The sequence below is a fragment of the Protopterus annectens genome, chromosome 11.part0 (genome assembly GCF_019279795.1).
Source record: "Protopterus annectens isolate FY-2018-M chromosome 11.part0, PAN1.0, whole genome shotgun sequence".
NCBI lineage: Eukaryota > Metazoa > Chordata > Ceratodontiformes > Protopteridae > Protopterus > Protopterus annectens.
The window spans coordinates 170,376,909-170,448,997 of record NC_056745.1 but is presented as its reverse complement, the minus strand read 5'-3'; positions in this window follow the sequence as shown (position 1 = coordinate 170,448,997).

Sequence of the window (72,089 nt, the reverse complement as noted above, 5' to 3'; positions counted from 1 at the left end):
TTGTCTAGAGGAAAGTAGTTTTATTATTCAGGCATGTCCAAGGGTTAGCTCCCAGTGTTCTCTCCTGTCCATCTGATGAATCTGGGCATCTTCGGGCAATGTAGCAATTGCCTTATGTACACAGACAACCCAATCCTCTTACTACCCAACACCACAACCTGTGAGAGATGCACTTATCTAGCCAAACTGGAGGTAAAGCTCTCTCCAACCAAGACTGAACTTGACAGTCAAGAGGAGAAGGTAAACACTTGCATCACACCACACTCATCACATAGTCCCACTAAACCTATCCCACCAAAATCCACACATAGAAACACAAAAACATTCACAGAGGCTCTCAGTAATAATCTGCTCTAGTAACAGAGACCACCAAAGCAGAAATGCAAGCAACATCCACCCCCTAACACAACCCAAATAACGCATATCCCGCAGACTCAGTATGCCAATAAATCACAGCCCATAAGACAAAACAACGTATCCAACACACTAGTCATAGATTACTCTATAGTCAGGCACACTGATGTCCCACTCACCAGGTTAAACAAGGAGAAGGTTACTGTCAGCTGCCTGTCGGGTGCCAGGATCCACCACATAACCCACGCACTCAGGTCACTCCACAACAAGTACAAATATGACTCTGTCATTGTCCATGTTGGTGTGAATGACTTGAGGCATACCTCCCTGAACTACATGAAAAGAGACATGGAAGAGCTCAATGATCTTCTAGCCCAGGCAGGTATAACCCTAGCCCTGAGTAGCATCCTACCTTCGCCCAGAATGATACCGCAGTACAAGGACAAAATGATTGACTTCAACAATTGGCTAAGTTTCTGGTGTCATTCTAAGGGGATCCAGTATCTGTCTGCCTGGGACAACATGGTTGACAGACCACAATGCTTTGCCAGAGATGGCCTGTACCTGTCACCCCTTGGATTCTGGATACTGGCTAAGGGTCTTGCCGCCCCTATAGTGCCTTTTTTAGGCAAGGTTCAAATGACAAATTCACCACCATAACAGGAACAGGCAAGCAAAAACTAAGGGTAATGCTACTCAATGCTAGAAGTCTAAATCTCAAAATGCATTCACTCGAGGCACTCCTTAAAATGGAGAACATCAATATCTGTGGAGTGACTGAGACCTGGTTCAATGCTGTAGAGAGGACCCCTGCATTACCAGGCTATAACTCATACCACACTTTTCGGCCATCTAACCTGGACCAGAACACCAAAGGCAGAGGTGTGTCCATATTCATTAAGGATATCCACACCTCCAGGCTAGTTGTGCAGCGTAATGCATCCGAGGTTATCCAAGTGCAACTAACTCTGGACAAAACTGCAATCCAGATTGTAGCTTGCTACAGATCCCCCACCATGACCAAGGATTCCCACTCCTCTTTTCTTGATATACTGGAAAATATTAGGGTTCAACCAAACACCCTAATAATGGGTGATTTCAACTACCCCACCATTAACTGGGAAAACTATTCATGTACCAACTCCTTCGCTCAACGCTTTCTGGAATTCATAAGTTCCAATGCCCTGAATCAACTTATCCACACCCCCACCAGGGGCAACAATATCCTAGACCTAGTCATTACCAACATGAGGGACAAGTGTTCCACACCTGAAGTCAACTCCTCGTTGGTCAGATCCGACCATAAGCTAATCACCCTAGATATCTGCATCCCACCCCACCCACCATTAAGGAAACCATGGTAAAAAAATTCTCCAAAGCCAACTTCATGCTTCTTAAGACAGAAGTGGTGAACTTCATGACACCCATGCAGATGGACAATACAGTTATGACTGCTGAATCCTGCACAAATGCACTCTGTAAGCACTTACACGAGTGCATGGATCGTGCTATCCCAAATAGAACCAAGACGCTATCCTCCAAAAAAAGGAAGCCAATCTGGTGGTCCCCTGCCATAAACAAACTCTACAACAGAAGGAAGAAACTGTTGCAAAAGAGAGCAAAATCCCATGAGTGGAGGAGCTCCCTGGTCAGCCTCAGTAAGAAGTTGAGATCCTTTATAAGATCCTCCAAAGCTAGCTATGAAAACAAAATCGCCACTGATTCTAAGGGCAACCACAAAGCATTCTATAGCTATGTCAAGAATCTCAATGGCAACACCCAGATCTGCTCTGAGTTACAGCACAAAGGCACAAAAATTACAGAGCCAACTGATATTGCCAACATCCTGCCAGATAGGTTCAGTGCTTACTTTACCCCCCTCTCACCCCCTAAAGGGCCCATATCTATACAGGAAGAATGCAGAGTCCCTGTAACCACATCTGTGCAGGTAAAAACTGCGCTCCCTAAAACCAAAAACACAGCAATCACAGGACCAGACAACATCCCAGGCTGCGTTTTACATGAACTTCAGAATGAACTGGCTCCCCACCTAAGCACTATGTTCAATCATAGTCTCACGTCAGACTTTGTGCCCACTGAATGGTGCACAGCAACAGTTATCCCACTTCACAAAGGGGGAGCCACCACTGATCCTAGGATCTATCGCCCTATTAGCCTGACGAGCCTGGTCTGCAAGGCCATGGAACGTATCATCATGGAACTCATAAACAAAGACATTGGTAACCTCCAAATTCTGGACCCCACCCAGTTCGGGTTTGTGAAAGGCAAATCATGCCTTCTGAATCTGATCGGCTTCTTTGAGGCAGTCACCAAAGCCTTAAATGAGGGTAAGCTGATTCACACAGCCTATCTTGACCTTGCCAAGGCTTTCAACATCATCCCCCATTCTGGAATTATAGCTAAACTCACTAAGCTAGGTATAAATCCCTATGTCACAAGATGGGTTGCCAACTGGCTCACTGACAGAACCCATACTGTAAAAGTTGCAGACTCCAAATCTGACTTCAAACCAGTGACAAGTGGAGTACCACAGGGTTCAGTCCTGGGACCTCTCCTGTTTGGTATCTACTTCTCTGAAGTACAGGCTAACATAGAATGCCTCTGGCTAACAAAGTTTGCAGATGACTGCAAACTAGGAGCCATAGTCGAGTCCCCCAAATGATGTGGACATCCTACAAAAGGGCCTCACTGAGACAGATGCCTGGTGTTAGAGGCATGGCTTCAAGCTCAAGATGGTCAGAGCAAATTTAGGCTTGAAAGTCAAGTTGGTTGTCGTGCCTGCATTCACCAGTCCTCTTTATAGGTGGTGATTTCACAATGCCTAGTCTCATGACCCTGCAGCTGTAGACCTGGGCCTGCCACAACAGGTCCAAAATACAGATGGAATTGCTGCCCCTTGAGAACTTTGGGGGATTCTGCTGCTATGTAGAGTTCTTGAATGGGTTCAGTAATACTCTTAAAGTAGGTAATGAGATTTGTTAACATAGGCTGTTATGGAATCTTATTAACTGGGCTGAGTATAGTGATACAGCATGCAATTCAACAGCTTGACATTGTGAGATGTTAAATCATATAGGCCCTGTTCGATGATGTTATGCAATGGATAGATTGGATTTTGTTGTTGCATGAATCTAGAGCAGGATAGCACATGCTGTTTGCTTTCACTAAGCCAATGTATTGCACTTCAGTGCTAAAAGCTTTGCTGCCTTTTTATTGTTATGTTCAAGTATTTATTTTACTGTTGGTATATTTTTGAGCTTACAGTGGGTGCCATTCAGAAGACTGACTCATTGGAAAGTTGAACTTTTTATGGCCAAGATTATATAATCGACTTTCTGAAATGTTGATGCTTTTCAATGGAGATCACAGTCCAGTGGGGACTGGGAATTTACCCTTTTCCCCACTGTAGTCCGATTTCAGAGTTAGTATTTATAATTTGCAGGGGGGGGGTTGCAGCCCCCCACATGGGAGGTGCACATAGGCTTTCCCTCCTTGAAAAAACATGGATTTTTATTGTTTTCCATTATTTTTCTTTTTGGAATAGCATACAGATGTCCACAGAGGCAAGGTACGAAACAAAAGGCAGGGAAGCCAGCAAGTTGGAATAACAGTATTCCAGTGGTAAGTTGTCTTAATGGATGGAAAACAGGCCACTGCTAAGAGAAACACAGCCTCTGACATAACCACTGTGAAGCCTGCAGTGGTTAAAGAGAAGCAGTACTTGCTTGGGCAGTCCATTCCAGTCAGAGCATTAGGAGGGACTCCATTCCAAATGCTTTTGGCCAGGGTTCACCTTGACTGGGAGAGTGGAAAAGGAAGCAAGCAAGGAGGTGTGTTTGAGGATATCCTTGCAGATGTCCTGATAGGGGATGAATTTGATAATGCAGTACCTTGTGTGCATGGAGTTACATGCAGTCAGACTTGAAGACAGTCATGCGGGGCTGGTAGCTGGTGGGACACCAAGACAAACCCCACACATGACGCCAGGGCTGGTGAGGTGGCTATTTCAGGGAGATTGCTACCCTGTAGCAGTGAGCCTGAAGGTGATCCACAGCTGCTTGTAGGTACTGATGTTCCCTTGGACAGAGTGACTGCAAGGGCAGAGGTGAGTGGTAGTACACAGGCTGACAGTTAAGCAGTGCTGTCAGAGGATACCAGACTTCCTGTGGAAGGGGATCTGGAAAGGGTCAGAAAGGTAGAGTTGAGACAGGATCAGTTCTTGGACCCTACACTAACATGCTTGTGGGAGCTAGCTAGGGAGGCACCTGAGCCTCAAGGAAAAGGGTAGTCTTTATACTTGAGCAAAGATTTACTGTATAGAGTGTTGACCCCTGAGGGGGGGCTAGAGTGTGAGGTAATATGCAGTTGGTAATGCCTAGATCCTGCTGTCTGGCACTTCTAGCCATCACTCATAACATTCCTTTTACAAGTTATATGGACATACAGTGTACCAAGAGACATATTATGCAGAACTTTTATTGGCCTGGGATTGCAAGGGATGTAATAGGGTACTGTAGGACCTGTGAGCAGTGCAAAAAGTAGGCAAGGCAGGGGACAAGGTCAAAGCTCCTTTGATGTGTTTGCCTCTGATTGAGGATCCATTTCATAGAGTAGCTATGGATATTGTGAGGCCTCTGAGTACCCCAAGTTCCACAGAGAATAAGTATCACCTGGTGGTAGTAGATTATGCTACTAGATATGCTAAGGTGGTGGCTCTGTTCTCCATCAAGGCACACAAGGTGGCAAATGTGTTAGAGATTTTAAGAAGGGTAGGTTTCCTGAAAGAAATACTGACTGACAGAGGTGACAATTTCATGTCAGACCTGCTGTGGAAGTGCTGTGGAGTGAAGCACCTAAAGACCACTCACTACCGCTCCCAGACTAATGATCTTGTGGAGAGGTTAAACTCTATACTAAAGACCATGCTATAGGCATTTTCAGCCCAGTTTAAGAGAGACTGGGACAAATATTTGCCCCATCTGCTGTTTGCATACAGAGAGGTACCCCAGGTATCCACAGGTTTTTCATCCTTTGAGTTGCTGTATGGGCATAGGGTGAGGGGACCTTTAGATTTGATTTGTGATGAGTGGCAGGGTGAGTGTGAATCCCACAAGAAGTCTGTTGCGGTATATTTCATAAACCTCAGGACAAGGCTTAGGGAGCTCATGGGTTTGGCCCAGGAGAACCTATCAGGAGCCCAATAGCAGAGGAAGGTTTAGTATGACAGGAATGCTTGAATCCAAGAGTATACTCTTGGACAGCAGTTTATAGTGCTTATTCCTGTCAGACAGAATAAGCTGCAGGCAGCTGGAGAGGGATCCTTAAAGGTTGTAAGGAAGGTCAGTGATGTTAACTACATGGTAAACCTGCTAGACATGATGCAGGAGCACAAATTGTAGAATGTTACCATGATGAAGCCTTACCATGATAGAGAGGCCCTGATGCTGAGTGTTTGCGGTGGTTGGTATGAGGAGTCTGAGGGGGATCTATTTCTACATCGAGCCAGCCTTTAAAATTCAAGTTACTAAGGTGGAGCTTAGGTTTGCAGGTATATGACATTACAGGGCAGCACTGTAGTGAGGTCAACAATGGCAATGCAGATGGGTTCTCAAGACAGGTTATGGGTTAGTGTATTCCCGGACAAGCTCATTCCTCTCAAGGCAAGTTTCCCCGTTCACTGGAAAAACTAGCTTGAGTCTTCAAAGGGAGGAAGAGATATGATGATGTGAGGTATTGCCAGCTATGCCAAGATAAGTAGGGCAATGGATGTGCAGCATATGCCAACATAGCTAGCTGGAGTTTTGTAAAGAATTATATGTCATTTGTATATCATAGGATCATAGGAAGTTACTAGGCAAATGGCTTTATGGCCCTTATAAGCCTAACCAAGTTCTCCCCTTTCTCCATGATCAGTGCCTGTTGCCCCTGTCCAAGAGGGACATAGGTGGAACCCCCAGAGTGAATTTATGGTTACACATCCAATCATCCAGATTGCGTTTGAAGTGGCCCAGTGAGGTGGTCTGTCTGACATGAAGTGGAAGTCTATTCCAAAGGTATGGTAACCTTTGGGAGATAAATCTGTCCTTCCAGCAGGTTGGTTAAGGTCTTTAGAGTGAGTAACCCATTTGACTTGTGGATATGCAGCATTTACAATAAAGCAAGGTCAGAGACTGCCTTATATACAAAGCAGAGGTCACCTCTGAATAGTCTGTATGAAACAAAAAAAAGTCACAGGTGTTTTAGATGATCCACATAGGACAGATGATGAAGACCTTGACTTTTCCTTGTGAGGAACCTTTGTGGTCTCTCCAGTTGCTGCAGGTGCTTGGAAAGGTACACAACAAAAGGCATTGTACTCAATTATTGACCTGATGAGGGAAGAGTGCAGGGAGGTTATAACTTCTTTTTTTTACTGGAGGCAATGTCCTTACTTATGAGATGAGCAATATAGACTCCCCTTCTTACCACTGTGGAGACATGGTGATCAATGCAGTTTGCTTTCAACCTGTTTGCCCAGGTCTCTCACTACTGAGTTGGTACTTAGAGTGTTGCTTTTGATGTGGTGGTTAGCAGGAACATCGCTTTTACTGAAAGGGATGATAATACATTTTTTGCATTGCATTTAAGGCCATGACTTTGGCACCAATCATTTGTTTGTGTAGGATGTTGACATCTGTGTACCTTCTTGTAGGATGTTGACATCATTTGGAGATTCTATGACCACTCCCGGTTTGGAGCCATCAGCAAAGTTTATCAGCCACAAACCTTTATTTTTTTCTTGTACTTCGGATAAATATATTCCAAACAGTAGAGGTCCTAGGACTGATCGCTGTGGAACACCACTGGTTCCAGGTCTGTTGTTGGAGGTGGATTCCCAGATTTTGATGCTATGTGTTCTATCAGTGAGCCAGTTAGTGACTCATCTTATGATATAAGGGTTGATACCTAGCTGGGTGAGCTTGTCAATGATGCTTGAGTGCTGGATAGTGTTAAACGCCTTGCCTAAGTCAATGTAGGCTGTATGCACAGATTTTCCCTCATCCAGGGTTTTGGTGACTGTCTTGAAGAAGTCCACCAGGTTTAACAGGCATGATCTCCCTTTGACAAATCCAAACTGAATAGGGTCATATGTTTGGAGATTAGCTATATATTTGTTCATTAAGTCCATGATGATTCGCTTCATGGCCTTGCAGATAAGGCTAGTCAGGCTAATAGTTCTATAGTTCCCGAGGTCTTTAGAAGCACCACCTTTGTGCAAGGAAATAACTGTGGCTGTTTTTGATTCCACTCTGACAAAGCTGGTGCCTACACTATGATTTAAAAGAGTACCCAATGGTGTTGCTGATTCTTGCTGGAGCCCATGTAGGATGCAGCCTGGGATGTTATCAGGTCCCATAGATTCTGTGTTGTTGGCTCTTTAGAGATACAAGGTAGTGGATAGGTGGCTGGGATGTCATGGTGTATGTGTGACAGGAACAGGGGAGTAAAGTTTTCACAGAACCTGTCAGCCAGCAAGTTAGCTATGTCCACAGGTCAGTATATCTGGTATCATTAACTACCAGTTTGGCACAAATCTGTGCCTTTCCTTTTAGGTTATGGATGTAACTAAAAAACACTGTATGGTTGTCTTTAATTGAGGAAGCTAATTTGGATTTCATAGTTTCTTTGGAGGACTTCGCAAGAAATCTTATTTTCTTGTTTAAGCTGAGGAATGAGTGTTTCCAGTTTAGGGCTCACTCCCTCATACACTTAGACAGCAATTTTTTCTTTTATTGTAAAGCCTAAGTATGGCAGTAGGGTCTCCAGGCAGCAGTTTGCTCTTCCTTGTTTAGCTTGTTTTGGGCCTATCATGTACCAGCTGGTCATGTAGTTATACAGGTAGTTGTATAAAGTAAGTACTGTTTGAACTCAGCATAGCTGCCACTTCCATCTGATGGGGAGGTGCAGTTGCTATATTTATACAATCCCTAAAGGGTATAATCTTCTTTGAATTTTTTTTTTTTTTTGATGCTGCTGGAGGGGGAGGAGGTGTGATAGTTATAGTTACTGGGACTGTGACTGATCAGATCTCACCAGGGAATACCTCATAGTGGGGGTGCTACAGTGGTCCATCATATTGGTAAGCACCAGATCCAGGATGTTGGCACCCTTTATGGGGGTGTCAACCAGCTGGTCCAGGGCACTGGAGCTAACAAAGTTGGGGAACCTTTGAGCAAGTGAGTTTGAGCATGAGTAATTTACCCAGTCAATGGATGTATAGTTAAAGTCACCCAAAACCATGGTGTCTGGATGTATCTTGATAGATTGAAGTAGATGCAAATAGGTGGAGTGGGTGTCCTGATTCATAGAGGGGGTCCTGTAGCTGGCAATGACTTGAAGAGGTGTACCAACAGCTAGTTACACCTGAAGTATCTCCAAGGGAATCATACTGTGTAACCAATCTGGAGGTGTATCTATCTTTAATGAATATTGATACACCATCTTCTTTAGTTTTCATGCCTCCAGTTTGTGGTCTGAATGTATGGAAGGAGGTGTAACCAGGTTTAGCTGCGGTGCTCTCCACAGCCATGCATCAGGTCTCCATGACTGCACAAATGTCTGCGTCTTCCAAGGTGAGGACTGCTTCTAGTGAGTGCAGTTTCATGTTAAGACTCCTAGCATTTAGTAGCATAAGATTGTTTTTAGATGGAGATTTTACATTGGGAATTGTGTCCTTGAGACACTGCCTAAAAAAGCCACTATGGGGTACTGATTTGTACAGGTCAGTATGTTGAAAATGTATTTGTAAAACTGCTTGTGTTAAAAATGTACCAACAGTGGGTCCTGGTGGGCAGAAAAGAAATACACCTGTATCTCAGACCGTATTGTAACTGTTGAAATGAATATACTTTAACACAGTATACTGGAAGAAAAGAGGTTAATCTTGGTCCAGCTAACTTTGAAAAATAGTCTGAAATTAAATTACCTGGTTTAGGACATAAAGATAATATCTCACAGTTCTGATTGCAGCCAGAGACAACATGTCTGTGAAAACCAGGACTAGGAATTCTACTGTATTTTCCTTAGGGGTGAGCTAATTGCTACCCTGGAGGGTATACGTTTTTGAAATGGTTTTACAGTTTCCAGATGCTATAATACATCTTACAAAGCTCTATGTTTCTGTATGACACATATGTGCTACATTCTGGTTCAGTTTCTTGTAAAGGGGGTAGTGTGGGAAACAGATCCAGATGACCAGATATGATGTCTTTCTATGGCCAGCACTGAAATGTTATTTAGATATTTAGGTTCAGGTTCATAGGTTTATAGGTTGGTACTAAGCTAACTGCCCTTGTGAGCCATTTTAAGCCTAGCCAATTATCCTTTGTGAGACTCAAACCCTGCACCTTGTTCTTGCAAGGCAAACACCTTAACCATTAGGCCACCCTCCCAACCCCAGTGAGATATGTCACTTTGTTCTCAGCAGTCTGTTTGGGAAACCTGACAAAGGAGGAGCAGTCACCCACATCATCGTGCCTTGCTCTAATAAGTGAGCTAGGGAACAGTAATTATTTAGATCAGTCCGAAAAATATAGTAAGATTAGTTCATAGGGCCATAGGTGTGTACTAGGCTAATGGTCATGTAGTCTTTAACAAGCCTAGCCCATAGAAGTGCTCTGCCATTGTGCCATCCAACGTTAGTTCCTAGTGCCTCTATCAAGTAGAGCCATTGGAGTGATCCCCGGGGTGAACTTTACCCATCCACTCATCAAGATTTCTCTTCAAGAGGGCCAGCTAGGTGCTCTGCTTCACATGTATGGGAAGTCTATTTCTGAGCATGGGCAGTCTCTGAGTGAGAAACCCTTCCCTCCAACATGTTCTTTTGATTGTGGTAATGAGATTGTGGTCTCTGAAGCATGTGGTGTGGACGGATTGGAATTTCTTTAGCTGTAGCAATTCTGTCAGAGCTGAGTCAGACATGGCTTTGTAAGTCAAGCAGAGAACACCTCTAACTAGGTGATATAAGACAGAGAATATCTGGAGTCTTTTAAGTCTGTCCATGTAGGACTTGTGTTTAATGCCTAGGATTCTCTCTGTGAGGTACCTCTGTAGCCTCTTCAGCTGTTGCAGGTGTCTAGTGAGGTACATGCCAAATAGGGCATTATACTCGATGATTGGTCTAATGAGGGAAGAGTAGAGAGAGATGATGACCTCTTTCTTCCTGGATGCAAAACCCTTGGTAATTAGATGTGCCACATAGAAGGACTTTCTGACCACAGTGGCAATGTGTTGGTTGAAGGAGAGGTTGTTGTCAACCTGCGTCCCCGGATCTCTTATAACTCCTTCAGTGTTCACTGGGCTCCGATCAATGCGGTAATTAGTGGGAACTGAGTTTTTACCAAAGGGGATAATTATGCATTTTTTGGCATTAAGCTTAAGGCCATGGTTTTAACACCAGTCATTGGTCTCAATGAGGCCTTTCTGTAGGATGTCTGCATCACTTGGGGAGTTAATAATGATTCCCAGCTTGCAGCCACCTGCAAACTTGGTCAGTCAGAGTCCCTTTGTGTTGGCCTGGACCTCTGAGAAGTAGATGCCGAACAGGAGAGGACTCAGGACTGATTCCTGTGGGACTTCAGTCATAACTGGTCAGCAGTCTGACTTGGAGTCTGCTACTTTCACACTGTGTGTTCTATCTGTGAGCCAATTTGCAACCCACCTTGTGATATAGAGGTCGATGCCTAATTTTGTGAGTTTATAAATATTTCCCGAATGAGAAATGGTATCAAAGGACTTGGTCAGATCGAGGTAGGCTGTATGCACTGCCTTACCTTCTTCCACAGCCCTGGTGACTGACTTAAAGAAGTCAATCAGGTTGAACAGGCATGATCTCCCTTTCACAAAGCCAAATTGGGTGGGGTCTAGAGTTTAGAGATTTCCTATATCTTTGTTAATCAAGTCCATGATGATCCACTCAATAGCTTCACATACCAGACTTGTTAGTCTAATGTTAAGTACTGTTTTCCTGTATCTGTGTGAACCTTTCCATCTGTGTTATTTTTAATATTTCCTGTGTTTGAAACTCTAGTGTTAATTGTAAATAGATATTTAGTATTTTCATGTTCTTTTATTATTTATTTTTAAATATAGTTAAACTTTTCATTGTGGTTGGTGTTTTAGAGAATATTTTAACCTTTGAGAGTAGTTATATTTATTGGGTGACACTGTGGCCACTCCTGAAAGTCTTGCTGCATTGGTCAAACACTACCATTTGTATTAGTATTAATTGTACTCAGCATAATTGGATACCCTGGTAAGAGCCTTAGAGTAGCTGGCTTTGGAGTGTTCTGGTGGCAGTTTCTACCTTTAGTCTGGGCAGAGGGTCATAGTTGGTAGATCTGTGCCAGCCTTTCCCAGGTGTGTGTGTGTGTGTGTGTGTGTGTGTGTGTGTGTGTGTGTGTGTGTGTGAAAATCAAATCTCAAAGAGTGTGTGTGTGTGTCATCTACTTGGAGCATGGACAAAGAGCATTGGTTTCACAGAGAGAGTGGTGGAGGACTTGGCTTGGGATTCATAGCTGAGGACTTAACTCTACATCTGTGTCAGTGAGGAGTCTTATTTGGGGCCTGAAGAGAGAGAGGTAAACCCATGCCCAAGACTGAGTGTGTTCACTGTGTGCTCTTAAGGGAAATTGTGCTTGGTGCAGAGAGCTGCATTTGGAAATACTGTGTGTATCTATCTTTGTTCCAAGTGAACATCTCTCACTGCTGTCCATGGTGAGGATTGAGGCTCCTTGATTACTGCCCTAGAGAAGGGGCATCACAGCGTGGTAGATATGGAAGTAAAATATATTTTTAGAAACTACACATTACGCAAAGTAGGCTGTTTTCTTAAGTGCATAAATACAGTGATATTAATTTAGCCTTCCAATACTAAGGTGCTTTTTGCACATTTGAGTTAATACAGACTAAAGATATGAAGTTGTTCTGTGCATGGAATAAGTAATACAATCTTGATATGCTAAGGTGTTCTGTGAGTGATTGAAGTACTATAGCTTCCAGATGTAGATTTAGGAAAGACACCAAGTTGTTCATAGGGGATTAGTGCACTTATGATCACAGGAGAATGTTTTAAGCTTAGTCATTTTCCGCAATGAAACCAACAACCAGAAGTGAGAATCAAAGTCCCTACCTTGTGTTTGTGAGGTAAACAGTTTAATCATTATTTCAACCCATAACCTCTCCATCCTGGATTAGGGTTCTATGCATGTTTTAAAGTATTATGATCTCTAGATGTTATACTTCACATGGGTCAGTGAATACAACATTCAGTCACACAAATTAAATATACTGTGGGAGCATGGTAGACCTGGTAGTGGAGGATGGGCTGAGTATACATTGCTGGCTTGCTCATTCTGATGGGAGGGATGTGATTATGGCTCACCACTTGGGAGACAGCTAGGTGGAAGCACTAAGTGTTTTACCTGTAGAGCCTGGAAGCATGCACCACCCATGTACAGTAATGGGTCCCCTTCAGGAGGTCGGGTTTTCAAAAACTTAAAATTCATATTTTCGAGACGATAAGATCAAGTTTACAAAAACTCAAAGCTTTTGAATGGAGATCGATGTACAGAAAGGATTGGGGAATTTACCCTTTTCCCCATAGTAGTGCAGTGTGTGGACTTATGGTCTCTGTAGCAAACAGCAGTAGCACAACTTGAAGAGGTGCAAGGAAAGGGGCAAGCCAGTGGGAGAGGTATAGGCCGCCCCATTGGACCTGGATGCTAACCCACTTCTTACAACCCATCTCTCATCATAGTGTTAACAAATAGGTTGAAGAAATAGCCCAGGCAGGAATGAATGGGTCATAGGACCCTTGCCTAGCCAAGGGATGATTGGTTCTTATCCCAAATGGAACAAGTGGACAACCTGGATAAAGGTATTGGAGTTATGAATAAATTCAGTGAAGGGTATCTACAAATAAATAAAAAAGCAAACATTCTGCACCAAATAACATTTGTAATTTTGCTGACAAAATAAAGAAAAAAGACAGGAAACTGATTTCACCCAAGGCAAGCAGTAATATTTTGCCTTGTAGTTTACATCAGGGGAAAAAGAATAACTTATTTTAAAAAGATCTGAGGAAAGCTACATAGGGACTGCTGCTCTTTAAGTCTTAAAGAACCATCATTTGTGTGTGTTCATCTATATTTTGACTAAATAAAAGGGTGGAAATGGGAATGTACAGGTGCATGCCAACTGCAGTGCAATGACTGATATCTCATTTGCACAAACAATGGTACAACAGGACAGAATGTATACTGTATTGCAATGACTGGTATCTCATTTGTACAAACAATAGTAAGACATGACAGAATGTATACTGTATTGCAATGACTGGCATATCATTTTTATAACCAATGGTAGGACAAGACAGAATGTATACTGTATTGCAATGGTTAATAATGGCACTTAAAGGTGTGAAGCATGGCAGCCCTGAATCCTTTTATAAGATGTAAAGAAATCAAGTTTTACAGTGACTCTTTTTCTCTGTGGTTATATATGGAATCACAACTCTCACCCCAGCAATGGTGTATTTATACAGTGCTGCCAGCAGGTGCATGACACTGAGTAGAACTGAGTGCAGTATTTATAAATTATTAATGTGTGCCAATTAAGGGATTCATAAAGAATAATGATTTGAGCCCTAATTTCTATACCACTGTGCCCAAGCAAACAATGGAATCTCAAACTAATTGTTAGGACTAGCTCTCACCTTTTACAAGGTAAGTACTACTTTTTACAAGTTCACTTTGTCAAGTTTGGCTGCTGTTATATATTTTGGACAATACTACTGGTAACTATTAAAAGGTGTTGTGAGGGATCCCTATCAGCTGATTGAGTTTTCAGAAACTTGAGAGTCATTGGTCATACTTATAAAAGATTTTGTCCTTTGGTGTATCCATTAGTGATTCACTGTCCACCACCACTTTCGAGCTGCTACTGCCTGATTTTGGAAGATCTGCAATCTCTGATGAGGACGAATGATGGCAGGGAAGAACTGACACAGTATATGTGTTGGACAGGGGTAATTTGACCACCGCATCTCCTAAACACACCAAGAATAGAGCCTCTGTGCCTGCAACATACCTCTCAAGTGTACAGATTTTCACAGAATGCCCAGATTTTTGCCTCATGTTTTTGGTCCTTTTTTCATAAAATTGTGGTTTTCTGGCAAATTAGTGGCAAATCATTAAAGGTTGAAGTCAAAAATTAATGACAGACATTTGAGTTTCAGACTTCATACCCTTCAGGAAATTCATTCTCATGAAAAACCTGTTATTTAGCAACTTTCTAAGTTTGTAAGAGCAATATTTAAAAATTGTCCATTTTGGGCTTTTGTCCCACTTCTATATATGGCTTTATCCAGATTTCTTACCCTAAGAGGTTGAGAGGTATGGCCTGCAGAAACCCAGGAAGGCACACATTACATGAGAAGGACACTTTACTTGGGACAGTAGTAGTCAGGGATGTGTTGTATCTTCCAAAGGACACATGGCAGGATCTGTAACAGCTCCCTTAGGTTGGATGGGTACACACAGGGGCCTGGACTCTGGTTTTTGCTGGAGGCATGGTTAATACCATCCCCCTGAGGTTGCTGTATCAACAGGTGTAACCCAGGTTATGTGCACATTCTTGATGGATGCACAGGTTAGTACCACCACAACTGTGGCATAGTTAGTAAAGGTGATATAGGGTGTGCAAGATGACCTACAGGAATGCATGTCCCATATGTGTAACTGTTATGATAGACTCAGTCGTATACTGGAATGTGCTATGTCTTCTCAAACTTACCTGACAGGCATGAGGTCTCATCCATGAAACAGTTCCACCTTTACCCCTACAAATGGTACCCATTATGGCTATAGACAACCTAGAAACAACACTGGCATTTATATGATTGCATCTGTTACTAAGGTGTCTACACTCAAGAGAGGATATACCTCTGGACATGGCAATTGACATGGCAATTGTGGCAGTGGCACATCTTGTAGCAGGTGTCAATCAGAGTTATGCAGCATGCCAACATCTAACCAAGATCATAGTACAACCAGTGCAACTCCTGACAGAGCTAGAGCCTGTGGGTAGGGGATACTTAGAACTATACCAGGCACAGCTTAAACCTAAGTAGTATATCAAGCCACAGTACTGGAGTGAATTTTGAGGCTGTGTCCTAAACAAATACACACACATTCACACCAACACAGCCCTCAGTACCACACACACACACACACACACACACACACACACACACACACACACACACACACACACACACACACACACACACACACACACCACTTCCACCCTTCACATAGCATTTTATATTAGCCCCTCCCACTCAATGTCCATATAGACATCAGCAGTTTTTCTTGTAAGTATCCTCAACACTCACACATTTCCCTGTGAAAGACATCCAACATGTCCTCCCTCCATCACCTGTTTTAATGATAATGTTTCTTGGGTTGTCTATGTCTGATCCATAGTGGGGCCAGACTATGCACAGCTAAGCACATGCTGGTGTCGGTTTTGCATGCATCACTTTTACTGTGTATTTGCTTTACTCAAGCCTACTGCATTTTGAAGCTAAGTAAAAGCCACTGCCTCTGTGATGTCTGTCCATCCAGTATGATCATCCTCTGCTATTGGCTGCTCAACTAACTTCTTGTCTGATTCATCCTCCATGTGCTGAGGAGTGCTCTTCCTGCAAGTGAACACGCTGCTGTAACTGCTTCCTAAGAATGATATTGTGAAACAATGCACATAATGAAAATATTTTTGTACACATGCCAGGGTCATAGAGCTGGGTAGGGCCAGATTCAACACTTGGTGACCTAGGCAGCTGCCTAGGACCAGGTACCAGCCGGGGTCCAGCCACAACATTAATTTAAAGTTTTCCTGCTTTCCTCAGCATCTACACCATATACACTGCTGGTTTACGACTTTCTGTGTGGTGTGGATGTTCTTGTGGCATCAGTATTAAACGTGGAGAGCAGTGGTTTGCAGGTACAATCCATACGAGAGTATGGTGTGCATGTATGAGATGCCCTAGTTAGAAAGAACAGTATAATAGGTGGTAAGAACCTTAATTCTCTACACCAACTGCCAGCACTGAGAGTTATAGTTAATGAATGCCAATCATTAGAGTTTCACAGTAGCCGTGTTTCACAAAGTACACATGGATGCAAAATCTGTTCTGATAACTTTTTAAGTAATTTAGAATAGTCTGCTATTGTTTGTCTCCACTTTTGCTGAACACCTCTGATTTTGACTCAGATTTATGCCCTGTCCTTGGGCAAGTCACTTAACCAGACTGCACTTGCAGAAACTGGAAATTTGGGCTAGGATCCTCAGTGGCCCCCTGGACTACAAGCCTATATGAACTAGAGCAGTTATAATGAAAAGAAGAAAATTGACTGTACATAACAGGAGCATCATCACATGAGTCATGTTCTTTGGATGTGATCCTTGGTTTCTTTAATATTGACAGTGTGCTTATTATTTAGATTCTCATAAATGGAACAGCATAAAGTCTATGAATTTAATGCTAATGTAATATTGATATCTTAGCTGTGAATACATTTTAATTTAGTTCATTCTTTACAGACATACAGGTGTGAAATGCATCATGTTTGAACTACAGTAGTTTGTCTAGTACTTAGTACAGATGGGTATTTTTATGCAATATTAAAGAGCTGCTTCAAGTAGTACATGGTTTGATTCCCTCAGACTTCATTTGTCTTTTGTGTGACTTTGCCAAGTTACTTCACCAGACAGTACTCCTGGGGTAGTCTTGAAGAGGATTATACATCCAGTGGGCTGTCCCAGGCTGTTAGCAAATGCATTGCACATTTGTATTTTGAATTCCTGCAGCCTTCACTTCACTATATGATATTTAAGTATGCATTCAACCATGTCTATTTTGGTTTAATAGGTCACCAGATTTTCTTTTATCTAAATGTGTGTTTCAGGGGAAGAGAATTTTATTGTTTGTCATGCTGTCTGTTTTAAATGTGAGAGTCCTTTTTATGCAGAAAATGGCTGTCAGTCTTTTTTTCTCTGAAATTTGAATTAATAGCTTTAAATGAAAACCAAATCTCTGTGGTAATTGTAAAAGTAAAGAAAAATAGTATGTACACTGAGAAGGTTTGAATACTGCTTAAGGTAACTGGGAAGAGATAGTCAAGTAACAGGATACTGGCATGGCTGGCAGGGACCCAATTCTTTACTGTGCAATGGACCTCATTTGCCCATGATCTGTCTTTATTGACTTTGGAGGCATATGCTGCAACAATACAGTATTACTAGCCATTTGAGTAGATTAGATCTGTACTGAGTGATGTCAGCAGGCCTAGCTTTTCTTGATGCTAGAGAAGACATAGGGAGGTTAAAATAACAAGAAGGCATCCTGCAAATATGTAAGACCCCCGTACAAGAAAAAAAACAGTATGCTGTGTACAGTAATATTTCTGATTTTTGTATGACTTCTGGGTTGTTGAACAGAACTTGGTTCATCATTTATATTGTCTTAGTTTTGTTTTATTCATTACACTAAATAATTAATTAATTCATTAATAGGCCTGGATTTTTTAATATAGAATAATCATGTTGCATTTTAGTAATATATTTTTGCAGTCCATTCTTTACAGCCTCTAGCAACTTCAAAGGGGTTGGTGTTTATCAAGTCATATCATCTGCATTATTTGGATTGGTGATAAGAACAGCCTGATCATCAGCATCCATTTGATAGTCATTGTTGCATATTTCTCTGAAAATGTCTTTTCTACAAGGTCATATTGTAAAGGATTTTTTACATCTGCAGAGATTGCACATATTGACTTAGCATATTTTATCAGGTGATTGATATCTGTTATGCTTTCATAAATACTCTTCTGTTTAAACTTTGCTACTCCTGGTTGGATCTTATGGTATGATGCTTGTGATACTTATACAGTTTAATGTTGCTAATTTAAATTGCTAAGTTTATAACTGATGCTTCCTACTCATCTCACCACTGCTTATCATTACGCAACCTAAAATGGATTGAACTCCCCAACTATCTCACCTTTATCTAGTTAACTACAGCTCATAAACTCATTCATAATCCAGCCATGTGCCCTGATTTATCTTCTATGCTTAATTTATACCATCGCTAACAGACCACTGTGATCCAACAAACAACTGTTTGTAAATTTAGAAAAAAACAAACTTTCGGCTGGCCAGATGCTTTACTCCTTTACCATCGCAAAACTTTGGAACTCCCACCCCCCAACACTTAGATCCACCCATTCAGTAACCCTCTTCAAGACATCTCTGAAACAACACCTCTCCTCATCTTGGCTGTGCACATGTGCTAACACCACATCTCATATAACCTAACTTCAACCATCACAACTGTTCTCACCCCCACTCTACTACTCTGGCATCCTCCTTTCACATCCACGTTTCTTTTCATTTACTCCACCTCTCCATCCTGTCCACTTCCCTCTTCTACTAACCCTCATTGTCCTACCATTGAGCTGTCCTGTCTACTGCCTTCTCTTCCTAACCTTATAGACCTACCATTGAACCAGGCGAGAAATTCAGGTATTTCCACAACCTACCTTAATATCATACCATCACTTATATCTGCAACAAAATCCACCAACTTTGCTGATTCCTGCAACAGGACTCATATAGCCTATCACTCAGCTAAAACACCTCCTAAACATGTGAAAACTTTAAGTACCTAGTCTCTAATGAATTCCTGTATATGCTTTGCACCTACTGCATGAAGTGTCCTATATAAATTTTGCTAATGTGCTGTTTTTTTCACCAATTGTATAAGCTGCCAATAATATGTACTAAATGTCTTTATTAATGCAAATTCTGTATTGTATGTGAAATGCCTTATATGTGAAGCTTTTCTCCCCGGGACTCCACTGAAAATGGGCATTTCTGGCCCAGCTGGACCATTCCAGTAAACAAATGCAAATAAAATAAATAAATAAATAAATAATAAAATAATGTACATGTAAATTATTTCTTCATAACAATAAGGGGTATATACCATTAAGAAAGTGGCTACATCTGTTGGTCGGAGTGGAGGTCTCTCTCTCTCTGGATGAACATACCATATGCTCTTACCTGGCCATTTTTAAACAGTCTTTAATCTGGTTTTGCAGGATTAGTGTGTGTGTGTGTGTGTGTGTGTGTGTGTGTGTGTGTGTGTGTGTGTGTGTGTGTGTGTGTGTGTGTGTGTGTGTGTGTGTGTGTGTGTGTGTGTGTGTGTGTGCACGTGAATTAAGTAGGAATACTTCAACTACTGTCTGTTGAAATATGTGAATTTGGTCATTATTGTTATTATTAATATTATTTTTGACACAGACATCTGAAAAGGTCTTCACATTTAAAAATGTGGCTATAATTGCTGGGTTTGGGGGATGTCTACAAATTAAAATTACTGGCCCTGCTGAGCTGATAAAGTTAAAAAGTCATTAGTCTGACTTTTCAGAACTTGTGTGCATTGGTGTAAAGCTGATTGGAATACTTTACAGTAGTCATTTTAATCACAATCAGACATGTTATCCTTATACAGATGATTTAACAACAGTAATTGTTGAGTGCAAATACTGGTGTATTATAATTACAGAAATCTGGCTGTCCTTTTATGGTTGAAATGTCTGAAATTGGCACTTTTTTCATTACTGGTTCATATATTATTTCACAGCTTACTGGAAAAAATGTTCAAAACTACACATTTAAAATGCATTCTAAAAAAATGTTGCTGTATTAAACAAGACATACAATTTAAAACAATCAAGAAGGTGAATCAAAGAATACAAGCAATTGTGTAAGTTCCTAAAAATGTATTCAGGGTGTCCATGGTTTGAAAACAACCCTCATATCAAGGTACACGTAATCCTCTACTGGTCAGACGCATTTTCAGTGAATGCAAGTTTCAATGCACTTTCAATGAATATGAGTTTCAGTACATTTTTCAGTGAATGTTTACGCCTCAAGGGAAGAGAAATTTACTGTTGGTCATGCTAAGTCTGCTTTCAGTGTGCAATTGTTTTGTTTAGCAAATGGCCATTAGTGTTTTAATTATAACATTTGAAATGCAAGTTTGAAACTAAATCCACATTTCTGTACTCATTGTAAAGGTAAAAAATAAAATAGTACTCACACTGACAGTTCTGAATAGTGTTTATGGTAATTGGGAGATATAAAAGAAATGGGACACTGGAATGGCTGCAGTGAGGGGGATGGGGGCAGGTATATTACCCTGCCTAAAGCCTCATTTGACCATGATCCAGCTCTACCCTAAGGTAAGATAACCCCAGAACTCCTGACACCAAGAATGTTGGAAGTATGAGCTCCAAGTCTCTGTTACTGCAGAATTATACTTCTTTCTTTTATCTACATGACAGTTTTTTTTCTATGATATATTAGCTACTATAATTCAAAATCAGCTAGATTGGTTTCCGAGGTTAAAAGTCATCCACATACATTTATCAGACTGTGTCCTATTGAAACTGACCAGTATCATAAAGTTCATCTAGGACACAAGCATCTGGGCCATTGCATGTGTTATAATATAGAAACCCAAATCTGTTTGACTGAGGCATACCTCTCAAACACTTAGCATAAACATTCTGGACAAAGTAAAAAAGAATGAGGGATGAAGGCTCAAAATAAGGGACAGGTTTTAAGCTCTTCTCTTATAAACTTAGAATAGCAGGTTTTGTATTAGCATGGATTTTCAGAAGGAAAAGAAATCTGAAACCTAAATGTCTGTCATTATTTTTTGACTTCAGTCCTCATTGGTTTGACAGAAAATTACAAATTTATAATGAACAGACCAAAATATGAGGCAAAAATCTGGACATTCTGCAGTATTTTGGACAGTTGAATGGTATGGAAGGGAGACAACACCACATTTGTATGGAGAAGTTTCAAAGCTCCCTCGTTAGTTATTGTAAAGAAGTAAATGAGAACATGATAATTTATAGGACTGTACAGAATGCCTTGAGAAACAACATGCTCAGAATCAAAAACTCTGTACCTGTTTATCATACACTTGAAATGACAGAACCAAGAGATCTTAGACATCTAAATACAATGGACAATAGAAAACCCTTAAAGCCACCAAATTTGAGGGAGACCCATGAGTGTTTAAGCTGGAATATCTGAAATGTGCTCATACAGCTTATGAAATACGTTCATTTAGAGCAGATGTGAGGCTAAGTTCTATACAAGAACTTCTGATGGATTTGCAGACTTACAATGAGGGCAAAGAGTAACAGCTTACTGCTATAACTGGTATAACTGACAGCACTGTTTATTTTTTGAGTAGTCTCACCCCTTAAGCCATTTCAGAGACCAGAGAAAGGATTTATTGACGGATATAACAGCACTTGCTAGGAAATGCATCTGAAAGTTCCTCTCCTGGGAGAGTCTTCAATTTGCTTACACATCTTTCCCCCTTCTGTCATGTGTAATGCAGAGTAGCCAATATGGGCTTTCTGCATAATGCTAACATAGGACAATTTTAAAAAAGATGTATTTCCTTACTAACGTGAACCAATCGGAGAACATTGTACTTTGGAAAAATATTTGACAAGGTTGACTAGATCTTTTTATTTTTTTAGATTTTGGAAAGTTTCATGTTTTCAGCTGACATAATAGCACAACAGTGGTTCTGCACACGTTTTTCAGTGGTACTCGCCTGATAAAGAGCACCTATCATGGTTACTTTCTGTCAGTGTTTATTTGATTTTATTGGGTCACATTTTATTGCCACCTGATAATATGGACAGCTAACAGAGCACAAAATTACAGAAATGTGCTCTACAATATGACTGTTAATTTTCTGAGTTGTTTATATTAAGCAGTGGTATTTAGGCAGCAAAGTTTTACTGCATGAGGGGTCAGTGGGACTGGACACTTTATAAATTTTTGTATTTTGAAGTACATTTGCTGGATTGGCTTGTATAACCAGGTCTCAGTGAAATAGAACTTAAAAGATCATACCACAGTCTCTTGTGTTGCCCCACTTATTAGCTTTTTAATACACAGCTTCTGGCCTGAGCTATCAGATTCTTGCAATTAAGCCTAGGAATTGAGTATGATCGAGGCTGACTGAGATTCATCTATGTACATGACCTTACTGCCCGCATACTTCCTTGGACATCACAATCATTTAGGTTTAAGATTTAGGATTAGACAGATCATTTTGTTAGCATGTTGGTAGTGGGCAGGTTGGTATATGATAGGGTGGCTGACATAATGATTAAGACCTTTACCTCATAAGTAAAAGGTATAGGGTTTGCTCCTGACCCGGTTTGTAAGTCTGTAGACTGATAGCCCAGTATTTACCTACAAACCTATATATCTTATTTGGCAACTACTCAGTGTTGCAATGTTTCTTATAGTCTCATTCCTGGAACAAAACAAAATGTCTTCATTGTCTTGGGAGGATGTCTGGATTTATTATGTTAGTACAATTCCAGCTTTTCATATGAACCCACATATTAAAAAAATGATTGTGTATGCATTCAGGGTTAAAAAGTTATTGGGAGGAGTGGCAAAGGAAGCACACGTTCATCTATTCTGATGAGATCATTGGTTATATATGGCATATCACTGTCTGATTATATATGGCATATCACCGTCTGGTTATATATGGCATATCACCGTCTGGTTATATATGGCATATCACCGCATATCACCATCTGGTTATATATGGCATATCACTGTCTGGTTATATATGGCATATCAGCATCTGGTTATATATGGCATATCACCATCTGGTTATATATGGCATATCGCCATCTGGTTATATTATGGCATATCACCATCTGGTTATATATGGCATATCACCATCTGGTTATATATGGCATATCGCCGTCTGGTTATATTATGGCATATCACCGTCTGGTTATATATGGTATATCACCATCTTAAAGGATAAGGATAAGGAGAGTAACAGAAAATAGGGGGTAATAAGAGGCAATGACCTGACCTATAAAGGCACAAGGTTAATTGTACTCTCTAGTGAAGGAGAGAAAAAACTTACAGGGACCTGTCTTCTCACATACGGCTAAAAGAAGAAATGCTCAATCCCAGATAGAAGCAGTCCTCATATAGGAATGGGAAGTCTACCAATGTTTGCAGAGATACACTCCTTAAAAAGTCTAGGTTAATCCCCATTTGGGTGTGGAGCAATTTAGTGAATAGGATAAGAGGGGGAGGTAGGATGAACTGTTGTCTTATCAGAACACATATTATGACACAGTGGATTACTTTCCTCAGATGTAATAAAAACTGCTTATCTGAAGCCACTGAGATACATTTTAAGTGTAAGGCCTTTAATAGACAGTTTAAAGGAGAAATTATTCTAAGGTCAGAAATGGCAGTACCACACAAGGATATTCACCATACTTGCTCATATGAATGGGGTAGGAAATGAAGAATGTAGTAGGAGAGCAATAGCAAAAAGGCAATCTAGTTTAAAGTAGATGTAAGTGTCTTGGAAAATGACTTACTCTAATGTGTCATATATGCCAAAAATGGTGAATTTAGGCTTTAGGCCTAGTATGAGAGGACCTCATAAATGGACAAGAACATTAATCTGGAGAGGTAGTTTGTTGATCAGAATCTGCTGTATGGCATCATGTGACATAATACTGTCCCTGGCAGAGGTCAGAGTTAGTAACAGCAGAGAACTGTGCAATTTTAGGGGTAGGCATAATTTGGGAAGGGAAGAATATCTTAATATTGACGAAAGACTACAGTATTCGCAATGACAAGAGATGACAGATGTTATAAAATCTCCAGGCAATAAAGACTTATTGACAGTTGCTTCAGTCTCACCTGCTCATAGAGAATGTTGTAATAGAGAATCTTCATCACATTAGGAGTTTGTACAGCAGACTGCCTTTGTTAAGATGAACCTGAACAAGACATACAGAATTATGATTGGGGGGGGGGTGCAGTGAAACGGTGGCTTACAGGGATGAAAAAAATGATGAAGAGTAGAAGGAGGCAGAAACTGATGGTGGCCTGTAGAATAATGTACCTGTATAAAAGGAAGGGTATGAATTTAATAACATTAAATTAGGTGAAATCATCTGTGTTTTTGCAAGTTCATCCATTTTTAACTGAACTTCAGAAACAAAGTGTAGCAAAGGGAGAAAGTAGTGAGGGAGTAGGCAACATTAGCTACCTGGTTTAAAGAAGAAGTAAGAGGCATCTAAGGTGGTCCTCAGGTAGTCGGTTTATGTGTCGCTAGTTTGGTTTGAATAACACACTGCTGTAACTGCTTCCTAAGAACGATATTGTGAAACAATGCACATAATGAAAATATTTTTGTGCACATGCCAGGGTCATAGAGCTGGGTAGGGCCAGATCCAACAATTGGTGACCTAGACAGCTGCCTAGGACCAGGTACCAGCTGGGGTCCAGCCACAACATTAATTTAAAGTTTTCCTGCTTTCCTCATCATCTACACCATATACACTGCTGGTTTACGACTTTCTGTGTGGTGTGGATGTTCTTGTGGCATCAGTATTAAACGTGGAGAGCAGTGGTTTGCAGATACAATCCACATGAGAGTATGGTGTGCATGTATGAGATGCCCTAGTTAGAAAGAACAGTATAATAGGAGGTAAGAACCTTAATTCTATACACCAACTGCCAGCACTGAGAGTTATAGTTAATGAATGCCAATCATTAGAGTTTCACAGTAGCCGTGTTTCACAAAGTATACATTGATGCAAAATCTGTTCTGATAACTTTTTAAGTAATTTAGAATAGTCTGCTGTTGTTTGTCTCCACTTTTGCTGAACACCTCTGATTTTGATTCAGATTTATGCCCTGTCCTTGGGCCAGTCACTTAACCAGACTGCACTTGCAGAAACTGGAAATTTGGGCTAGGATCCTCAGTGGCCCCCTGGACTACAAGCCTATATGAACTAGAGCAGTTATAATGAAAAGAAGAAAATTGACTGTACATAACAGGAGCATCATCACGAGTCATGTTCTTTGGATGTGATCCTTGGTTTCTTTAATATTGACAGTGTGCTTATTATTTAGATTAACATAAATGGAACAGCATAAAGTCTATGAATTTAATGCTAATGTAATATTGATATCTTAGCTATGAATACATTTTAATTTAGTTCATTCTTTACAGACATACAGGTGTGAAATGCATCATATTTGAACTACAGTAGTTTGTCTAGCACTTAGTACAGATGGGTATTTTTATGCAATATTAAAGAGCTGCTTCAAGTAGTACATGGTTTGATTCCCTCAGACTTCATTTGTCTTCTGTGTGACTTTGCCAAGTTACTTCACCAGACAGTACTCCTGGGGTAATCTTGAAGAGGGTTATACATCCAGTGGGCTGTTCCAGGCTGTTAGCAAATGCATTGCACATTTGTATTTTGAATTCCTGCAGCCTTCACTTCACTATATGATATTTAAGTATGCATTCAACCATGTCTATTTTGGTTTAATAGGTTACCAGATTTTCTTTTATCTAAATGTGAGTTTCAGGGGAAGAGAATTTTATTGTTTCTCATGCTGTCTGTTTTTAATGTGAGAGTCCTTTTTATGCAGAAAATGGCTGTCAGTCTTTTTTTCTCTGAAATTTGAAATAATAGCTTTAAATGAAAACCAAATCTCTGTGGTAATTGTAAAAGTAAAGAAAAATAGTATGTACACTGAGAAGGTTTGAATATTTTTATGGTAACTGGGAAGAGACAGTCAAGTAACAGGATACTGGCATGGCTGGCAGGGACCCAATTCTTTACTGTGCAATGGACCTCATTTGCCCATGATCTGTCTGTATTGACTTTGGAGGCATATGCTGCAACAATACAGTATCACTAGCCATTTGAGTAGATTAGATCTGTACTGAGTGATGTCAGCAGGCCTAGCTTTTCTTGATGCTAGAGAAGACATAGGGAGGTTAAAAATAACAAGAAGGCATCCTGCAAATATGTAAGACCCCCCGTACAAGAAAAAAAACAATATGCTGTGTACAGTAATATTTCTGATTTTTGTATGATTTATGGGTTGTTGAACAAAAGCTGCTGCAGCATTTATGTTGTCTTTGTTTTGCTTTATTCATTACACTAAATAATTAATTAATTCATTAATAGGCCTGGATTTTTTAATATAGAATAATCATGTTGCATTTTAGTAATATTTTTTGCAGTCCATTCTTTACAGCCTCTAGCAACTTCAAAGGGGTTGATGTTTATCAAGTCATATCATCTGCATTATTTGGATTGGTGATAAGAACAGCCTGATCATCAGCATCCATTTGATTGTCATTGTTGCATATTTCTCTGAAAATGTCTTTTCTACAAGGTCATATTGTAAAGGATTTTTTACATCTGCAGAGATTGCACATATTGACTTAGCATATTTTATCAGGTGATTGATATCTGTTATGCTTTCATAAATACTCTTCTGTTTAAACTTTGCTAGTCCTGGTTGGATCTTATGGTATGATGCTAGTGATACTTATACAGTTTAATGTTGCTAATTTAAATTGCTAAGTTTATAACTGATGCTTCCTACTCATCTCACCACTGCTTATCATTACGCAACCTAAAATGGATTGAACTCCCCAGCTATCTCACCTTTATCTAGTTAACTACAGCTCATAAACTCATTCATAATCCAGCCATGTGCCCTGCTTTATCTGCTGTGCTTAATTTATACCATCCTAACAGACCACTGTGATCCAACAAACAACTGTTTGTAAATTTAGAAAAAAAAACAAACTTTCAGCTGGCCAGATGCTTTACTCCTTTACCATCGCAAAACTTTGGAACTCCCACCCCCCAATACTTAGATCCACCCATTCAGTAACCCTCTTCAAGACATCTCTGAAACAACACCTCTCCTCATCTTGGCTGTGCACATGTGCTAACACCACATCTCATATAACCTAACTTCAACCATCACAACTGTTCTCACCCCCACTCTACTACTCTGGCATCCTCCTTTCACATCCACCTTTCTTTTCACTTACTCCACCTCTCCATCCTGTCCACTTACCTCTTCTACTAACCCTCATTGTCCTACCATTGAGCTGTCCTGTCTACTGCCTTCTCTTCCTAACCCTTATAGACCTACCATTGAACCAGGTGAGACATTCAGGTATTTCCACAACCTACCTTAATATCATACCATCACTTATATCTGCAACAAAATCCACCAACTTTGCTGATTCCTGCAACAGAACTCATAAAGCCTATCACTCAGCTAAAACACCTCCTAAACATGTGAAAACTTTAAGTACCTAGTCTCTAATTAATTCCTGTATATGCTTTGCACCCACTGCATGAAGTGCCCTATATAAATTTTGCTTATGTGCTGTTTTTTTCACCAATTGTATAAGCTGCCAATAATATGTACTAAATGTCTTTATTAATGCAAATTCTGTATTGTATGCGAAATGCCTTATATGTGAAGCTTTTCTCCCCGGGACTCCACTGAAAATGGGCATTTCTGGCCAGCTGGACCATTCCAGTAAACAAATGCAAATAAAATAAATAAATAATAAAATAATGTACATGTAAATTATTTCTTCATAACAATAAGGGGTATATACCATTAAGAAAGTGGCTACAACTGTTGGTCGGAGTGGAGGTCTCTCTCTCTCTGGATGAACGTACCATATGCTCTTACCTGGCCATTTTTAAACAGTCTTTAATCTGGTTTTGCAGGATTAGTGTGTGTGTGTGTGTGTGTGTGTGTGTGTGTGTGTGTGTGTGTGTGTGTGTGTGTGTGTGTGTGTGTGTGTGTGTGTGTGTGTGTGTATGTGTGTGTATGTGCGCGTGTGAATTAAGTAGGAATACTTCAACTACTGTCTGTTGAAATATGTGAATTTGGTCATTATTGTTTTATTAATATTATTTTTGACACAGACATCTGAAAAGGTCTTCACATTTAAAAATGTGGCTATAATTGCTGGGTTTGGGGGATGTCTACAAATTAAAATTACTGGCCCTGCTGAGCTGATAAAGTTAAAAAGTCATTAGTCTGACTTTTCAGAACTTGTGTGCATTGGTGTAAAGCTGATTGGAATACTTTACAGTAGTCATTTTAATCACAATCAGACATGTTATCCTTATACAGATGATTTAACAACAGTAATTGTTGAGTGCAAATACTGATGTATTATAATTACAGAAATCTAGCTGTCCTTTTATGGTTGAAATGTCTGAAATTGGCACTTTTTTCATTACTGGTTCATATATTATTTCACAGCTTACTGGAAAAAATGTTCAAAACTACACATTTAAAATGCATTCTAAAAAAATGTTGCTGTATTAAACAAGAAATACAATTTAAATCAATCAAGAAGGTGAATCAAAGAATACAAGCAATTGTGTAAGTTCCTAAAAATGTATTCAGGGTGTCCATGGTTTGAAAACAACCCTCATATCAAGGTACACGTAATCCTCTACTGGTCAGACGCATTTTCAGTGAATGCAAGTTTCAATGCATTTTCAATGAATATGAGTTTCAGTACATTTTTCAGTGAATGTTTACGCCTCAAGGGAAGAGAAATGTACTGTTGGTCATGCTAAGTCTGCTTTCAGTGTGCAATTGTTTTGTTTAGCAAATGGCCATTAGTGTTTTAATTATAACATTTGAAATGCAAGTTTGAAACTAAATCCACATTTCTGTACTCATTGTAAAGGTAAAAAATAAAATAGTACTCACACTGACAGTTCTGAATAGTGTTTATGGTAACTGGGAGATATAAAAGAAATGGGACACTGGAATGGCTGCAGTGAGGGGGGGGCAGGTATATTACCCTGCCTAAAGCCTCATTTGACCATGATCCAGCTCTACCCTAAGGTAAGATAACCCCAGAACTCCTGACACCAAGAATGTTGGAAGTATGAGCTCCAAGTCTCTGTTACTGCAGAATTATACTTCTTTCTTTTATCTACATGACAGTTTTTTTTCTATGATATATTAGCTACTATAATTCAAAATCAGCTAGATTGGTTTCCAAGGTTAAACGTCATCCACGTACATTTATCAGACTGTGTCCTATTGAAACTGACCAGTATCATAAAGTTCTTCTAGGACACAAGCATCTGGGCCATTGCATGTGTTATAATATAGAAACCCAAATCTGTTTGACTGAGGCATACCTCTCAAACACTTAGCATAAACATTCTGGACAAAGTAAAAAAGAATGAGGGATGAAGGCCCAAAATAAGGGACATGTTTTAAGCTCTTCTCTTATAAACTTAGAATAGCAGGTTTTGTATTAGCATGGATTTTCAGAAGGAAAAGAAATCTGAAACCTAAATGTCTGTCATTATTTTTTGACTTCAGTCCTCATTGGTTTGACAGAAAATTACAAATTTATAATGAACAGACCAAAATATGAGGCAAAAATCTGGACATTCTGCAGTATTTTGGACAGTTGAATGGTATGGAAGGGAGACAACACCACATTTGTATGGAGAAGTTTCAAAGCTCCCTCGTTAGTTATTGTAAAGAAGTAAATGAGCACATGATAATTTATAGGACTGTACAGAATGCCTTGAGAAACAACATGCTCAGAATCAAAAACTCTGTACCTGTTTAGCATACACTTGAAATGACAGAACCAAGAGATCTTAGACATCTAAATACAATGGACAATAGAAAACCTTAAAGCCACCAAATTTGAGGGAGACCCATGAGTGTTTAAGCTGGAATATCTGAAATGTGCTCATACAGCTTATGAAATAAGTTCATTTAGAGCAGATGTGAGGCTAAGTTCTATACAAGAACTTCTGATGGATTTGCAGACTTACAATGAGGGCAAAGAGTAACAGCTTACTGCTATAACTGGTATAACTGACAGCACTGTTTATTTTTTGAGTAGTCTCACCCCTTAAGCCATTTCAGAGACCAGAGAAAGGATTTATTGACGGATATAACAGCACTTGCTAGGAAATGCATCTGAAAGTTCCTCTCCTGGGAGAGTCTTCAATTTGCTTACACATCTTTCCCCCTTCTGTCATGTGTAATGCAGAGTAGCCAATATGGGCTTTCTGCATAATGCTAACATAGGACAATTTTAAAAAAGATGTATTTCCTTACTAACGTGAACCAATCTGAGAACATTGTACTTTGGAAAAATATTTGACAAGGTTGACTAGATCTTTTTATTTTTTAGATTTTGGAAAGTTTCATGTTTTCAGCTGACATAATAGCACAACAGTGGTTCTGCACACGTTTTTCAGTGGTACTCGCCTGATGAAGAGCACCTATCATGGCTACTTTCTGTCAGTGTTTATTTGATTTTATTGGGTCACATTTTATTGCCACCTGATAATATGGACAGCTAACAGAGCACAAAATTACAGAAATGTGCTCTACAATATGACTGTTAATTTTCTGAGTTGTTTATATTAAGCAGTGGTATTTAGGCAGCAAAGTTTTACTGCATGAGGGGTCAGTGGGACTGGACACTTTATAAATTTTTTTGTATTTTGAAGTACATTTGCTGGATTGGCTTGTATAACCAGGTCTCAGTGAAATAGAACTTAAAAGATCATACCACAGTCTCTTGTGTTGCCCCACTTATTAGCTTTTTAATACACAGCTTCTGGCCTGAGCTATCAGATTCTTGCAATTAAGCCTAGGAATTGAGTATGATCGAGGCTGACTGAGATTCATCTATGTACATGACCTTACTGCCCGCATACTTCCTTGGACATCACAATCATTTAGGTTTAAGATTTAGGATTAGACAGATCATTTTGTTAGCATGTTGGTAGTGGGCAGGTTGGTATATGATAGGGTGGCTGACATAATGATTAAGACCTTTACCTCATAAGTAAAAGGTATAGGGTTTGCTCCTGACCCGGGTTTGTAAGTCTGTAGACTGATAGCCCAGTATTTACCTACAAACCTATATATCTTATTTGGCAACTACTCAGTGTTGCAATGTTTCTTATAGTCTCATTCCTGGAACAAAACAAAATTTCTTCATTGTCTTGGGAGGATGTCTGGATTTATTATGTTAGTACAATTCCAGCTTTTCATATGAACCCACATATTAAAAAAATGATTGTGTATGCATTCAGGGTTAAAAAGTTATTGGGAGGAGAGGCAAAGGAAGCACACGTTCATCTATTCTGATGAGATCATTGGTTATATATGGCATATCACCGTCTGATTATATATGGCATATCACCGTCTGGTTATATATGACATATCAGCATCTGGTTATATATGGCATATCACCATCTGGTTATATATGGCATATCGCCGTCTGGTTATATATGGCATATCGCCGTCTGGTTATATATGGTATATCACCATCTTAAAGGATAAGGATAAGGAGAGTAACAGAAAATAGGGGGTAATAAGAGGCAATGACCTGACCTATAAAGGCACAAGGTTAATTGTACTCTCTAGTGAAGGAGAGAAAAAACTTACAGGGACCTGTCTTCTCACATACGGCTAAAAGAAGAAATGCTCAATCCCAGATAGAAGCAGTCCTCATATAGGAATGGGAAGTCTACCAATGTTTGCAGAGATACACTCCTTAAAAAGTCTAGGTTAATCCACATTTGGGTGTGGAGCAATTTAGTGAATAGGATACGAGGGGGAGGTAGGATGAACTGTTGTCTTATCAGAACACATATTATGACACAGTGGATTACTTTCCTCAGATGTAATAAAAACTGCTTATCTGAAGCCACTGAGATACATTTTAAGTGTAAGGCCTTTAAAAGACAGTTTAAAGGAGAAATTATTCTAAGGTCAGAAATGGCAGTACCACACAAGGATATTCACCATACTTGCTCATATGAATGGGGTAGGAAATGAAGAATGTAGTAGGAGAGCAAAAGCAAAAAGGCAATCTAGTTTAAAGTAGATGTAAGTGTCTTGGAAAATGACTTACTCTGATGTGTCATATATGCCAAAAATGGTGAATTTAGGCTTTAGGCCTAGTATGAGAGGACGTCATAAATGGACAAGAACATTAATCTGGAGAGGTAGTTTGTTGATCAGAATCTGCTGTATGGCATCATGTGACATAATAATGTCCCTGGCAGAGGTCAGAGTTAGTAACAGCAGAGAACTGTGCAATTTTAGGGGTAGGCATAATTTGGGAAGGGAAGAATATCTTAATATTAACGAAAGACTACAGTATTCGCAATGACAAGAGATGACAGATGTTATAAAATCTCCAGGCAATAAAGACTTATTGACAGTTGCTTCAGTCTCACCTGCTCATAGAGAATGTTGTAATAGAGAATCTTCATCACATTAGGAGTTTGTACAGCAGACTGCCTTTGTTAAGATGAACCTGAACAAGACATACAGAATTATGATTGGGGGGGGGGTGCAGTGAAACGGTGGCTTACAGGGATGAAAAAAATGATGAAGAGTAGAAGGAGGCAGAAACTGATGGTGGCCTGTAGAATAATGTACCTGTATAAAAGGAAGGGTATGAATTTAATAACATTAAATTAGGTGAAATCATCTGTGTTTTTGCAAGTTCATCCATTTTTAACTGAACTTCAGAAACAAAGTGTAGCAAAGGGAGAAAGTAGTCAGGGAGTAGGCAACATTAGCTACCTGGTTTAAAGAAGAAGTAAGAGGCATCTAGGGTGGTCCTCAGGTAGTCGGTTTATGTGTCGCTAGTTTGGTTCTAAGCTGAGGTTACTTAACCAGGATGAAGGTAATAGCATTCACAAGGTGGGGAACTAGAAATCTATTCTGTAGAGTGGGCCATTGTCAGCTTTAGTGATATAAGAACACATCCCTGACAAAAGCAGAGATTTGATGGTCAACAACCACAGGGTGGTTGGTCGGGGGGTGGTGTGGAGGGAGTCATACCTTTAGCAGAGACTAAAAAGCAGTGACAGACAAGAAGAGTGGAGCAGAACTATTGCAAAAAACAGTATCTCTAATGATAATAAATAATTCTACTTTGGAAGTATTACAAGAAGACAATATTTCTAAAGATAATGAATAACAAACACTACTTATCAAATAAACATTTGTTGAGTAATAACATCCTGGAAAGCAATAAAGTCTTATGCTTAACTGCTCTAAAATGTCTCTTTCATTTTTTGAAGATATGTTCTTAACAAAAGACTGTCGTATGTTACAACCACAACTGTTACAGATTCTCTCTAGAAATGTCATTATTGAACAATACATTTTGGGTAATATAATATTATGTAAAGTCGGGCTCACAATAACTAGTAACGTAATGCTCACAATTTAAAGAGGTTTGAACCCCTGCTTCTGAAATGAAGATTTAACAATGAAGATTTAACAAACTGTCACTTTATACGAAATAAATAAATGGAGGGAGCGTACTGCAGATACTGTTCACACAGAAAAGTACTACACACTGTACATGGACTTTTGAAAAGGATACCACAGAAATTAAAAAAAAAGAATATTATATTGGCTTTTATGCATTCTCTACAAATAATTTCAATTTGCAAAGATCTGCATATCCATGATTCACTGGTCTGTGAATGTGGTTAGAGAATATGCTATGATTCTGACAGGAACATAAATAACGAACTATAAACAATATGGATGTTATGCAACACCACATTAATGTTGTCCTGTCTGCACCATTATATTAATTCTTGCACTCCAGAGGGAGTTCCTTTGATTTATGTGCTACCACACAATGAGACTAGAAGTTTCCCATCTTTGTAAATGCAAAATAAAACCTTTGCATGTAGACAGTTATGACAATGAAATTATAAGCAAAATAATTTGTCCATTTTGCATAGCAGGATAATAGGATTTGATGATAGTTATTTGCATACTTGTCAGAGGGAAAATGGAAGAAGTGTAACAGGTTTAATTCAGCTACTATTGAGCCAGATAAAGTCACTGATACTGGTCTAATGGACAGAGAAGTCTTGACCAAAAAACTATATATATTAGAGATATACCATGGCATTTTTAAATAAGTTTCTCCTATAATGTCTCCAGAAATGTTAGGGAACCATATGTCTCATGTACCATTCTATTGATATCAGATGTTGACAATGAACATCCCTTTTGTTTCTCACTGAGGAGTGGAAGTAGCTTAACAGTGCTGCATACTACAGTCCCATTGTGGCGAGGCATGCACTAAACATTTGCATCACAAGAAAGAAACTTATATCTCTCTATAGTTGATATTCAATAAAAACTGAAGAACACACATGAGTATGTGAGCATATAGGTGGATGTATACGCATACACACATATAAGTATATATATATGTGTGTGTATATATATATATATATATATATATATATATAATATTTTATATATATATATGTGTGTGTGTGTGTGTGTGTGTATATATATATATATATATATATATATATATATATATATATATATATATATATATATATATATATATGTGTGTGTGTGTGTGTGTGTGTGTGTGTGTGTGTGTGTGTGTGTGGCACACACACACACACACACATATATATATATATATATATATATATATATATATATATATATATATATATATATATATATATATATATATATATATATATATATATATATATATATATATATATATATATATATATATATATATATATATATATATATATATATATCTGACACCCAATTGACCTAAATTTAATTTGACTGACTCCCATTTCACCGACAGCTTACAGTGCTGAATTTCAACATACTAAATCTTAAACCATAGACAAGCACACTTAGAATACCAATAACTAATCCTTTCCAGAGCTTAAAAACTACTTACTTACCTTCTTAACAGAAACAGGACAATGTACAACCAAACTAGGGGGCTATGCACCCTCACAACCCCCAATGTGGGAGTCTATGCCCCTGATACCCCCCTAATTATATATACTAACTCCAGGATCGCACTACAGTGGGGAAAAGGGCATATAGCTTTAACTTGCCTGAGCGTACTCTACACACTGACAGTACTGCTAGGAACACGCAAAACATTCACAAAATTACTTTAAATACTTCCCATAAAAATGTAGAGACAGACCATCATTTTGAAACACTACAACACCACTTTCTAAATGACTATCAGAACTCTTACAGTCAACACTGTAAGTTACAGTAATTATTTTTATCACAACCAAGTCACAGGTGAAGGAAACCCCACAACAAGTCTGTGTCTTAAATGTCAGTCAAATGGGAGTCAGTCAAATGAGTTTTAGGTCAAGTGAAGTAGACCCATATATATATATATATTTTTTTTATAAATGGATTCACCTTAGAAGCTCAAAATACTGAAATGTCGAAATTCAGTATTTTTAGCCCATAAAGTGGAATCCTGAAAAGAGAGAAAGCTCAGAAGTGCAAGTTTCAAAACCTCGAGTACAGGAGGTTTTGAATTTCACACTTCTGACGTTCCACTGTGGTTACATATTCAGGTAAGTGTGTGTGTGTTAAGGGATTTGCGTAGGGGCTGTGGTGTGTGCTAGTGTGTTTTGTTGCTGTGATGTGTGTGTGCGAGCATAATGTAGCTTGTGTGGTGGTGTTGTGTGTGTGTGTTTGTGTGTAGTGTGACCTTGGAGTAAGAATATTTAAATGGGGGGTGTGTGGGTGCAGTGGGGCTTGCCCCTCTTCTTTTTATGTAGTAGAGAGCTTGTGAGTGTGCGTGGGAAGGATGGTGTGTGTGTGTGTGTGTGTGTGTGTGTGTGTGTGTGTGTGTGTGTGTGTGTGTGTGTGTGTGTGTGCGTGTGTGTGTGCGCGTGCGTGCGTGCAGTAGCGTGAAATTGAAACTCTCCGGTGTGCGAGATTTTGAATTTCACTTTGAGTTTTCTATATTTCAAAAAATCAACTTTATAGCTTCGAAATACTAAATTTCGACATTTCAGTATTTCGAGGATATAAAGTGAATCTATATAAATATATATATATGTGTGTGTGTGTGTATATGTGTGTATATTAAATAACAATAATGAAAATGGAATGAAACATCGAACAAATGTGAAAAACATAAAAATACGAATACTTAAACACATTGACATTCATATTTATATATATGGATCCTTATCGGATAATCGAGTTTTCAGATACTCAAACTCCATATGCTAGAGGCCATATGATCAGGTTTTTGAGAAATCAAAGCTTTTGAATGGCGATCGTGATACAACAAGGATCGGGAAATTTACCCTTTTCCTCACTGTAGTGCAATCTCAGAGGTGATATATATAAGTTGCAGGAGTTGTGGGGGCTGCAAGGAGGTTAGCCCTCCTTCAAAAATGAAAAAAGGTAGGTTTTTTTTTTATTTTGGATTTTCTGAAACTCGATCATATGGTCTCTTGATATTTTTTTCAACTTTCTGAAAAGTTGATCATCTGACATAGACCCATAGATATATATGTGTGTGTGTGTGTGTGTGTGTGTGTGTGTGTGTGTGTGTGTGTGTGTGTGTGTGTGTGTGTGTGTGTGTGTGTGTGTGTGTGTGTGTGTGTGTGTGTTTGTGTGTGTGTGTGTATGGGTCTACTTCATATTCCTGAAATCCCACAAGCACAAAGACGAAAATCCAGAGAGAACAATCGCAAACCAGAAAATACCAAACCATGTAAGTTTACTTAGGGCAAGTAAACACTCACCCAACAAAACACTAAGACACACCATACTATTTAAAATGCACCCAGGTTGGGGTGCTATGCCCCTGACACCCCCCATATGAGAGAGGCTTTGCCCTCCACCCTCCCTAACTATATATACCAACTCCAAAATCGAACTACAGTGGAGAAAGGGCATAAGTCCCCACATCGGGCAAGTGTTTACTTGCCCTAGGAAAACTTACACGATTCATTATTTCCTGGTTAATGATTGTCATCTCAGGATTTTTGTCTGTGTGCTTGTGGGATTTCGGGAATATGAAGTAGACCCATTTACATATGGGTGTACTTTAAACAGTATAAATACCCTAATGCTGATGTCACTAATATTGGCACAATAAAACAGGAAAAAATCAACATCTTATTGTGCAAGCTTCAAGACATAACCTTGGAACCTGCAACGATAAAATAATGTTTTTTGCAGGTGTCCCACACAACCCACTCCCCCCAGTTATATAGTCTTAGCCAAAATCTGTGCAATACAGAGAAGATAAATTTAATCAGTGGTTGCAGTGGTGGAATTATATTACAGCTGAACTGCATAATTTCAGGAGTTATCCTCTTTCTCTACAGTTGTTTGACCACGGAGTTAGTATATTTAATTTCTATGGATGTGCGAAAGGAAGATGACACCCCCTCACACATTAATGCAAAGTTTCTGGTTCTTTTAGGTGATCACAAATTAAACATATTTGATTCATTTGCAATGACCTTGTTTTGTTGTTTTTTAGGACCTCACTAATGAAGTCTACAGAATGTATTTTAAGTCGATACAATTTCACTGGCGATGTAAAGGAATATAACTTTCTCATCTCCCCTGGCTGCCTGGATGACATAATGCTAGAGCTACGGTTCACCCAGTTTATTCCTCACAATGCCAAGACACTGAATTAAGCAGAGATCCACTATGACTGGAACAGATACCGAGATCCCATAACAGTCCATGCTAATGAATTTCATTATATAGTCTTAGTATAGTCTGAGCTTCCCCAAGGACTATTGTAACAGCTCCAAAATCCAAGTAAAAGTGATTGACCGGGAGGCCACAAAGCACAACAGATCCATTAGCAGTGTAGACTGGTGAATGCAGTGCTGGGCATCATGCCTGCATTTACCCTGTCCAAAATAAAGGGAGGGGCATGTGGATGTTCACTAGAGATTTAAATCTGTTTTTAACAATACAGCAATGCAAGCCGTCTCCATAGGAGTTCAGTAGACTGCCCATAGTACACACAGCTGTGCAAGTAAGATTCCCTAGGCTTTCCTGTGTCTGACTCCTGCAGCGTGGCTCAGCCTGTAAGTGGAAATAGGTACTGCAGACAGTCTGGCTTCCCACTAGGTAGTGCCTGCAGTACCTAGTCCTACACACAGATGGGACTTCTTTTTTTGCTGATGAATCTCTTGACTTTAATGTGATTCAGCATTTAGTCAGAACTGTCAACGCGGCAGCCATGAATCCTTTTTCAAAATCAGGTAAAGGACTCCACATTAGCTTATGTTGAATGAGGACTGTCATAGCCCTGTCTTTTAGAATTATGCATGGTGTAACTGCTTTGCACAGAATGTTACTCTGTACCTGATGTATTTTGTAATCTGGATTGTAGCCTCAGGACTCCATTTTTTTTCCTGCACTAGTTGTACACATACTGCAGCATGAATATTTCCATATAATTTATTTTCTGCAAAGACAAGTGGTATGGCTTTTCAAAGTGAAAAAAAAATGTTTCAGGCAGAAAATGCTGAGGGAACTGGTGATAAGTCAAAAATAATTAAATCATTGTAACACTGCAGGCCTTGCGAATAATCCAGACTATAGTTTACCAAAGAATAATATTAAAAGTCTATGACTGGTTGGCTAAGAAGATTTCTGAGTTGTTGACTGTTGTGGTGAACCTGGATGCTGATTACATTGCTCATGGTGAATAATAGATGCAGTTAATATATACAGCTGATCATTGCTGATGAACAAATGTTCTAAAAAAGAATTCAGAGCTCATTTTGAAAACTGCACTTTGTTCATCAGGAAGCCTTTTCTTCTAGCCTGAGCAGTCAGACTGCACTGTGGTGAACAGTGTTAATTAAATTATGTTCTTTTCAATTATGTCATATCATGTCTACACAAATGTCTGTTGTTTATTTAAAGTTGTGTAGTAGCACACTGTGCATACTTCCTTTTCATGTCCTTGTTGCAAACATCCGTCGTACATGTTGTCATAGTGAAAAGAAACTGATTTGAATGAAGATGTGGCATTAGACATGTAAGGAGAAATTAATCTGCTACCCAGATAATTTCAGGTCATCAGCACCACAAGATGAGAAATTTTAAACTCCAGCATCAATTAACATATGCAGTGATAATTTCTGTGACAGTGTAACTCAGAGAATTAGGACTTCTTCTTCTTCTTTCGGCTTTTTGCAGTTAGGAGTCACCACAGTAGATCACCTGTCCACTCATGATTGGCAGTGGAGTTTTACAGTGTTGAGTTTCCAGCCCAACCTTCCACAGAAGGCACACACACGAAAGACGCTCATGCCTAGGGCCAATTTAGAGTGTCCGATCCACATACAGCATGTCTTTGGGATGTGGGAGGAAACCGGAGCACCCGGAGGAAACCCACGTGACCACAGGGAGGAAATGCAGACTCCGCACAGAAGGCACCCCAGCCGAGAATCGAACCGGAGAACCTCTAGCTGTGAGGCGGCAATGCTAACCACTGACAACCGTGGCCACCCAACTCAGATAATTAGGACTACAGATGACTATTAAGCTTCATCATGTAGTCCTGGTCTCCAAATGACAGACACTTTTGCTTAACTAATAAGGAAAAAAAAAAATGAATGTTAACATCAAGGAAAAAAATCAATATTTGCCATAGCTTCCATTATGCAACTTGTATGAAGGAACACATAATGAAAAAACTTGCCATAATTTCTTATGCTATAAGCATTATTTAGCCAAGCTAGGGTGTGTGTGGTGCATCGAGGTGTGGAATGGTAGTAACTTTCATGGATCCAGTACACGAGAGCATGCACTTCTGAAGAAGGAAGCACTGTGGCTCCCATGGTGATGCAGGTCACATGTCCTCCTGCCTTAGCGAGAGGTTAGGCTAAATAAATGCCCACATTGCTAAGATGCCTGCAAGGACACAAACAACTGTCAGGGCTGACTAAATTAAGACTGAATTAAAACCTCTCTCCCGAGATGGCTCTAAAGTGAGCTTGTGAGCTTTAGTATGCATGTGGAGACTCAATGATAAACAGCAACAAAAGCAAAAACATAAAGATAAAAAATCATTAAAACTATAAAAATAAGAAAAAGAAAAGTTTAGAGATCTGAAAACACAATGCATTTGACAGGTATTTAGTTATCAGGGACTGCCATACCTAAGCACATTTAATTTCAGCAGTAAAAAGCCTTACAATAAACTTAATGGCAACCTATTCAACTCGATTACAGTTAAAAGTTCTGCATGATTAATGTGGGTTCTAGATCTAATATACCCTGGGGAAAAGGAGCTCAACTTTTCATTCTAAGCAGAGGAGGGTTACATAATTCATGCTCATTTCTTTGTTTTTAAACAGTGCTTGCTTTCTGTTTATTTAGTGTGAGTAGTAATAAGAATTTACAGTGAATATTATTATCTCCTTACTGAAATCATAGGTGCACAAAAAAATTAATTCTCTGCCAAAAATATACCAACTGTCCCATCTGGCCTGCCAACCATCATTTAAAGATGTTAAATCTATTAAGAGGAAACCTACTAAACTGGTATCTAATTGCTTTCAAGCATATTTTTCTGAACTCTTCCCATTCCTCCTACTATAGATCCCCCCTTTCACTCAAGTTGACATTCCTCTCTCAGTTAATACTGGAAAGTGTTCCATTCCTCTATGTCAAAGATATGAGAAACAGCACTGAGGAAAGGACATGCTAACTATACCTTATCCCGGAAATAAAGAACTGCAAGTGCCATTTTGTTCGGAGCAGGGGTGTAGTCAGTGAATTCCATTGTGTACTTAAAGAGGCTTAATGTTGCCCCTCAGCCTACATGGCATTTAAACAAATGGTCATTTCATTCAAGCTGTTGCCCCCCCCCCCCAGCTTCATGTGTGTAACTTTTTCAGCTGCTCAATCAAAAAATATTGTTTTTTTCACTCCTCTCTGTAAGCAAGCTATATACATTTTCAGCTGCTCAGTCAAAAACTATTAAAGGTATTTTTTTTTAATTTGCACTCCTCTCTGTAAGCAAGCAATATACATGTTGTTAGAGGCATTCATTTAGACGGTTATAGACATAATATGGCTTGATAAAGCCCCAGTGCTTCTATCATACTTAGAAAAAAAATTGTACTGTTTAGAATACAAACAGTATGCCTGGCTACACCCTTGGTTCAGAACTTCCTGGCCCATTGTTTGCATTTTCCCTTCCTCTCATAAGCACCTACCTTCAGAGTGAATAACATCCATTTTCTTAGCATAAATAATGTCACTATTGATACTTGTTAGCAATCAGCAGACCAGTGTCATGAGTTTGAAATTAAGAAATAATTCACTTTGTGTTGTAAAATAAAATAAACATTTCCTTTGTCAGAAGGTAATTAAAGGAGGAGGAGCCTGTATGGCTAACTGTTAGCAGCAATTTTTTGAGCTCCTTAAACTACACCAAATTACAGGAATTTAAATAGTCCAATCAATTGGAAAATAAGATAAAACTACCAATAATCTACTATCTTAAGAATATACCAACTTTGAGGATTTCATCTAAAAATTTTCCTGTCAAATATACTGGAGAATAAAAACAACTTTGTGGAGCTGAGCAGTACTAAGAATTCTGACACTCAAATGAAAAAAGAAATACAACAAATGTCTTCAACTCTTCAGGATCTCTCTTTAAAAATGGACAAGTTTACAGATAAACTAGAAAGCTTTAGAGAGAACTGCCAAAACCAAACTGACATTTTGAAGGAGATTCTTCAACAACAACAATCTAAACTGATAGACATGGAAACATCACTTACTGATATCGATGGAAGACTCAGGGAGGAAGAATCTCAAGTTCAATATCTTACCCAACAAAACATCTGGCTTAGCAACAAACTTGATGATCTAGAAAATAGAGAGAGAAGGACAAACATAAGAATTTTTGGTCTCCTTGAAAAGGCAGAGAGTGAGAACATTATTTTATTTTTACATAACTGGCTTCCTGACGTTCTTGATTTAAAGGAATGTTTATCTAATGGAATTGAGAAAGCCCATTGAGCAATAGGAAAACTTATGCCTTCCTCACCTTCCACACCCCCCAGATCCATAGTTGTCAAATTTTTATCTTACTTGGACAAGGATCTCATTCTCAAATCAGCATGGAGGAAAAGTCCTTTAACCTATAAACAACACCAGATACGATTTGATAATGATTATTCCACAAGAGTACTGGAGCAGAGGAAGAAAGTCTGGCCATTGGTAAGACTGCTAAAACAAAACAAAATAAAAACCCATCTCATATACCCAGCAAAAATCAGAATTTTCTTTTCTAATGAAATTAAAACTTTCATCACTATTAAAGAAACGATCTCTTTGTCAAAAACAACAATATAGTTCCTAATCCTGATGAAATGGACTGGTCAAACTCCTCCACATTAAAGAGATCTCCTGAGAAAAACAGCTGGTCGGAAACGGGAAAAAAGAAGCAGAAACCAGACTCTAAATCATTTACTTCTTCCAAATCTCTCAAAGCGTCTACAAAAACATAGGTATTACTCTACTGAACATAGGAAAAGTATGTATTTCCACATTATAAATCTTCTTTAACAAATAATACACTAAATGCTTTATTAATGTTTTGTTATTCATATTTAGCACTTCTAGTTTTAGTAAATTGTTTCATCAAAACTCACACTCAGAGGGTTACACTTATTATAGTTTAGCTTTAGTTCACACACAAACCAATACACATCATTATAAAATGTTTTAAAATATAGTAATTGACTTAAAATACTGCATTGTGTTACTTCCTACATGATTTAATTATTTAGTATACACTTCAGGTAATGTTTTGGACTAACTCACTATTATTTTGTGATTGCTTAATTCAATTCTATCTAAAAATTAACCTTTTTCTGCATGGGGCACTGATAATTCAATGTAAAATGTTAACATTTCATATTTTAACGGTTTCTTATGAGTGCACATGCATACACCTTTTTTAAAGAATCTTGAGCACTTATGCATAACCTGGCACTCCTTCACACAGTTAATAATCAATGGCGCCAATTCTTTAAAACAGTAATACACTTCTGCGTCACTATAGTTAACTTAGGGAAAAACTACTCAATTTCTGTTGCTGCACATTCAAGATTCTATACTCCGTTCTATCTCTCCCCTCAATATGCAGCTAGTACATTGTTGTCTTGAAAGAAGAGTTTACAAGCTTTATGGGCACACCAGAAAATACAGACAGAAATCTTTACATGTCCTTGCAATCTCTTGTCTTTCAAGAGATGTAATTAGTGTGCCAGGTTTGCTAAATGCATCATTGAATGAATATACAGCTTGCATAATAAGGGCATTTCTGGCTGAATTTGGTTTGCTGGTTTGGGCAGGATTCTGTTGCAAGTGGTCTTGTAGATTGGGCAGTTAAACATTATTGGCAATGGGTGTGAGATCATGCTGCACATGTAGAGTGTATCGGAAAGCAAGGAGATGGCTCAAAGTGACTACAGCATTTCTCAACAGGTCTATATCATTTCATTGAAAACTCATTTCATTGAAGCTTAATTCATTGACACATATTCACTGAAAGCTCACTTCACTTAAAACCCAATTCACTAAAAGCACACTTCACTGAAAACCCATTTCACTGAAACTCATTTAATTGAAAAGTATATATGGCCTATTCCCCACTGTTGTGCGATCCTGGAGTTAGTATATAAAGTAAGGGAAGGTGTGGGGGCCCCCCCACATACATTGGTTATATGTTGTCCTCTGGAATAATTTTTTCATTACACTTGTAAGTATCCATCTGAATGCTTTAAAATATTTACAATATGTGAGGGTCTGTGCTCCCCACACCCCCCTTACTTTATATACTAACTCCAGGATCGCACAACAGTGGGGAAAAGACCATGAAATGATATAGACCCTTTCTCAACCCACATATAGTGCATTTAATGTACTGCTTCATCCTGTGGTCTACTTGTCAGTCTGATGAATGTCCGGGTGCTTTTGGAGATGAAACATTGAGTGGGAAGAAGGGGAGGGAAAGCAAACTGGTTTTCATTCACCTTCCAACGTTAGCATGTAGAAAAGGAATCAATAAAGAAAAAAAAGGAAACTGATAAGCAGTAACACAACACGCATTTACGTGACTAGCTCTGAGACAATTTTAAATGGAAAGTACATACTAGACAATCTAAACCCTGCATTCATGAGACTGTCTGAATCAATATTCTAACTTTCATTCTTGTATTAAAGATATTATACACAAAACCCACAATTCAATATACTGTACCTAATGATGAGTGCTTTTTGATGTTGGGACAGTAGTTCTAAAGTATTGGTATATGCATAACAGTTTACAGAGTTACTAACTTGGAAGTAGCACTTTGAAAAAAAAAAACAACAAGAAGTAATGTGCTAAGAGGGTTGTCTGGAGCCTTCTCCCTAATTAAGAAGCTAATGAGAAGAAAGTTAGTAAGAATGTTTTAAGTATTTCCTGTTAATCTTGAGGTAAAAAATGCTGGTAAGCTTAATTGTTGACATATACACCAAATGAAATATATAGGTTATTACTTTGATTTTTTCTTTTGAATTGGAACTAGCATTGTGCATAGTGCATTTATTGAATATTTTGGAGCATCTGTGCTGCAAAGACCCATACAACATGAAGTTAAAGTTTTGTTAATCTCCACATATTATGTTAACCTTCAGTTATGTTAATGAATGGGAAAGAGAGGCATTTGGAGGGAAAACTGTGATCTTATTTTGAATAAGAATACCTCAGACTTTAGTAAGACAAGGGCACAACTTAGGTAGAGTATAAAGTTTGTATACTGAGTTGTAAATACAAACATAACAATGGTCCTGTTATGCATTACCTTGGTAAATATATATGGGTTTGATAAACTTAATCTCACCAAAGAGTCTGATTTAAAGATCTGATGTTGGATGCTTCAATATTAACAAAAGGGGGGGCATTTTTAATGTATATATATATATATATATATATATATATATATATATATATATATATATATATATATATTCCACATAGACACCACTGGTGGGTGATACTGGAAATATCAGACATTTTATGTTAATGTCTCTAACCCTATATCTCATTACAGTCCAGATTTGGAATATGTAACTACAACCATTGAATAGAAGGACTAAGAAAGTTGAAATTTTCAAGCCTTCCTGCCATTGGCATGGATTAGATACCCCGATTATTATGATTATGTCAGTAAAGAGTTGGTTGGAAACATTTGAAAGGGGTAAGAAATGGTGTCAGTTCCCTGAATTAATAAAAATTAACTATAACAGGGTACATTATCTTTGCTTATTGAAAATTCTAACATGTATATGTGTTATATTTAAGTTAACAGCAGTACCGTACACTGTCAAGAGGATTAACTGGGAAAGCTTGACACTATATACTTAATCTATATTAATAAATACTTAGTAATAATTAGTATTAAAGTAGGTTGCTATATAACATATAAGTAGCTTAACATATATGTTTTTGTATAAAGCAATATTGTTAATAGCATTTAAGAATTACTTACATGAGTTGTATATAATATGTTATAGTTCATGTCTCATTATATAGAGATATACATTTGAGTTCTATTTTTCTTATATCCTCGCATATCAATTGTATGAACGTTTAATCATTTTCTTGTTATGCGCATTAACCATTTAATCTACATTAATAACTTATATTATTTGTTCTCTCGTATTCATATTGGAACTCAAGATCACATTGTTTGTCTTAATTTTGGATTGATGGTTAATCTGATGGAAAAATCAATATCCATCAGATTAGGGGTGACTTTCACTCCATGTATGAAAATACATTTTCTGATTACTTTATTATTTAAGAAACATATACTCAAGTATGAATTTTTATTTCTTACAATGGTTTGGCCTAAAATACAATATCATCACCATATTAACTTAGAAAGAGTAACATACTATTACACTCAATCTTATAACAACTTTAATAACACTATACAACATTCAGTCTTATATAATAATATTATTTAAACTACAATATAAACTAACTATTAAATGGAATTAACATTATTATCTTTAAATGTCAATGGATTAAATAATCCAAGGAAAAAGAAAATCTTTTAAAATAGATAAAAAAATGAACAAGGCACAAGTAATACTTTTATAAAAATCCCATTTTAAGACTAATGATAATTTCAGGTGGAATCCGCAGAATACACAATATTATCTCACTCATTATACAAGAAAAAAAAACAAGAGGCACAATAATACTATGGAAAAAAACATCACCATGCCACAAATTATATTTAACTATGAAGATAAGGAAGGATTATTGACCATAGTGCTAATAAAGTATAACAATAGAATCTGGACTTTAGCTAATGTTTACTTGTTTCCAGGTATAGGGATGACAACAGTTAGAAAACACATATATCTAATAAACAGAACACAAAAAGGCATTCTAATTATAGGAGGAGATTTTAACTGCATTCTAGATAACTCTGAGACCTCAAACAATAGACCCATTTGTGTTTCTCCAACAGGGAAAGCTCTCAAAAACTGGACGGACAACCTAAAATTGATTGACACCTACACATACAAAGAAAATACCTCTTTATTATACTCACATAGAGATTACAGATTAAATACGCAAACTAGAATTGATAAATTATACATATCTCAAGATCTAAACATGAAGGTAATAAACTTCACCATTTCCCCATGCCCTCTATCAGATCACAGTTCTCTCATTCTTAAACTTGAATCAAATCCTAAAAGACTAAATCTAATAACCAGAATCCCTGCTTATACTACTAACATAAAACAATTGAAACCATGGTTATATGAAGAAATAACATTTTTTTCTAGAAACCAGTAATTCAGAAGACATAAATATAGTAACTCTATGGGATACATTAAAAGCATATTTATACAACAAAACACTTTCCTGGTACAAAAACAAAATGAAAGAGCGGGAATCAGAATTACAAACATACAAAAACAATTAATCAATATAAATCTAGATAATTTAACTGATACTGTCACAAAGAGAAGAAGTATAGATCAGCTAAATAAAAAAATAGAATGAAATATTAACTCACAAGACCAATTTAGCTTTAGAAAAATTGAAAATTAACTCATAGTCAGTGTCACCTAAACATTTTCAGAACATATCAATGAGAATTAAAAAACAATCCATGGAAAATAGCATCACAAAAATTCTACATGAAGGGAAAAATAACAAAGCAGTCTCAGACATTAGTGATATTCTTGAAGTATTTAAATACCACTATTCTGATTTACAAACTCGTGAATTTTGAAACACAAATGCATTAAATATAGATGCAAATTTAATCAACCTAAATAAATTACCTGAGAAAGTGAAACTAGATTTGCAACAACAAATTTCATTAAAAGAAATAGTTGATAGAATCAAACAAAGTAAAAACAATAAAGCCCCCAGAATAGATGGGATTATAAATGAAATATACAAATTATTACCTACATCTGCCTTAAATTTACTTCATAATGCTTTAAATGCAATACATTCTCAATACATGATTCCTCCCTCCTGGAAATACTCTTTAATCACTCCTATTCTAAAAGAAAACAAAAATAACATTTTATGTAGCTCATATAGACCTATTTCCTCTTTAATAATGATTACAAAATCTTTACATCAATTCTAGTAAACAGGATAAAGAAATCCATATCAAATATGATACACGAAGACCAGACAGGCTTCATTTATAACAGACAAACACATGACAACATTTACAGGATTTTCACTCTTATAGACCTCATTAATAGAGATAATAAAGAGGCTCTTATAATTGCTTTAGATATTGAAAAAGCGTTTGACACGTTACAATGGGATTTTCTTTTGAATAACTAGAAATATTTGATTTTCCTTCTCAATTTATACATTTAATAAAAAACTTATATAGTAATAATCTTGCTTATGTTAAACTTGGACCCTTCACTTCGGAAGCCATAAAAATCACAATCACAAAAGGAACCAAGCAGTTTGTCCTATATCTCCTATTTTATTCGCCCTAGCTATAGAAATATTTGCAATTATGATCCGCCAATCTTCAAAGATAAAGGGTATTGAAATACATGGACAATTCAACTCCAAAATCATGTTTTTTGAAGATGATATTCTCCTAGCGCTAACAACTGAGGAAGAATCTCTTAAAGAATTAGATAAACTAACTACAAAATTTTATACTAATTCAGGATTAAGAATAAGTAACAAAAAGTCTAGATATATGCTTTTAAATAAGAAACATAACTCACATTTGAATACAAACCAAATAATTGGTACATTATTGTCATTCATAAATTATGTAGGAATAACCTTATGTGATAACATAGATACAACCTTAACTATGAATTATATTAACACATTATCTAGCATAAAAAATTAACAGAAAAATGGAATAAGATCTTTTTAAAATTTGAAAATAGACTACATTTAATAAAAATTACTTTACTTCCTAAAATCAATTATATTGCTCAGGTCATTCATATTCTTCCTAATAAAAGGATATTAAAAGACTTTAACAACATTTTATTAAAATGTATATGGTTACTAAAAGAAATTCTATAGCTTTCCAAAATCACATTAGACTATGGGATCTAGGGGAATAATCTTTCCAGATCTTAAAGCTTATATTATAGCAGCTGCTATTAAATTAGTCATTAATTGGTTTGACCCAAATTTCTCATCTGCCTGGAAATCCCTTCATACCATCATCTTTCTTCATGAAAATAAATTAGCAGGTAATCTCTTAATAGATAACCACAAGCTTTCACTATGGTACATAATAGGTATTAATATCCAATATAATATTGTAAAACCTATTAAAGTAAACTTGATAAATGACATGTATAGAACTATAAGATCCTTTATAAATTCAAATCTTGATGTAAAACGTTGGTGGGAATTATTAATTCCTTTTAAAATTTCTAAAAACTACACTAACAGAATTCATATGAATGTATTCTAAGATTGGGAATCAAAACAATTCATCTGTTGGCAACATTGTTTAAGAAAATTATCAGTGCTACATGCTCATGAAATAAAAAAAATAGTTATAATATTCCAGACACAGACTGGATTATTTTAAATAGTATCTTATCTCACACCCAAGATCTTTGTACAATAATAAATAACTCTTCATTTAAAACTATACCTAAGTTGATTTTTCATCTACAAGATTTGATATACAATAATCAAAGCTGGCCTAATTTAACCTCTAATATATATAACATTTTAATAAAATATAAAACTTTTCCCAAACAGAAATTTTGGGAATTTATCAATAAAGATCAAATATTAAACTTGTCCTCTGAAACCAAATGTAACCTGTTATATTCTGTGAGATTAACTTCTAATCTCCAAGTGTGGAAAATCTTCACATGGAAATTTCTACACAGAGCTTTCTATACTCCTAATAAAGTCGCTAAAATGCAATCGTCTAGTTCCATTATTTGTTGGAGATGTTCTAGGGAATGTTCAGCTGATGTGGAGCATATTATTTATGATTGTATTAAAATCAACAAATACTGGATAGAAATAGGTAAATTTTGCCAAGCCATATTCTCAGATACATTCATTTTATCCAAATCTCTAATTTTACTAAATGTAAATGTTATGAACAACATGAAAAAAGCAATTTGTACCTTCTTCTAACTATCTTAGTGGCAAGAAAATGTTTGACACGAAAATGGAAATCATCTGAACCACCTTACATTGAAAATGTTCTATTATTATTACTAGAATCAGCTTACATGGAAATAAAAGTCAAAGAAACAAGAATCTTTCCCAGGAAATGGATGGAAAATCCTTGGACTAAAGTCATTGACTTTATTGAAACTCTAAGAAATAACGTACCATCTAAAATTTGGCTGAATGTTTATAATCACTCTGTTTATTTGATATATGAAAAGATCTATTGTCTCTTTCTACATGGAAATCTTTTTTTCATATTAGGCCAATTGTATATACTGTATATAGTTATTCATTTAAACTTACATTAGATTGTTTGCAATATACATGTGTTTAAATTTAATAAAAATATTTGAACAAAAAAAAGAAGGTAATTAAACAGACAGGACCAGGTGATCAGTCCCTTGATGACTGGTGGTATAATAAAGTGACATGTTTATTGATGAATCATGTTACTGTCAATATACAATTCTGTACCCAAATACATTTCACATTATATTAATGAAATTATCTTTCAGAAACAAATTGTGTAATAGCAAGGCCAGATTCAATAGATAGAACCTGTTATCGTACTATGAAAGTGTGGCCTACAATTATTGATAACTGCTAAAAGTTTAAGCCTGTATTTAATCTTGTGATATTGTAATTGTAACTTAGCCATCTGTGTTTGCTGCCCAAATTTTCAACATGTCATGTAAGCAACCGCATGTGACAAACTATGGCTCTGTCATCCATTGATTCTGTTTAAAAGCTATTACATAGTTGCTGAAAAACTTACCATCATTAGAGGTGGAGCTGTACACCAAGAATGACTTGAGACATTATGCAGTCTGTGATATGAGTATCCTGAAATATTAATACAAATTTATTTATCTGATTAAATCTTATATGACAAATCCCTGCTCAAAACATCCGATGTACTGGATTGTATATAGTATAGGGTGTATGGAAATCTACTTGCATTTATTTGCCAAGCTCCCCTTTTGAGTGCCCTCCAGCTGACCTTTAGTTGCTTGGCTGTACCATTTTACCTTGAATGTCCTATTTATATTTATTTGCCGTGATCACAAAATTTAAATCAGGATAATAGAATAAATATCTTAAAAAGTGAAATAGTCAGGGTTTACTGCAAAGTATTAAAATTATGGAAATAACGTTATTCACTGCCACGAAGGAACCTTCAACGGTACACATAACATGGACTTCACTGATGGCCTGGGGTAGCAGTATAGTAGACAGGAAGACTGTCAGAGTACTTAAAAGACATGTTGTCTGCTCTCTGTTCTTGTGGGAAAATGGGTCAGCATTGCTTATGCTGGCTGATAAACACAGCATTAAGCACTTGCACAGTGCTGCTGGAAGATCGATTAATGAATATGCATGCTTTATCCATGCATATCTCTTCAAGATCTTCATTCAGGGGAATGGGGGGGGATCCAAATCTGTCCCTCTCAGTCTAGTAAATTTGAAATGTAAAACTTAATATTTTATGCGCAAGGGAGTAAGAATGGGATAAAATAGTCAGTGGGTTATGCAAGAAAAGTGAGAGCCAAGGAAAAAAGTGCTGCATGGGTTAAATGTCCTAGAAGGTAAGAAATCCATAGAACTGCCAAAAATGGATAAAAAATGTGGTGTAAAAACAGAACCATGTTAGGCGCTTTCTCAGTTTCATCTGGTCCCTCCACCATCAGTCTCCAATGCTCATCTCCTGTTCCTTTCCTTATAGGAGAACAGCGCCATCACTACAGCATTCCTCTACCTCCACATTACCTTCTAACTTCTCACTACTTAATTCAGAGACCATTTACTGTAGGCTCACAGGCCTCCTAACTTCTCACTACTTTGTTCAGAGACCATTTACTGTAGGCTCAAAGGCCTCCTAACTTCTCACTATTTTGTTTAAACACTATTTACTGTAGGCTCACAGGCCTCCTAACTTCTCACTACTTTGTTCAGAGACCATTTACTGTAGGCTCAAAGGCCTCCTAACTTCTCACTATTTCATTTAAACACCATTTACTGTAGGGTCAAAGTAGTTCAGTGGGACTTTAGCACTATAATAGCAGTACACTACAGCTGGAATTCTTACCTGAATGGGTATGTATCTTGAGGACAGTGCAGTATCAATACTGATGGAAACTCTTCACATTTGATGCATTGAGGTAAATCCCATCTGGTACAGTATGCCTTTTCAGAGGCCATATAAATTTCCTTATTCTGCCCATTCATTCTGTAAGCTGACATTGTCAGTAAGCCTATACATCTATCATATAAATAGCAATCCCTCTATGTTATCCAGCTGATCTGATACTATTTAGAGACAAATTGGGATCTGTACCTTCATTAATTTCCTTTCTCAGTCCAGCCTTCTTCTCCTGGACATACCTCATTTACTTTTCATGAATACAATCACTAAATCACATTGTCAGCTGCACATATTAACAGTAGGCTGCCTTCTTTTCCATTTCTTGTTGTATTACATGAAGTATCTGCTTTCCATTAAACCTATGGCCATGGCAAGCAATGTCTGTTTTAATTGCCTTCAGGCTGATTACATCTCTTCATAACTGCTGTCTTGTATTGAAGATATGCCATTTTTTACAAGTTCCTTTAAGATAAATATTTCATTCCCTAGATTATTTGTTTGTTTGTGTCTTTCGGCTTTTCCTGGTTAGGGGTCGCCACAGCAGAACTCCGGTCCGCTAATGATTGGCAGTAGAGTTTTATGTGCTGGCTTGCCGGGCCTAATGCACAACCTTCAACGAAGGAATGCCTGTTCACGCATGTCGCCACACAGAAGACGCTCTAACTGAGAATCGAATGGGCAATGTCTAACTGTGAGGCAACAACGCTACCGCAGCACCACCACCACAGTATATTCATTCTCTAGATTATAATCTTCCTTATTAGCATGTCTAAGGCAGCCAGTTTCAAACTATTGAAGTCAAACAGAATACTAACTTGGCAAGGACTTTAAGTTACTTGAATACAGAAGGGATCCCAGTTGATTTCTGTTTTGTATGCATCTCACCTGATATATCGCTAAGCATACCTCCACACTTAGGCAGTTGTTGGTAATTGTGCATTCTGCTCACTGCTCTGTAGGGGGCAGTAGTAAGGCAAAAAGTATACTGTCATATATTCAACTGACACCTTTTCTCCAGAAGGTTATGGAGAAGGTTTTGCCTATAACAGTGCTATAGCCACAGGCAAAGCTGAACCAATTCTCTACCTAGGAAATTGTGATCTTATGTAGTATCAAGGTTATGAGTGTAAATATGTTTGTGGTTTCTTCATTTAAAGTGATGAAAATATTCAGATACCTTTATGGGTCTGTCTGTGCTTAACAGTTCATGTACAAAGCCATGGTGTGTTGTACCCGGAACACGTTCTTATCAGGAATCATCTCTGGCTGAGTGGATTGTAGGGGTATTCTAAGCAGTGCAATCTTTTATGTATATCTTGTTTCTAATAGCTTGGTCTTGGCTATGATACACAGTTACTTTATAAAATAGACTCAGGCATACTCTATATCTTTCAGGGGCACTAAAATTAATTCTCAGTCAGCATCTTCAGGAACAGAATGCCTAGAAATCTGCAATGTAACATAAACTTAACTAATCAATCTGGAGTGTATGTGTCAGTTAACTAAAATGGAGTGCCATATTATCTTATTTAAGAGGTACTTGAATTCCCAGTGCATTTGCAATGTGACTGCTCAGTGCTGAAGATGCACATCTCTCTGTTCTGTGGTTCTAATCCATATTTACGTTCTGAGTACAATTTGCATGCCTTTCATGCCTTTCCCATTGATTTTCAAACAAACAAGCTATCTATCTATGTATCTATCTATCTATCTATCTATCTATCTATCTATCTATCTATCTATCTATCTATCTATCTATCTATCTATCTGTCTATCTATCTATATCTATCTATCTATCTCTATATCTATCTATCCATCTATCTATATAAATATCTATCTATCTAAATATCTATCTGTCTATCTAAATATCTATCTATCTATCTATCTATCTATCTATCTATCTATCTATCTATCTATCTATCTATCTATGTAATGTGCTATAACACACAGTTATCCCACACCAAAGTCCATAAACAAGAGCTCTGCCAGTCCCCCATTAGCAAATGTTAGTGAGGGCTATCAGACTCCTATGTTCAGTTCTAAATGGAAAATCAGGCTTACAAAGCCTCAACACATTGGGGTTTTACATGGATAATTTATGTCATTGTAAAACCCTCAACGCATTGGAATATCTCACTGAAATCACAAAACTGGCAGTGCTGAACTATAAGGAAGGATTTGTGCAGGAGCGGTGTTGCAAAATAAAAGGAGCCAGTGCTTGAAGGGCCTCCCAGCCCCTAGCAACTACAGATGGTACCTCACAATTCAACCACCTCACAACTCAATTATTTTGCAGTTCAACTGGACTTCTGGCCACCTGGGCATCCCACAATTTAACCAGAAAAGGAGGCTGGAAAGTTGTTCATTGTTTTCTGTTGTTGTTGTGTTGTTTATGTGGTGCAGTTGTTTCTTTTAAGTGTTGTGAAGGCGTGAAGGAATGGGGCCAAAGAAGTGTGATACTGGCAGGGAAAATAAGTGGCTGAGGATTGATAAGAAAGAAATCATAGGTAACATTGTGGGAGGAGGTAAAATACAATGAATAACAGAACAGTATGGCATGCCTAGGTCTACAGTCTCAACATTTTAGAAAAATATAGACAACATTATGGGCGCTAACACATCAAAAGGAGCAACAAAGATTTTGGACAAACACAGAAAGACAATTCATGAAGATATGGAGAAGATGCTTCTTGATCCAGTAACTCAGAACATGACCTGTGAGAAAGCAAAGCTAATTTTTGAAAACCTACAAAAAAACTCCAGGAAGTTGCTCACACCAAACAGAAGAATTTAAATCAAGTAGGGGATGGTTCCACAGATTTAAAAAAAAAGTGGCATCCACAGTGTTCTGAGACAAGGGCTGGCAGCTAGTACTGACAAGGAAGGTGCATAGACTTTTCTCATGGAATTTGAAGAATTGATACAGAGAGAAGGCTTTCTGTCAGAACAGATTTTTAATTGCGATGAAACAGGACTTTTCGTGAAGAGATTACCAAGTAGGACTTGCATAAGCCCATGAAAGGCTCACACTCCTAACAGCAAACACCAGTGGAGACTTCAAGATGAAGTCTCTGCTGGTATATCACTCAGAAAATCCAAGATGCTTTGGAAAAAAGATTATAAAATCAAAACTATCTGTAATGTGGAAATTAAACACCAAAGCTTGGGTAGACCAGTCAATTTTCAAGGATTGGATGTTTGAGGAGTTTGCTGCAAGTGTCAAGAAATACCTGACAGAGAAGAATTTGCCAATGAAAGCTATTCTGCTTCTGGATAATGTCTCTTCCCACCCATGAGAGTTAGAGGAAATTCTTCAGACTATAATTTCATCAAGGTTCAGTTACTGCCTCCCAACACAACTTCTTTCATTCAGCCTATAGATCAACAAGTCAATGCTTGCTTCAAGAATCTCTACAGAAAAGCACTCTTTTCAAGGCCCTTTGATGTGACCCATTCTTCAGATACAACACTGAAGGAATTCTGGAAGACTGAGTTCAACATTCGTCATGCCAAATCATTCATCAAAAGGGCCTGGGATGAAGAGTCACAGAAAGCCCTTCATGCAGCCTGATGGAAACTGGTTCCTTCCTTTATCCAGGGCAAAATTGTGGCTGAAGCAGCTGAAGTGCTGCAGGACATCATTTCCACAGCAGATCACCTGGACATGGGGAGGTGGATAAGGTGGATGTGGAGGAGCTGCTACATGACCATGACCACGAGCTCACAATGAAGAAACTTGCAGCACTTTGCAATGAGCAGTTCAAAGAAAAATCAAGGGAAATGCCTTCTGAAGATGAGGACTCCTGGGAAAAAGGACCTATGCCAACAGTTGCATTAAAGAGCTTTCATCCAACTGGGAGAAGGTGCAGGCTATGGTGTTGGAGTGGCACCCCAACACAGGTGATATCAACAGGATGATGGACATGTTTAACAGCACAATCGTGCACCACGTCAAGACTATCCTGAAAAAAGAGGGACAGACAAGTCACCATGGACACATTTTTTTTCACCTACAGCTGCCGAAAAACAGAGGGAACAGGCAGGACAGTATGAAGAAGACTCTCCTTACAACAACTAAACTCTGTAAATGGTGTCGATATGATGACTCATGTTCAGTTTTTGGCATGGACACTGGTGGGGCTGTGCAGAAAGAATGGGCACAGGTGTATGATGCCGACTCACCTGAATGAATGAGCCAAGTAGGGGAGCCACTGAAGTCTTGGAGAGGGATTAAAAAACAGACACACCAGTATACACTGTATTGTGTGTTATTATTTCTTTTGGGGGTGTGGATAGGAAACTGTTGTAAGATGTTTTAAGTTATATGTTTTATCACATTAAAGTGAACTAAATAAAACATTAATCATAATCAGAGACAACAGATATTCATTTCATGACTGCTGTTTCACAATGATGTAATACGCATCTATTAGCTGGACAGGAAACATGTTAGCCTGCATTCTTAGATGTATTTAACATCAAATAAATTTGTATGTGAAATGTGAGCCATAGTTTTAGGAATGTACAGTAATCCTCCATTCCTCCTCCGCATCCTCTCCTCTATTTACGAGATGCTCTACACTTCAAATCATGGTGAGCTACATTGTTTTTAAAATTTTATAGAGTATTTTTTAATTTTGTTTGGGCCAGGAACAAATTAAATAATTTTCTATGCATTTGTATGGGAAATGTCATCTCACACGTCAGCCATTTTGCAAATCAGCCACCATTCCGGAACAAATTATGGTTGAATTGTGAGGTACCACCTGTACATATTTCCATGATATTGTACATAGTGATTTTCCCCTGATATTCAGTTGGGATGATTCATGGAATTATCATGTAGATAAATTTAGTATCAGAGACCTTAGATAGACCTGTCACATACCTGTCTTGACAGTTGGATGCTGAGAATAAAAGCACAACAGACTTGTTACCTGTCATACATACATTTTCCCATCCAGTTTATGGGCAGCTGTGCTATGCAATATGGCATATGGGATATACAGTTCCACCTGTATAACAACACCAGTACTACAGGCAGGCTGAATGCCCACATAACCACTGCTGTCATACAGGTGGAATTGTAACACCAGACAGCTTCATGGAGAAGCAGTGGATCTGCCAAGGCCTTGGCTATGCCAGAAATGGGAAATGAGATCAACTACCATATAATATTTCAGAATCTTATTACCCACTCCTGATATAATGAGACTCCTTAGTACCTAGGACTTGCAATTCCCCACCAAGTATGAAGTGATATCCAAGGATAGGGTTATAATTTGGAATCAGGGTAATGAAGCAGATGGGGAGACTGTCCACTATGACCTTTTTGAAATCAGTCTGTATACTTGCCTAATGAAAGAAGGAAATAGACTATCTAGTGTGACTTTTATATACATTTAACATCCTCCCATTTGTCCCTCTCACGATTGCTCTACCTAATACAGGTGCTCTGTCCACCACTCATTCTGGTAGCCCATGTCGTGGTTTCAGAACCCACACTTTGAAGAAGTATTTTCACAGGCGCAGGAGCAGTTGTACCCTAAAAATTACTGGATTATCTTTTTCCTTGTGCTGTCATTCCTATGTAGGGCAATAATTTCATATTTTCCCAACTATATTCTGTGCACTTACTTCTTAATCCCTTATCTTTTCTGGTCTCTAGTAGGAAGACTGACAGCTCCTATAGTCTCAAAATGTACTGTTCCCTCCATCCCACATACCATTCTAATAACTGCAATGTGATTATTCCAGCAGCATGCCCCCCCTTCTCTCACTCTCTCTATCTTCCCTTCTGTGACCTCCAGAACTGTCTATAATACTCAGTATGTGACCTGACCAGGGACTGGTAACATGGTATCATTATCTTTCTGATACGAGAGACTATCCTTGCGTGATGAACCACAAAAAATGTATAATCATGACACATCAGTCTACTTCATCTCCTTTTCCTGATTTTTTTGTAGTCAGCTTTACTCACCAGGAAATTCTTCATGCTAGGGCTGCCATTGCTCATGTGCAAAACTTTGCAATTGCCTGTGCAGCATTGCGGCTGCCATTTTGCTGCCAACTAGGTCAGCATTATCAAGTCATTAGACTCTTAATACAATCTTCATCTGCTTCAAGCAGCTCTGCGCTGTCACTGTAGAGAGTGAACCTGTGCTCTTTTCTGTTAGCCAGACACACTAAGGAGGAACTAATGTAAGACCATTTACTTTGGTACTTAACTGTTTGCTTTTTCATTTTTTTATTTCTGACACTGTCCTTCTCACCAGTACCTTTCACATCCTTTATTTCTGACACTGTCCTTCTCACCAGTACCTTTCACATCCTTTATTTCTGGCACTGTCCTTCTCACCAGTACCTTTCACATCCTTTATTTCTGGCACTGTCCTTCTAACTACTATCCTATATGTCCTTTCCTTCATCCATGCAATGGTCCAGATGTCCTTCATGGATGCATCTGCAGTCATAACAACTGGGTTGTCCTGTCGTCAGGCAGCCCTTCGGTCGGCTTTCAAAAGTCGGGTCGTCCGGTGAAAGATCACGCACTTCACGTCATCACCTCTGCTGCAGGGTCTTTCGGTTGCAAGTATCAGGCCATTCCATTTTCTTCTCTTCTTTTTCGGCGGAAGCCTCCGCTACAGAAGTTAAGTGACAAGTCGGGGTCAGATCCTACAATCTAACTACGAATGGAACTTCCAAAGCTATAAAAGCTAAGCTACCACTCTTTCTTCATTCCTTGCCCAGCTTTGTCATCTCAAAGTCAATAACTGTTTAACAAACTTCACACAAACAAATCAATATTCTCTCTTTCTTACTGGTTTGCCTTTGTTTTAGGCCCAGTCCTCCCAGTAGCGCCTGTGCAACCCTGTGTTTCTTTCAACCTGGGCGTCGCTTAGAGGAAGGTGGGTTTGCTTTCGCAGTTTTAGGGCTCTGAATTTCACCCGTTGCTATTTTCGACCCCCCAATTAAAAATTGCCAAATAAAAAGGAAAACTGACCGGCCGCGTCCGGTTCCGCCGCGCGAAACCAATCAGTTTTGAAAACACCATGTCGGTTTCGCTTTCAACTGAACGAAAAAAAGCTGAAGTACACCGAATCAATGAATGACTACTACTACCTACCTTTTCCCTTACCTGAATTTCGGCCTCATTTATTTTAATGTATACTTTACTATTATCAGTGACTTATCAGACACCATGTCTTTGCCTTCTCTCTGCTGGCTAACGCCTAGGTGCCCTGCAGCCATGTCTCCCATGTCTATTAAGGCGAAGCTACCGGCAAGAAAAGCTACTAAGTGTATGCCCCCCTCAACCAGGCCCACTTCTAGTTCACCCTGGCTTACGCGAAGTGCTTAGACTGAATATCTAATTAGGGGAGGAATGGGGATCTCAACCTCCCCCAGACAGGGCCCAGAAAGCCCAGAAGAGGACAGAGACTGCGAGCCTGAGTCCCTTGTGTCCTCTGATGATAGTATGGAAGACTCAGATGTACTTTCCTTGGCCTCAGTACTACACCAAAACCTTTTAGTTTTTGTAGCAGCAGTCCATGCAGTTCTGTGTTAAATATCTTGGATAAGGCCAGATAAACCAAACTTACAGACATTTTCCTATGAAATTCCCATGTAATTTAATCATAAAATTTAAACATCTCATTGGCAGCTCCTTCTGGATGTCAGTCCATGTTCATTATTATTATGGAGATTGTTGATTCTAATAAAGCAACCAGCTTTTCCCACAGAATTTGCTCCAATGTTTTTCTTGCAACACTTCAATGTTCTTGCCACTGGTGCTAGCTTAACAAGCCTGAAGTTCACCAGTTTTTTTTCAGCACCCCCCCCCCATAAAATGGCACTTCTTTTCTGTTTTCTAGGCCCCAGACTCTTCTGAACTGGCCTGTGATCTGTTCAAGTTATCAATGAATGGATCTACAGTAGAAAGTTGATTATCTGAACTAATTAGGACCAAGGGTAGTTCGGATAATCAAACTGTTTGGATAATCAAACATACATTGAACCGGATAAAAAAAACTTCTAAAATCTTGTTTTTTCTGCATGCATGGAATACATCCAGTGGACAATAAAGAATATTTTTAACACACGAATGGGCTGCAAGATTAAAAAACACACACAAGTGAATACATGTCATTTTTACATATTCAGACTTTATGAGTTTTCCTACTGGAAAACTTTGGAAGGCTGCGTTCGGATAATTGATGTTTTGGATAATCAATGTCAGATAATAAACCCTCTACTGTATTTGTGCACTGGATGGAGTGGGGTGGACATTGAAAGTCAGCTTATCTGGTCATTTTGCCTTATAATCCCATAAGGCTACCAGTTCCCTCACCACCTCTTCTGTCTCTGTCCTTGTTTCCACCGACTGCTCTCCTCACTCCGCACTGCCACCCTCTTTTGAAGGCATACTCCACTTACGTTTCTTCACGAAAAATGATGCAAGTTATTTATTTTTTTATCAGCTTTGCATTTTCATACTGTTTATAAGTTCTTTCTCATCATCAATCTATATGGACACAAATGTTTCTCCCTAGTCTGTGTTACATACATATAAAATGGTTTTCTTTCCCTTCCTGACCTCTTCTAGCGACTACCTTTTGACTTGCAGATCTGACACCCTTCTGCTTGCCCCTTGCACTGTGACTTCTTCACCTTCTGACCTGTGGCCTTTCACCTCTTGTTTCCCAATCTTTTGCCATCATTTCTAGCCTTACAATCCTATATAGTCACATCAACTTCTCATTTTTTTGCACTTGTTCAATTTGTTCCCCAAATCCTGGTCTGTAGCCCTGAGTACTTCATCTCTCAATCAGGTTTATAGCTTTTTCATTCCCTTTGTTTGTTTCATACTGGCAGCTCTTTTTGGAAAAATATACATATCTTTCCCTTATCTAATGCATTAACATTTTATATCACTTTCTTTTGGTCTGTATTTTTCCATCTTCCACTCTAAACCACAAAGTGACATAATCATTTCAGGGCTGCACCTTCAGCTGATATGCCTAATACCAAAACCGTTATCAGGATTCTGTTATTTCTGGTACCACCCTGAAAAAAATTGTCTGAACTCCTCATTGCCCAAGACTTCAGGCACCTTCATGTCTCTATCTACAATGGAGCTTTGACTCTCCTAGTCTACTCCTGACATATTCTGATAGCTCATGCATATAACCCTTTTCCTCCCATCCAACTCCTTTGTTTCACATTTTTTCTAATTCTAAATTAATCTATCTTTAGTCACACTCAAGGCTGTGTTTAATTAATTAAGGCTGTGATTCATAAGGCAGTTGTTATCTCAGTAAAGTATCACAAACATTGTGTGCGGGCATTTAGTATATCTAGTGAATCAGCACTGCTGCTAATGCAAGAGATGTCAAATAAATCAACACTGGTTTGACTTACAAATACAGTAGCACTTTGAAGTCAGGCCAGATTATTCCATCATCGTCATTAACAACAAAGATATTTATGTAACAAGAATTATTTTGAATAAAACATTTTAATTATGAATGTTTACATAGCAAACATATATTTAAACATAAAATGTGCAACTACACACGTACTTTTAAAGGTTTGAGAGGAAACATTAAAAATTTGTTCTGAAGCAATTTAAGGCTCACCAGCTAAAATTTATGGAAAAAATAGTGCATGTCATTTCACAGAACATTACAGGTACAATACAGCAGGTATCGAAATCAAGTCTTAAGGAATACAGTCACATCTGAATGCTAAAATTAAATGCTGTATGTCATTTAAATTGAAAAAACTTTAACGAATTCCTTAATATAACTGGTAGTTGTTCAACCAATAATCAGCAGGTACAGTAAATTACTACTTTTTTACATAACTATACCTGAATCAAGTATTTAATTTCATACAGTGATAACAATACTGTGGTAATGAAGGATTGCACAGGTACTTAGAGTTGAAGAGGTATAACAGAAGCAAGTGTATATCCTTTAAATATATTTGTGCTGATAGCTATCAGGTGTGTGTTTTGGAACACAGTGGGGGTGTGTAAGACTATAAAACTAGTTGTCTGGGATTTTTACAAAGTGCATTGTACTGGGCTGTACAGATTGTCTAAGATGACACTGTATTATGGGATTCTTTCCAACTATGCATGTTAAAGTATTTTCTACATAGTGGGTATGGGGTTAAAGGAATGGCAATCTTCCTCTGGCACAGTGTAGCAAAGAACAGTGCAGGTCAAGGGGCAAAATAGACAGCATACTGCACTATCCCTTAAATCAGAGCAGGCAATATCAAAGCTCAGTTATGACAGCCAACAAGAGCATAATTTGTAATAGATTACTGTATAGTTGAATGTCTGCCATTTCTAGTTCTTTATATATACTTTCAGCCAAGCAATGAATTCTGCTACCAAATGTCATCACTGTGTTAAAGAAAATTATATGGATAACTATGTCTCCCTCCTTCAATAATGCTGTAGGTCCAATCAGATTTGTATCACTATCTGTAACACCTTGGCATGAGAATTTGCACCAAACTTTAAGTCTTTGTTTGTTTATATGGCTTCTGTAACAGTCATTTGTGTAGTCTAGATGCTTAGTAACATTTTATCCATGCAGAAGAATGATTTGGCATCTTTGCATGACCATGCGCATGCATCTCTTTATCAATCAACAGTCGGTACTCTTGCTAAGTTGTTCATTGTGATATTAAGGGAGGTGTCTCCTGATTTGAAAATGTGTAGATAGGTTTGCTAATAAAATATAATTCTGCTGATCATTTGATACTCTTTTTGCCTCAAGACAAATGAATTGTGATGTCCTTTATTCAAAATGGTTGACCTTGAGATTAATTCGGTCCTTAATTTGTTCAGAACTGCAGTGCATATTCTGCTGTGAACCATCTGCTGGAAGAAACTGTGGCAAGATTCAATATGATGTACCATATTACATCACTTAGTCAGTATTTCTGTTAGCCTTATTCTTCAATTAGTGAAATATAATGAGAGACTGCAGGGAGAAGAAGTCAGTGGCATATCAATAAACCTGCTAAGGTACATAGATGACCTGCTGATGAATCTACAAGCCTGATCTCCTCCTCATTAATCCTTAAGGAATTCATGGGAGTGAACTGGTGCTATGGGAACCTTTCCAGTCATAAACATAAGCATGGTAACACTACTGCCAAATACTGTACCGCTGAGTCAACATGATGAATATTTCAAGTAGAGTTCCAATAGCATTAATATTAGTGGATTTATTTGCGGGGATCCAGTCAAGTGTTGTTTCCCTTTTTGGGAAGTTGAGAGAAACCAAAGAGATTCAGGTCTGGTGAATTTATGCTTGTTTGTTTCCAATCAATGTTTAAATCACATATGATTAAAGTTTCTTCATTTACATTACTGTGTGAACTGTGCAGAATTTCTTCTAGTGTGACTAGATTGTTTCCAGGTAGATGTAAAGGCCTATTAAGCAGGTGGTTTTGCTATTGCTGAGTTTTAGATAGGTGGCTAGAACCTTTGCATTATGAAATTGTTGAAGATTAGGAGGATATTGGTTTAGTTCTAATGAGTTTTGAAAATAACTGCTATTCCACCACCTCATTTTTCCAATCTGTCAAGTCTAGTCATATTTTGACAACTTACAGAATTAAAGTTATCAAGGCTTTACTATGTTTAGGCAATTCAGATCCTGTATCTAAGCTAAACAAAATAATTTCCTTAGTTGCACCCATTTGCTCACCCAATATGTCTGACAGGGTATTCTGTAAGGAAATTTTAAAGTCTGCCAGCTCATTGCACTCACAAAACATATGTTCCAGTTTCCTCTTTCTTCCCTATCACACCTAAAATGTTTTCCATCTACCAGAGAAAAAATCTTTGGAGTCTTCTTGGGGTATAAAAATATCTGTGCAAAGACTTCCAAACAAGATCATAGACCTTCTAGACTTTGTTGCATATTTGGGAGTGATAAATATGCCCTCCCACTGTTTTGTTATGAAATGCTTTTCCAATTTCTCTTCCCAATCTTTTCTAACCTCCTCTCATTGGTTCCAATAACTACTGTCCAATATTTTATATACCCTATAAATTATCTCTTTTTTAACAGCAGCTTTTGTTCTATATTCAACTAAAAACGTTACCAGAGCAGGTCTATCACTTAAGGTTCCGTTAACCCTTTCTCTTTATCTATACTGTGATATTAATCAATGATAGGGAATGCAGTCCCTAGCCTGCAGTGTAACTGCCTTCTTGGCATCATCCCATTCTGTTACCTTTCCCTCTCTAGTTATTTGCTCCCAATACCTTGGTTCCTTTGTCAGTTTTCCCCAGTAAATTCCACCCTCTTGCCTATTATCTGTACCCTTAATTGCTATTGGCAAAAATCTCAGTTCTCCATTCTCACATTGGCTTAGTTCTTTGACTACTTTCTGCTGCTTAATTAATATAATATTAGTATGGCTGTTTTTCTTCTTAAGGATCTCCACCCAAAATTCCATTCTCTCCTTATTTCTTAAATTTCCCCTTCTTCATTATCATCCCTTTCCACTTTGAATTATAGCTCTTTACTTATGTTATGTAGCATTAACTGTATAGCTCTGAAATATCCCGTGAAATCAGGTAACCCTAAACTACTTTATTCTACTGGCAGGATCAACTTAACCCACTTGACCCTTGCCTTATTCCACTCGCAGATAAAGTCCTTCAACTCTTTGTTAATTATTGTCCACAACCAGCCCTCTAGTTGATAAAAATATCTGATACTGTTTGCCCTTTAACTGATCGTTTTTAAGTGTTTTCAACTGTTGGACTGTTGAGGACTACACAGTCAAGTGTGATAGCCATATTTCTGCTTTAAAAGTGTTTGTTTTATTGTATCTGTTTTAATTTTTTTTAAAAACAAACAAAAAGCCCCCCACAAAAAATCCTATCTCTCTACTCTTTTTCCGCCTTTCTATAACCAGTAGAGTCCTGTTTTCAGATTTTGCTGAATTCTGGGCTGTTTTGTAGTTTCTGTGTTGCCCAGAACTTACTAAAATAGAAGGAAGCTTCTCTGTTCATTAGTGAGAGTGGTGTGTTTTGAGCAACCTCAATCTGTCACTAGAGGAGTGGTTTCAGCTCAGAATCTGTAGTTTTATTGGAAATTTGGGGCTATTTCTATTCCTTTCATCTTTCTGTTTAAAAACCCGTGTTTGCACAAATTTTGCTTTTGTATTACCTCAGCAAGATCCTGCCTGGGTGTCCTGCAGAGTTCTACAGCAGCAGAGAGAGAGAAACTGGAGACTTTGAGTGAATTAAATACCTCTGTTTTGTTTTTTATTTCCTATTTTTGCTAGCCACATTATTCCAGGTGTTTTTTTTTTATTAACTTTGTAACTTATTTGAACTGTTTTTGAATTCTGATACTGTTTGCATTTCAACTGATCATTTTATGTGTTTTTCAACTGTTGAACTGTCGAGGGCTACACACTCAAGTGTGATAGCCATTTTTCTGCTTTAAAAGTGTTTGTTTTACTGTATCTGATTTAAAGTTTGAAAAAAAATATATATATCCTATCTCTCTACATGTTTCCCACCTTTCTATAACCAGTAGAGTCTGGTTTTCAGATTTTGCTGAATTCTGGGCTGTTTTGTAGTTTATGTTGCCCAGACCTTACTAAGAAAGAAGGAAGCTTCTCTGTTCATCAGTGAGAGTGGTGAGCTTTGAGTTGCCTATCTGTCACTGGAGGAGTGGTTTCAGATCAGAATCTGTAGTTTTATTGGCCATTTTCAGCTATTTCTATCCAATTCATCTTTCTGTTTAAAAAACTGTGTTTGTGCATTTTTGCGCATTGTGCAGTGCCGTTTTACTAGGATTAAACTATTTTCAGTGGCAGAAATTCTGCTCTTCTAATTTTCCCTTAAAACTAGCCAGTTTTCTAGTTTTAGCACTGAAAACTGTTTCCTTGTGCTCAGCACTTGTTCAAAACTCATGGCAAGCACTAAATAATCTACAAATTCCTGCAGCACTCAACTTTCCTCACATGTTAGGAGGAAAACAGTTTTTAGCACTTAAATTAATAAGCACCTATCCAGGCATGTCTAAGGGTCACCTCCTGGTATTTTTCCCTGTCCACCTGATGAATCTGGGCATTTTGGGGCAATGTAGCAATTGCCTCATGTACACTGACAACCCTCTCCTCCTACCACCCAACACTACAACCTGTGAGAGATGCACTTATATAGCCAAACTGGTAGTCCAGGCAGGTATGACCCTAGCCCTGAGTAGCATCCTGCCATCTCCCAGAATGATGCCACAATACAAGGACAAAATGATAGACTTCAACAATTGCCTAAGCTTCTGGTGTCATTCTAAGGGGATCCAGTGTCTGTCTGCCTGGGATAACATAATCAACAGACCATGATGCTTTGCCAGAGATGGCCTGGACCTGTCGCTCCTGGGATTCGAGATACTGGCTAAGGCTCTTGCCACCCCTATTGTGCCTTTTTTAGGCAAGGTTCAAATGACCAACTCACCACCATAGCAGGTATAAACAAGCAAAATCTGAGGGTAATGCTACTCAATGCTAGAAGTCTAAACCTCAAAATGCACTCACTTGAGGCACTCCTTAAAATGGAGAACATCGACATCTGTGCAGTAACGGTGACCTGGTTCAAGGCTACAGAGAGCACCTCTGCATTACCAGGCTATAACTCATACCACACCTTTTGGCCACCTAAGCTGGATCGAAACACTAAAGGAGGAGGCATGTCCATATTCATTATGGCTATCTACTCTTCCAGGCTAGTTGCTCAATATAATGCATCCAAAATTATCCAAGTGCAACTAACACTGGGCAAGAGTGCAATCCAGGCTGTAGCTTGTTACAGATCCCCCGACATGCCCCAGGATGTCCACTCCACGTTTCTTGATATACTGGGTAATATTAAGGTACAGCCCAATACCCTAATAATGGGTGATTTCAACTAACCCACCATCAACTGGGAAAACTACTCATGTACTAACTCATTTGCTCAATGCTTTCTGGAATTCAGATATTCCAATGCCCTGGATCAGCTTGTCCATACCCCCACCAGAGGCAGCAATATCCAGGACTTGGTCATTACCAATATGGTCAATCAATGTTCCACGCCGGAGGTCAACTCCTCACTGGTCAGATCCAACAACAAGCTAATCACACTAGACATCAATATCCCACCCCCACCGCCATTAAGCAAACCACCATAAGCAACTTCTCCAAAGCTAACTTCATGCTTCTTAAGACAAAAGTGGTAAGCTTCATGACACCCATACAGACGGAAAATAGAGGTACAACTCCTGAATCCTATACAAATGCACTGTATAAGTACATACACGAGTGCATGGATCATGCCATCCCCAACAGAAAAAAGATGCTATCTTCCAAAAAAAATGAAGCCAATCTGGTGGTCCACTGCCATAAACAAACTCTACAACAGAAGGAAGAAGCTGTTGCAAAAAAGAGTAAAATCCCCTGATTGCAGGAATTCCCTGGTCAGCCTCAGTATGAAGCTGAGATCCCTCATAAAATCCTACAAAGCTAGTCATGAAAATAAAATCACCACTGATTCTAAAGACAACCACAAAGCATTCTACAGCTATGTCAAAAATCTCAATGGTGACACTCAGATCTGCTCTGAGATACAGTATAATGGCACTAGATATACAGAACCAACTGATATTGCCAACATCCTGGCAGATAGGTTCAGTGCAAACTTCACCCCCCCTCACCCCCCAAAGGGCCCATCACTATACCGGAAGAATGCAAAGCCCCTTTAATCACAGCTGCACATGTAAAGACCGCACTCTTCAAAGCCAAGAACACAGCATCCATGGGACCTGACATCATCCCAGGCTGCGTTCTGCATGAAATACATAATGAACTGGCACCTTACCTAAGTACCATGTTCAATCATAGCCTCACTTCAGGCTTTCTGCCTAATGAATGGCGCACATCGACTGTTATCCCACTCCACAAAGAGGGTGCCACCATGGACCCCAGGAACTACCACCCCATTAGCCTGATGAGCCTGTTCTGCAAGGCCATGGAACAAATCATCTTGGAGCTTATAAACAAAGACATATGTAACCTCCAAACTCTGGACCCCACTCAGTTTGGGTTTGTAAAAAATAGGTCATGTCTCCTAAACCTGACTGACTTCTTTGAAGCAGTCACCAGAGCAGTGGGCGAGGGTAAGGTGGTGCACACAGCCTATCTTGACCTCGCCAAGGCTTTAACACCATCCCCCACTATGGAATTATAGATAAACTCATGAGACTGGGCATAAATCCCTATGTCACAAAATCGGTGGCCATCTGGCTCATGGAAAGAACCCATACAGTGAAAGTAGCCGACTCCAAATCCAACTTCAAACCAGTGACAAGTGGAGTACCACAGGGGATCTACTTCTCAGACATCGAGGCTAATACCACATGTTTGCAGTGGTGGCTGGTGACTTAAAATCAAAGGGGGGCTGCAAGAGGCAGCTGAATGGGTGTGGTCAATGAGAAGGGGTGTGGCCAACTAGAATGGGGTGGAGTTATGCTTAAAAACGCAAAAACTGGGACTTTAATTAAATACGCTGCCCTGGGTGCCAAACCATCATTATGAGAGCACAATCAAGACACAATGAAGTGTAGAAGAAGAAAAAAATTCCAGTGCATTGGCAACATGACAGCTTACTTAATATCTAGATGGAAATAAAAAGGTTGTGAGGCATGAAAAAAGAAATTACTTTTTAAATACATTACTGGAATGCCAGTCAAAATCAAGTATAAAAAAAAAAACAAGCAGCACTCAACTCAAATCACTTCTCCTTGCACTGCAGTTCTAATTATAATTTATATTCAGCTGTATAAAAGTACAAGTAACATGCTGAAAGTAGCAATCTCTGTGATACCCCCACTTGTAAAAATGTTTCTTATCCAAAAAAGACCTGCTGACTAACAACAACTCTCTACTTGTTTCATGGGGAAAACATGATCAAAGTAAAAAATGAACAGCAAACAAGAAACAAGGTCAGGATAAATTGCTTAAAGGATTACTGCACAGGTTATGGACCACACATGATAGATTGGCATTCTGTTTAATTTACAGGTAAAGCCTGCAAAGATGACTGCAAGCCCCCAACAAATGTAATGAGGTTCTGAAAATACTGTAATCATGTCCTTATTACAAATACTGTCATATGCATTTTAATACCTAAGGCTAATATGCTATCTAGTTATGTAAATATTCTCTGCATGGCAAAAAACAAAAAGGCTTTCAATGTTGGTAATTCTTTAACAGTATGCTTATTAAAGCTTACTTGCATCTTACATTCTCAGACAAGCTTACCTTATTGTCATTAAAGCATTGCTTAACTTAAACACAGAGCAATATTCTCTGCAACAACATGCATGTTCTGAATAAGAAGAAGCATAAATCAACAGTAAAAAAAATATGACAGAAAATCAGAACATTCTGCAAAATCAAGGACAGATGAAAAGCTACTGTAGTATATGTGCCTACCTTGGATGGGGAGATAATCTGCACACTTACACTGCATAACTGCTCCTTGCCTTGCTTGGACACATCCAGAGTCAGTACATGGGGGAGTGGGGTGCAACAAGTATGTCACAATTTGAAATGTCTCTGGCTGATGGTGATGGCTCTAACATATCTTGTCATACCTCTCAACCTCAGAGCAAAAAATCTGTACAAAGCCTTAAATAGACATGGGACAAAGGCCTAAAAATAAGGACAATTTTAAATATTGCTCTTAAAAACTTAGAAAGATAATAGAATTGTAGGTCTTGCATTAGTATGAATTTTCTGAAGGGTATGAAATCTGAAACTCCAATGTCTATCATTATTTTCTAACTTCAATCTTTAATGATTTGCCACTAATTTGCCAGAAAACCACAATTTTATGAAAAACGGACTAAAATGTGATGCAAAAATATAAAATAGCCACACAATACAGTTGGAAACCTATCTAAAAAGGGACAATTGTTTTTAATATTAGTAATGTTAACTTCAGCAGTTGACAAAATAAGACTCTGCATGCATTTCTGAAATTAAACGTTATCTATAACTCTGATCTCATTACAACTACTTATTAATTGTAAACCATCCAGGATTTCTTCCAAATCTGCTATTTTGCAGAGGGATTATTAGGTGGAGAGCAATACTTTGAACCAAAATCGGGGACTGTTGAGAGGTTTGGATATACCCAGTTCTATAAAGCGATTTATTTGCACATACCTCTCAACCTCTTAATGCAGGAAATCTGGACAAGGCCAAATATATTGGGGAAACATACAAACAGTACTAAAATTGCTCTTGTGTAAACGTAGACAGTTAACAGAATAACAGGTCTTGCTTTAGCATACATTTTTCTGAAGGGTATGAAATCTGAAACTCAATGTCTGTCATTATTTACTGACTTCATTCCTAAATGATTTGCCAGAAACCACAAATTTTATGAGGAACAAACCAAAAATAAGAAGCAAAAATCTATTCATTCTGCAAAAATCTGGAGAGTTGAGAGGTATAGTTCAGTCAGGGCTGTCTTTGAGTTTAGTTGAATGGGGCTTCCCCCCTGCAGCCATTCCAATGTCCCATTATTTGGCTATTTCATCCTATTTACCATAAACACTGTAATGTGCATACTGCTTTAATTCTACGATGATTTGGATTTCATTTAAAAGATTTATTTTACATTTTACAGCACAAACACTAATAGACATCTGCTAAACAAAGCAATGCAGTCTCAAAATGAAAATAGACTTAGCATTAAAATTTCTCTGCCCTTGAAACTCACATTCATTGAAACAGCATTGAAACCCACATTCAAAGAAAATACATCTGGCCAGTGGCAAATAAAGACTAACTTTGGGCTGTTTTCCAGTCATAAGCCCCTTGCACAGGAAACATACATGTGTTCTTTGACACACCTTCCTAATCATATTAAATTATATTTCTTGTATAATACAGTACAGTTGTTAGCGGGCATTTTAAATGTATTGTTTTGAATATTTTTTTCCAGTAAACAATGAAACAAAATGCATGGAACAATAATGACAAAACTGCCCAATTCAGAACATTTCCATCATAAAAGTCTTCTCAAACTTCTACAATCCACCAGTAGCAGTAAATATGCACAATCTCTGTAGAAGTAAAAGTCATTTAAATAATTCCACATTAAAGAAATCTGTAATTAATGAAGATGTTTCTGCTAGCAAACAACTTTATATTTCATTGTTTCATCTGAAAATAAAGTGTCTGTTGCCCTTGAAGAATAAATTACCTATGTTACATTAAAAAATGATAAGCTAGTAATATTGCAATAGGGAATGGATGGCACACTGATAAAAGGTTCATAGTTACTAGGTATCTCTGCCAAAGAGGACATTCTCAGGACTGCAGTATCCACCCCCTTTAAAAGTGCAACACAGTACAGTATCAGCAACATATCTAAATACTGTGGGAGTAGAACCCACAGCCTTCTGCATCAAAAGCAAGTACACTACCTGTTGTGTTACTAACAATGCAAGCAGACTCAGCATAAGCAGCACTAAACTTCTCTTCCCCTGAAGCTCTCAGCTCCTTGTAAAATCCATTCAACACTCAACTGTATCTCTCAACTTTGCAGCACAAGAAATCTGGAAAAAGACAAAGCCCAAAAACCAGGGCACATTTTAAACATCGCTTGTATAGTCTTGGAAAGTTGCTAGAATAAAATGCTTTGTTACCACCATGCATTTCACTGCCAAGTCATGAACCCAGAACCCTGTGCACTACAGTTAGAGTAGCATACCACTATGCCAAATCAACTGTTTTTTTTAAAACATGGGAAGACTGAAACATAAATGGCTATCATTTAGTGAATTCAGTTCTCACCAGAGCTCTCAACGTCTTAGCACGAAACACCTGGACAAA